General features: G+C 46.3%; 2 protein-coding genes across 3 annotated transcripts; one reads left to right on the top strand and one right to left on the bottom strand.

Annotated features, from left to right (window-relative positions):
- Positions 1 to 1,298: 1,298 nt before the first annotated feature.
- On the top strand, positions 1,299 to 15,159 carry cracr2aa (calcium release activated channel regulator 2Aa). 2 transcript variants are annotated; one of them, XM_067234516.1, is made up of 18 exons: positions 1,299 to 1,361; positions 3,416 to 4,046; positions 5,545 to 5,656; positions 5,767 to 5,953; positions 7,188 to 7,334; positions 7,961 to 8,051; positions 8,397 to 8,492; positions 9,290 to 9,477; positions 9,642 to 9,713; positions 10,123 to 10,168; positions 10,502 to 10,587; positions 10,882 to 11,284; positions 11,837 to 11,969; positions 12,763 to 12,844; positions 13,203 to 13,317; positions 13,490 to 13,591; positions 13,746 to 13,822; positions 13,941 to 15,159. In XM_067234516.1, exons 2-18 carry the CDS (start codon positions 3,822 to 3,824, stop codon positions 14,026 to 14,028), a joined length of 2,250 nt encoding a protein of 749 aa, XP_067090617.1. In that variant the 5' UTR covers positions 1,299 to 1,361; positions 3,416 to 3,821; the 3' UTR covers positions 14,029 to 15,159. The 2 variants fall into 2 exon arrangements, with proteins under 2 accessions (XP_067090617.1, XP_067090618.1); XM_067234517.1 differs by lacking the exon at positions 8,397 to 8,492.
- Positions 15,160 to 15,702: 543 nt separating this feature from the next.
- On the bottom strand, positions 15,703 to 28,437 carry LOC136942057 (protein arginine N-methyltransferase 8-B). Its single transcript, XM_067234805.1, has 10 exons — positions 28,300 to 28,437; positions 25,645 to 25,875; positions 24,535 to 24,690; positions 22,752 to 22,815; positions 21,595 to 21,737; positions 21,276 to 21,363; positions 20,164 to 20,279; positions 18,714 to 18,864; positions 16,994 to 17,115; positions 15,703 to 16,616 (listed from the first exon to the last, which is right to left on the bottom strand). The coding sequence occupies exons 1-10, from the start codon at positions 28,366 to 28,368 to the stop codon at positions 16,533 to 16,535; spliced, it is 1,224 nt and encodes a 407-aa protein (XP_067090906.1). The 5' UTR covers positions 28,369 to 28,437; the 3' UTR covers positions 15,703 to 16,532.
- Between the last annotated feature and the right edge of the window lie 43,340 nt (positions 28,438 to 71,777).

Raw genomic sequence — 71,777 nt, forward strand, 5'->3', positions numbered from 1 at the left:
GGAGGGAGATGAGAAACTGGAAATCCTGAGAGGCCAGTGTGCTCATTTCGAGAGCAATGGGAACCACATGTTCTTGGGGGAGAGACCTTTAAGAAGTGGTACTTACATGCAATCATGTATATGGCTCAAAGCCAAATCGGGGAGGTGGTGGAAATCCCTGATGCACATGAACTGTATGGGTAAGTACTGTACCAACACAGCCTAGCAACCTGACTAATCAATTAGCAGCAATTTAGGTCTGCTAATCTTAATGGGGCCCAGGCTTTGGGGATGGATTGGTGACAAGGGTGTAATGGGTACTGTGGCAGCTTTGCTTCCATATCACAAAGTCATCTGGCAACCTCTACTTCCACTCCAGTATCTGCAGCCAGGCTGAAAATTAAGCGTGTAATAGCTTGTCTTGCACAATAAGACTCTGTGTGATAAGAGTGGATAGCAGTACCCTACCCTGGATACAGCCATCAGCCAAGCTTGGATAGGTTTTTAGGCCTTGCTGCATGAACGCATGCCAACCATGACTACATTATAGGAAAATAAGTAAGATTGGTTCAAATCTATCAACGGCGAAATTGTTAAAAGCCTGAGGAATAACATTGGTAGACTGCAACAATATTGGTGCACAAAAACAAGGGAATGTTTTGTGACTGATGTGAGAGAGGGGTTGTTGCACAGGTCACATTTTAACAGATCCACACACCTGTTGGTAGGTCATGAATACAAAGCAAAACTATCTTTACATCCTGCATTTAAACTTCCCCGGAAACAGCACAGCAAAATGAACAGATACTAACTATTGCCAGGCTTAAAATGCAGATGTTTCTAGGCTTACATGAATGTGATCCGGTGTATATGGACATACATCGTTACCTTCAAAAGACGACTAACTTCTGGGAGAAGTGACTTCATGAGTTCCATTTGTGTCTTTGGCAGTTTTTGCAGATCCAACAGCAGGTGCTTTAATGAACGTCTGCACACTGCTCAGTCATAGCTAAAGCCTGCCATCTAGGGGAGATTTTCCAAAACTGAAAGAGGCAAGTATCTTGCAAAGTAATGGGAATCAATGAGAACAAGGATCTTTATTCAAGATCACGATTAAATTATTTAATCCCAACATTTGGATTACGTGGCCACAGGAACGTGCCCTACCATGACACACGGCTCGGCTCTGGTAAAGTTTAGTTGATTTTGAGCAGCTACACTTCAGCACGGCAGGTTGCTTAGCTACAGACGATGTGAGTCTTATTCATAGTAGTCCCTCCCATGACCGGAGAGTAAGTGTCAGTCACATTCCGGTACTGAGAAGAGCAGTGCGACCGCAGGTCGTTTAAATGATACTTTTGATTGCTTACATATACTTCATGGTAAGTAATTTACTTTTTTTCGCTGTCAATCTCAGTTCTCGTTTATGTCACTGCTTTTCCGCGAACAATATTGTTAGGCTAGTAAAACATAGTCCTACTGTACTGTAGGCTACATCAATAGTTTTGTAGACCCTAGTTACTTTTATCACACCAATATAAGAGACGCCACATCCTATAGTCAGATCAGTGTTTTTTGTTGGGGTTTTTTCCACAGGTGTGAATGTTTTCAGATGTTTGAAAGTAACGGATCCGATAGCTAGCACTAGGCACTAGCACTATTTATTTTTAGGAAGTTAAAGCCACTTCCTGTGATGAGGAAGTATGGTTGTTGCTACACGTGTACCTTTAACTTAACTTTTGAATGTGTTTTTATTTTCCAAACACTGTTCTGACACAGCTTACCCTTCAAACACTACATTTGGGCTTTGTAAGCAAGAAGGAAATTAATATTTCTTCTTGGCAGCTCGACAGGCTAGACCTGAAATACCTCTAGTTAGACTTTGAACATTACACGATACATTATGATGTATGTATTCCAATGCTCCTTTCATCAGACAGTTCATGTAGCCTTGGCCCTGTTATGAAGAGATGGTAGCTGGGTGAGGTGCTCCACTAACCATCAGACTATGAGATACAGCACACCTTTTCTTAAGTTCTGATTTAGAAGCACAGAATGCCTTGCCATAGACTAGCACGCTCTAAACTGGTTTGTTGAGTTTTTAAGTCAGGGTAGGGTCAGTCTGAGAAAATAAACACTGGGCTTTTCAAACTGAGATAAAAAAAAAATCTAGTTTCTGAACTAGGTTGAATGTTTAAAAAGTTGTTTGATGCATTATGGCCTTTGTTTTGTGTGGTCTAGACTGCTGTACATCCTAAATAGTCTTGCCTTAACAGATAAGATGCAGTATTCAAAACAGTAGGCCTACACGCCATGGCCTATTTCCCTAAACTGGCCATTTAAATGACCCAGGGATGCTGACAAGTTTGAGTTTGTAGTATCTCCCTCTAGCCTACACCGTTTTCCTAGAAGCCAGGAGACTAGCTGGTGTACCCACTGTGCTACTCTTTAGGCTGGCACTGCTAAGAAGCACTGGCTTACCCCTGCCAATTCACTTGGTGGTTGTGTTGGGATGGTAGTCACTGTGTCAAGTATTGCTATGTTAAGCTATGTGTCACTCACATAAACTTTATCTTGACCTCATTTTCTGCTCTTTAAAAAGGGGGAGGGGGGGGGCGCTTTTGCTTTGGTTTGTGGTTGTTTCACTTTTTTCACATGTGGCTGTTTGAGTGCTTTTGCATTCGTGCATATGGTAGCGTGAGTGTTTGTTCGTGTGGGTGAATTCTGTCTGCTGTCTTCCTGCGGTGACTCAGTCTGGGGGCTAGGCTAGTCGATTGAGGGGACAGACGCTGAAGGCAGTCTTCCACACTAGTGCACTCTGTAGTTTTTACTTTTTAACTTCGGTTTTAGCCTATTTAACCCACCATGACTTCAGTGTTTCGCAAAATACAGACTTCAACCACCCAAACAGATAGGTAGATTAACTTAAAAACAGTGGACAAAGACTTGATTGGCATCGTGAAGTCTCCTTCCTGATCACCTAATTCAAAAGAAGACTCAACTCAAATGCCTAACCCTAATGTAGGCATAACTTAGGCCTAGTCCAATTAAAGTGGCAATTGAACATTGACCATCTGTTGTTGACTGTGTTTGCTATAGGGGAGTTTCTATCTGTAGACCAGACGACCACATGCAGTCTAATCCAGGCTGTTCTGTGACACTCCCTGCACTTTCTCAACAATGGATCCTTCTTTGTTCGCCTTCCCTTGTTCTTCTTGGTGCCTTTTAGAGTTTCCGTGTCTTTCAATACCATTCTGCATTTAAGATTGTCCAATTATGCGTGAAACCATGGAGAAAGAAAAAAACCGTGAACTCTGTTATTAGTACGATTTCAAGATAAAAAAGGACTTCATCAACTAACAACAAGACACATGCTGCATGTATGAAGGTTATACATTCACCTGTTACCTATCGGCCTTCCTGTTTCTTCTCCTAGACATTATCCACTAATTAAAGAGAGGCGGTTGCTAAGAGATGACGAGCAATGACATCGCTGAGAGCCTGTGATGTGCCGGAGGCTGGAGTCGAGTGAGAGAGTCCTTGGTCTGGGTCCCCTCTGTGTGCTCGTCCCCAGCCCACTCACACACGTAAAGAGGAGGAGGAGGAGACTGGGGCATCCAGACAGACACACAGACACACTAACGAGCAGCGCAGCAGACCTGGAGGCACAGACAGAGAGAGGGACAGAGAGAGAGACAGACATACAGAGACAGGCATACAGAGACAGGCAGGCAGACAGGCACTGACACGCAGACAGACGGACAGACAGACGGACAGGCAGGCAGACAGACGGAAGGACAGACAGACAGTCTGAAAAACGAGCAGGCCGCACACTCACCCCAATGGCAGCTTCCACCAGTATCTATACTGCGTCGTTAACCCCAGGATCCAGGAGTGTTAGACCCAGGGAGGACCCCCCTGAGGGGGCCAATAGAGGGTCTCTCTGGGGGGACTCAGGTGATGGAGGTGGGGGAAATGAGGGCAGCACCATCCAGGAGAAGACTCATGACTTCTTCCAGATCTGTGACATTGAGGACAAGGGCTTCATCACGCGCAGAGACATGCAGGTAAGAATATATTCATCTATTAAGTTTGGAGAGTTTTGCTACAGAAACAGATGCAACATACTGCAGGGAACAAAGGTCAATGTTCTGAAAAGAATTGTTGATTGGTCACTGATTTTCCATCTCATAAAGTTCAGCATTGGCTTTTTATAGAACATATGAATTATGCACGTGCCTCTCCTCAGCTTACAGACAATGAGGACAGTCAGTATCTGGGTTCAGTGTCCTAATATCAGCCATAACCCGTAGGCCTCTCTCGTAAGACTAAAGGGCAACCACCTGGTCCTTTCACATGATTTCCTGGGACTGGGACTGCGTGTGCTCTTCAGAGAGGTGCTCATAGGGCCGCAGCTCCACCTATCCTGGAGGAGAGAGCGTGAAAGAGGGGTGTGGAGAGGATCCGAGGGAGCAGAGGAGTACCTAAACAGGAGCAGAAAGACCGGCGGAGGCTTTGTTCCGCACCTTCTCCAGCAGCATTATTGTGCAGATTTTTCACGTCTCCGTCAGAAGGCCATCTGTTGTGGATGCTCTTTGATGAGGCCCTCATGGGCCCACGCACTTAGGAGGGCTGCTCAATAGGAACACCTCTTTGATCCATCCCATGGTTATGGAAATGATTTGGAGATTAGGGATGCGGCTCGCTGGATATCAAGTGTTTTTTTATAGGCGGTAAAAGTATTGAAATAATAAGCGTAGCTTTGCTCAGTATCATGCTTAGAGAGGGTCTCTGGTATGGTAGTCCGGGGACATGTGTTGGCTAGATAATGTTGCAGACTTTTTTTTCAAGCACATGCCAATATGTAATAATCTGTCATTATTACAGTATCACATTATCGAATGGCTATTTCTTGGTAGTCGTCGGGTAGAATTGCTATGGGTGAGACAGTTGGTATTTTAGTGCTCAGGAACTGTGAATGTCCTTTTGTTATTTTAGCCACACAAGCATCGCCAAAAATGCTTAACTGATAGATATGTGTTTCTGCTGATGCCAACTTGTCAACAGTTTCACACCATGACCACACCATGAACCAAGCTACTGCTGACCCAAGGCCTGTGCTCCACGCTGATAACAGCTTTAACAAGCACTGACACACTGGCTCTCTCTTGTTTACCCATCTTGTGGTATCAGAACACCAAAGTACTTTATGAGTGTCTGGAACGGCTACAGAGCTACAGTAAACTAAACACACACCACACACATTTCATACTCTTTGTTGCAAAGCCCTGTTAAGATACTGCACAAAGCATATAAGTAAACTGGGTTCTAAGTATGAATTGAAACAGTACGTTTGATGTGGATTCTGCTTGTGTCGGATGTTGAAGAGATGGAATGGGGAACATTCTAGTTTTTGACATCATTGTAATATAGCTAACTGTATTGCTACACTGTCAGTCGGGCTGCAGCATTGTGTATTCCAAGGGTTTTTCACATTAGACCTATACTAAACGTCTTTCGGCCGGTATGCTCATGTCACTGCCCCCTGTGTTCCTCTCTGTTCAGAGGCTCCATGGAGAGCTGCCACTGAGCGCAGACGAGCTGGAGAATGTGTTCGACACTCTGGACTTGGACGGCAATGGATACCTTACTCTGGACGAGTTCTCCTCTGGATTCAGTAGGTTCTAAACTACTAGAGTTCTCTGAATCCAGCTAGCATTTACCTCAACATCTCAAAAATGTTTACCGGAACCTGTCTTGAGTCTTCCTGTTTTTTTTTTCCTCCAGGTGAGTTTATATTTGGACAGAGACTGTCAGTAGGGGACCGGACGGGGGAGGCCAGCCCCTGTGAGACAGCGGCGGAGACCCTGTACCAGAGCCAGTGGGAGGAGCAGCTGGCTGGGAGTGAGGATGATGAGGAGAAGCACTTCTGCATGCTGATGGACAGCCTGGGAGCCAGCAATGTCTTTGAGGAGTGGGTGAAAAACTGTTCATTGACATATTAATATATTGTAGAGTACTGTACTGTACTGTACTGGAATGGACTTCCTTTGTCTTGCCACGGCGAGGAAACCAGTGACTCAGCCCCCATAATGACAGTATCAGCTGTTAGGCCAATCAAACACACCTATATCCTTGTCCATATCTGGATATCTGTAATTGCCCTAGGTGTGTGGGAACCTGGGCTGTTTACTTATAATCTGTTGTCCCTCCTTCAGCTAAGTCCCCAAAACCTACTCTACCGTTGTTGTCTTAGTGTGGAGCTGTGTGGAAGTCAGCTGAAACCACCAACTAAAAGTTGATGACAGTGTTCAATTCTGTGTCTCGAGTGCCGGCTGCTTTGTGGTCAAAAAGAAAGAGCTCAGCGTCCTAGCTGTGAAGGGTGCACGGGGGATAGCATGAAGCAAAGATGATTCGAAAGAAACCTGCATCTATGTTGTTGAAGCTGCATTTTCATGTTGTGTCACGGTTCAGCTGACAATGTGTCTGTGGAGCTCTGTCAGGCCTGCTGTCTCTGGTCTGGCCTTCTTAACTCTAGGCTTAGCAGAGCCAAAGCTGGGCCTGTTCCAATGCTTGATTAGACTCACCTTTAGCAAACACGAGTGCTCACTAAAGGTCAACAGTGGTGTAGACAAACGTCAGACTAAGAAGCACATCCTATTGACTCTCTGACAAGCCCAGTCCACAAATGGAAAGGAATGCAGACAGTTTAGATCAAATCACTTTGTGCATCAACCTTTTGGGCTTAATACAGCTATACATTATTCACCTGTCAAAGGTTTTCTCCACATGAAGTGCATCGTGACTCCTGTCTAATGTTAGGTTCAGAGATTCAGGCACCTGTGCAGTGACGTAAACACTTTGGCAGTGGTTGCCAGCCAGTGCATCAGTATTTTAATAACAGGAAATCATATTATGAATGGCAAGAACATCTTGACCACATGTGGATTTAGCTTTAGGATTTAGGAACCTAAGAACAAGCACAGTGATTGTGGCTCTTGAATGTGAATGTAGTCCTTTCTGGCTTTATACATTACTTTAGTTGTTTCTAATAAACCTGTCCTTGACATTTTATGTACCAAATGAAAAGGGAGGAAGTATTTTTTTCATATTTAGACATTTGCCTTGGCCATGCTGATATCAAACTGAGCTCTCCCCTCGTATCTCCTCCTGTCTCATATTGTCCTCTCCTTCTCTTGCCTCCTCAGACCTGGTGAGGTGCGTAGCCTGTGGGCTCAGCTGAGGAGAGATGAGCCGCATCTCCTCTCCAACTTTGAAGAATTCCTGGCCCGGGTCACCTTCCAGATCAAGGAGGTCAACCAGGAGAAGAGGGAGATGGAAACCGCCCTCAAGAGGTAGCACTCTGAGCACACTGGAATGAAAGTTCAATTGTTCATGCAAACTTGGGCCTCTGTTATTTCACCATAACATTACTGTCAATAGAATTTCATTTCAGTCATATCTTTTTCCACACTTGATTTTCCTCTCGATAAGACCAGAGTTCCATACATTGAGAACTAGTGTTGTAGTGGAAACAGTGTTGACGTTTTACAGTGTAGGCCCAGTGCACATTTTTATGGACACTTTTACCCAAACCTCCCAGCTCCACTTTTGTTTTCTTTCAAATGAACAAAAATGTTCATGCTTTATTTTTTGACGGGAATTTCTGTAGACAAATAAAATCACCTATCCTGATTGGAATGTTTTTTAATCTAGAAATCCCAAAATACGGGGATACGATTATAATACGATTAACTCAATTTAGCTGCTCTAGCATTGGTCTGTGGGTCTGGTGAGGTAAAACAATCTATCAGGCCTCAATAAAGTACAGCTAAGGTCCGACGTGTCTGATGAAGCGTAGTGTTGAGGATCAGCAGGCTCTGCTCATACTCTACATATGCTTAGCTGCAGCAAAACGTTAACATGCATACCTGCCGAAGAGCAGGCTGACCGCGCTACGCTGATCTTCCGTCTGAAACAGGAAAGCAGCCACGCACGATGACGAGATCCAGCGGCTCTATGAGGAGATGGAGCAGCAGATCAAGGCTGAAAAGGAGCGGATCCTGATGCAGGTACCGTCTGCCGGAAGGAGGCCCGGCCTGGGCTTGTCCTCAGCCCGTCTTCCTGAGCTGAGCCGGACTGAACGCTCCTTCTCCCTCTCCCCCTCTCTCTCTCTCTCCCCCTCTCTCTCTCTCTCTCTCTCTCTCTCTCTCTCTCTCTCTCTCTCTCTCTCTCTCTCTCTCTCTCTCTCTCTCTCTCTCTCTCTCTCTCTCTCTCTCTCTCTCTCTCTCTCTCTCTCTCTCTCTCTCTCTCTCTCTCTCTCTCTCTGTCTCTGTCTCTGTCTCTGTCTCTCTCTCTCTGTCTCTGTCTCTGTCTCTCTGTCTCTCTCTCTCTCTCTCTCTCTCCGTGTGCTGTAGGACTCTGAGAGGTTCCTGACTCACAGTCAGGACCTGGAAGACCAGCTGACCAGTAAGGAACGGGAGCTGGAGCAGCTCTTCCAGAAAGAGAGGAGGGTGAGAGAGAGTGAAAGAGAGACATAGGGTTAGAGGGTATTATAGAAAGAGTGAAACCACCAGGCACCAGGCCCTGCCAAAGCCCAACCCTGTGTCCTAACTTCCAAGTGAAAAGAATCAAAAACGGCAATAGCTTTGCTCCCACATATCCATCTTTCAGATCTAAGCAAGTGTTCAAGGAGTCAGGAGATAAGGAGGGTGGTTTGGCTGACGGTAACAATGCTGAGCCCGTACTGACATTGCTTCTTTTTACGACACAGTTATCGCCCACAGCTGCTTACATCACAGTCATGAGTAGCACCGAAGTGCTGTCTAAACGCTGATTGATTCCAGATTTCAATCAGCTCTAACAGCACAATGCAGAGTGTGCCTTAATATCAACAAACGAATGTTAATTGTCACTGTAACACCTCAATCTGGCAAAACTGCTCTCAGACTTTGAAAACAAATTACTGAAGGTAAGTCTGTGTCTACTGCTCCTGCTGTGCTCTCGTTTCAAAACTATTGATTGCATTCACACACTGTACACTTAAGCAGACATACACATGTACTCACTCTCACACACACACACACACACACACAGGTTCATTTTTCCATCCTAGTGAGGACCGACAATTCATTCCCATTCAAAATTGTGTTGGGAGTGGGGATAAATCCTAAGCTTTCTGGTCGAAATGAACATTTCCAGGTAAATCTTTCTCCCATTTGACTCGAACCCATCTTCATTGGCCATGCCTTGACTGGCCCCATGACCATACCACGACCTCGTCTTGACGTTCTCCTGGTCCTTGTCTCAGCTGGAGCACCAGTGCCGGGATCTGCACAGCGAGCAGCACGTGACCAGGGTGGAGAACGTGATGTTGAAGCAGACCAACGAGGATCTTGCCAGGGACCTGGAGCACACCAGCCAGGCGCTGCAGGTGGCCCAACAGCAGTTGGACCTACTGCAGGAGCAGGCCTCTCATCTGCATGACGACAGGGAGATGTACGCTTCTGAACCACTTCATGGCACCACCAGAAACCAAGGCTTTTATTACACTACACAGTATATCCACCAATAAATAAAAAAACTACTGGTAAAGTACTGCTAAACTAGTGTCAAAAATCAAAGATGTTTATTCTATGAATGTATAATGTTGTCCACCTCAGGGAGATGTACCGAGTGACTGAGGGACTGCAGAGAGAGAGATCCAGCCTGCTGAAACAGCTGGAACTCCTGAGGTAAGTACGGTTTACCACTGCTCCAGGTTAGTCAAGTACTGGATGCAAAAAGCCCATGTAAGTCATTGGGACTCTGAGTCGGACTGAGCACCATTGACTGCACTGCACTTGGACTCCCGGCAAGCTGCAGCGATTCTCCATAATATGCATGACGTCATTTCGAGTGGCTCGTGTGTTTCAAAGAAGATGGTTCTGTTCTGTGTTTGTCAAGGACGTTGTCATCTAGAGCAGAGCGTGGCTGCAAACAATACACGTATTCAGAACAAGTACACACTTCTGCGGTTGATATACTGTTGCTGTAACTGAGAGTTAAATGCACACAACTCTCCGTCGAAAAAAAAGCAGTTGTTTATCCAAGGTCCAAGATTTAGCTTTTAATATATCATTTTATTTGTGTTTTTGTATTCAGAGAGATGAACAAGCATTTACGAGATGAACGAGACACGTTCCAACAGGTAAAATACTTGTGCACTGCACAAAGAAACGTTAACACTTAATGTAAACACTTTCCAACATAGTGAATTTCAATTGAACTTCGAAACCGTACTGTCACAACGTAGAAGTTGCTATGTGACTGCAATGTTGTTCCTATAGGTATTGGTATTCTTTTACATGGTAGTTAATGTGACCCTAATGCAAAGTGTTACCGTTTTTCTTTTTCAATTTGTGATATTCATGAGATCCTTGAGCCCCTGAATCTGGAGTCGGAAAGCATTCTCAGAAATCCTGAAAGTGCAACTTACTGAACCTGACTGGTCATTAATTGTGTTGGTCTTTTTTCCTCCAAGCCCATGAACTCAATTAAAAAGCCAGGATGGAAGCAGAGGTCTGGATCCAGTACTGTGAAACACACTGACAATGAGGCATTCAGAAGGTACACCGGCTAATGAAATGAGTCTGGTCTAGCGCAGCCGAGGAAAGATCTAACCAACCTGCAGTCTATTCTTAAATACTGCTTTAAAAGCATCCTTTTAGCAGAGCAGTTTTTAATGTAAAATGATGGAACTTCTTAGAAATGACATGCTTTCAAGTCCAGTTTACACAGAGTGGAGCGGCCCGACCAATCAGATCTCTCCATCAGTTGTTACTTTGTTACTTAATGTCAGATGTTGCTGCTAAAGAAGATGTAGCTAATACCCCCCCCCCCTCCCCTTCCCCCATCCCAAAGTGAATATGAAGGGGAGGTGGCCTTGCACAAGAAGAAGAGCATGGCGGGGGTGAATGGCTGCAGCCTGGAGGAGGAGGTGTGCGGGGGCCGAGGGGGCCCCCAGCCCCCCCAGCGAGGTCATCTCCAGAGGATCATCTCCATCGAGGAGGACCACCTCCCCTATCTCCTGCAGGAGGACTACCACGCCGAGCTCCGAGATTGGAGGGAGGAGGAGGAGGAGGGGGTGGAGGCGGAGGAGGAGGAGGAGGAGGAGGAGGGGGAGGAGACAGATCTGGAGATGACCATTGTTGGCTCCGCCTCCCAGGACGAGCAGCAGTGGCATGGGAAGGAGGGGGGCAGCGGAGAGAGGGCGGCGCCCACTTCCCCCCGAGGTCAGCCCGTTGGCAAGGAGACGGTTCCGAATGTAAGCATGCACCATCGGATTCATTACACACAGACACGTTGACATGCTCAGGGCCATTCAGTACACACAGGAAGACTTGCACACATGTGAGTCACACACTCACACATGCAGGCACCGGGTGTATGAAGTCGGGGCCACAGGGAGCTGATGATCTGGCCATGTGTCTGGCAGCCCAGGTAGACGGTGCTTTACAGGACAAAGAGTTCATTTGGCCATGCTGTTTTGCCACTTGGCCAGGGCAGAGATAGGAACCGTCAGTCCCAGCTGTTGACTTTCTCACTCGGAGAGGGAGAGTTAAGTGTGCTTGTGACCTTGCGACTGCCCTCACTGAGAACTGGAGGCTTATCTCCCCAAGGGCTTAAGGATTGGTTTTATTTCTCTCAGTGACTTAGCAGACCCTGGTTCTAAGATTATGTTGATCTACTTCAAATTAAGAAATTGTGGGGTTTCTTGGCCCGGCTTTTATTGCTCCGATTGTGTCTCATGATCGCTGCCACTGTCTCTCTCTGTTTCTCTCTAACCCCCCCGCCCCCCTCCCCCTTCTCTCTCCAGGAGGAGGGTGCGTGCCTGCCCCCTGACCGGCTCTTTAAGGTGGTCCTGGTGGGCAACTCGAGCGTGGGGAAGACCTCCCTCCTCAGACGCTTTTGTGATGACTTATTCTACGCAGGCACCGCTGCCACCGTGGGTCAGTACACACACTCACACACACACTTGCACATATCCAACCACAAGCAGGCAGACACGCAAACAATACCAGGCACAGCCCTGTGGCCCTCCTCCTAACCTCTCCCAGCTAAGCTTCACACTCGGCCCTTTGAAAAGTGCTGTTCAGCAGTGTGAAAAGCTGATCACAGCTGATCTTAGGCATGGGCGGCAGCTAGCCGCGACGGCTACACATTCTTGGACTGCATGGGTGGCATTGATACACAACACACACCCGGCTTGGCTCCCATGAGGCCCACACATCACAGCTCCAAGGGCTTTTGTGCTTACGAGTAGTGGGCCTGTGTTGGCCAGGTAGCACCGTTTTCTATGGTACTTGTGACATATATTATAATGCCTGGTACTTCAATGCGTAATGCAAGTTGGACAATATTATGGAATAAATTACAATAGATAGATGTTTATAGATAGATGAGGCTTGCTCAAGATGCAACAGTTTGTCATGGAGTCCTAGGATAAGCGTGTGCTGTTCAGGGTGTGTATGGGGTCCTAGGATAAGCGTGTGCTGTTCAGGGTGTGTATGGGGTCCTAGGATAAGCGTGTGCTGTTCAGGGTGTGTATGGGGTCCTAGGATAAGCGTGTGCTGTTCAGGGTGTGTATGGGGTCCTAGGATAAGCTGGTGGTGTTCAGGGTGTGTATGGGGTCCTAGGATAAGCGTGTGCTGTTCTGGGTGTGTATTGTAGAATATGTCACTGTAACTGTGTGTAAAATGTAATGTAAACATACATTTAGCTGATTGTTTTCACTCCTTCCAGGGATAGACTACAGTGTAAAGACCATTACCGTAGACAGCAGCCAGGTGGCGCTACAGATGTGGGACACAGCAGGACAGGAGAGGTGAGGACTAACTAGAGGAGAAAGTGGAGTGACAAATCGGTCACATAACCCTAACCCTAACCCTTTACCTAACTGACTCCTCTGCCCCAAGCCCTCAGCCCTAGCCCACCCTGCTTGGACAGGGCACATGAGTGTGGAAACTCCAGCCACTGTAACTGAAGGGTTGAAGGGTTGGGACCTATTTTGATGCTAGCGAACAGGAAAGAAATGGGTTTGAAAGTATCGTGTTACTATTAAGTAAGATGAGACTTAGCTATGTCGTGCATGTGTGTAAACAAAATTTACCATCTGTTTGTTTCCTCTTCCTTCTACCTCTCCCTTCCATTCTTCTCCTCCTCCTCCTCCCCCTCCTCTGCAGGTATCGCAGCATTACTAAGCAGTTCTTCCGGAAGGCAGATGGAGTGGTTGTTATGTATGACATCACATCTGAGCAAAGCTTCACAGCTGTCCGGCAGTGGCTGACCAGTGTACAGGTGATACACCAGGCATACAACATTTGAATATTCGTTGAGTTTGGGAAGAGAACTCAAAGCATCAACTAGGATATAGCTCAACTCCTCTCTGCCTGTCTCTCCTTCTTCCTCTCCCTTGGTTCTCCCTGTTTTGTTTTCCCTCCCCCCCGACCCCTCTCTCCTGTCCTCTCAGGAAGGAGCTGGCGAGGACATTCCCATCATGCTGCTGGGCAACAAGACAGACAAAGAGAGTGAAAGAGAGGTCCAGGGCGGAGTAGGAAAGAAACTAGCCAAGGTCTGTGTGTGTGTGCTGTGGAGAATAGGCTTCAATGATAGCTGATCACATATGATGTGTGCCGTACCAGTATTATGATGTCGTGTTGACTTTGTGCTTCTTGCTTTTTCTTCTCTGGTGATAATGGTGCGGGTGCTGTGTGATTGATTGACAGGACCACCATCTGATTTTCTACGAGTGCAGCGCCTGCTCTGGACACAATGTAGTAGACTCCATGGTGCATTTGGCCAGGTGAGATCCTGTCCTGCTCTGGACCAGCAAACAGCCTCACCGTCGTTTCAGACCCGATGACATACAGTAATACTCTGTAAATATACCTGACCCATCCTGTGTCTCTCTCCTGGGGCAGGGTCCTGAAGGAGCAGGAGGACAGACAGAAAGAGAAGACGGTCATCCTGGTGAACAGCCCCTCCCAAAAGAAAAGGTCCTGTTGCTAACCAGGGTTGGACTCAGACAATCAAGATGAAGGAACTGGTTCAGGCTCAACCAATCAGGAGGAAGGACCAGGGTTTTAGTTTAGTTCCATATTCCATTTTTTTTTTAATTAATTACAAAATGACAACTTGAAAGAAAATATTGATAGAAAATAGTTTTGGGTTTTGGAATTGAATTTGAAGGCTGAATGGAATTGATGCAAACCTGAGCTCATGTATGGACTGCCAGCCCCATTGCAGTGTGCCCACGTGTATCTCTAGATCTGTTATCCACACCATACTGTACCTCTCATCCATAACCCACCCACCTACTCCCTCTCAGTCCACCTGCAGTTATTATGGCACCTGTTGTGTCTACTTACACAACCATTTTAGAGACTGTCTCACTGTCTCATTCTAGACATGGACCAGCCCACCTAAGTCTCACTGCCAGAGGGGCTTGAATCACTTACAAATGTGATATTGCACTATTACAAAAAAGTAGAAGTATTTATTTTATGAAAACAAAATACAACTGTATTTTTATGAATATGTATTTTGGTTTGTGTGGGTACCATATCAATGTACTGGATTGTACGTGAATCACTTGGAAAGAGTTTTTAAGGTTACCATAGTTACCACACTGGCACAGTACTTGCCAACACATCAGATACCAACACCAGCACAGCATGCTAAAGGAATTCTGTATAACATACCAGCGCACTAGCAAGTTTAACTGTTGCATAATTTAAAATGTGTTGACAACAAGATGTGTAACTGTGTAAAGAATATGTTTATTATATATTTCTTATATTTTTGACGTTTATTACTTTTCATATTACATCTGCCACGTGTTTTGCATGTTGATGTTTTGGATTGGTCAGAATGCTGTTTTCATTGTATTAATCCAGTTATCTAGTCAAACATTTCAATATGCTTCTTTTTTGTTCACTTTAGAATGTGTTTTGTAAAAGATTTGTTTTGTTAAAAATGTGTTGTTCAGAGTATATAAAGCACACTAAGAAATCCCTTTTTATACACACATTTTGCTTGTGTATTGTGCTTTTGATGGACTAGGGTCACCACATGTGCCACGCTAAAGCCAATGTGTTTGCACAAATATGTATATGTAAATATGAATAAATATTGAACAAATATCTGTATAATAAAGAATATTTAAAATCTGTATATAAGTATATGCTGTGAATACGTGTAATAACTAGTGATGATTCGACTAGCAGTTTGAAGTCTTGGTTCCCGAGGACACCTAGTGGCCAGATTGATTAAAGTCAGTATTTTATCAATTGACAACAGAGCATGCGGAATTAACAGGAAACCAGTAATTAGGTAATATCCGTATTACCTAAGTAACTGCTTGCCAGTTATTGACACAAAATTGTTATGCTGAATGGTAAACATCTTTCCAAACAGTAGAAAAATTAAGGTATCCAGGTTTTGTAGACTTGTAGTCCAGTAAAAGTAACTGATGGCAACTTTACGACTGATTGTTCCCAGAGACGTGCTATGGTACCAGAGGGGCTTACCTGTGTGGATCTAGTGTAGATGATAGGGTAAGTGACAAGCAGTGACCACTGGTGTAACAAAGCCACAATTAAACACTGATACATTGATGTATGTTGTTAAGAATGAATAACAGGATGTCATTGTAAAAGTCCAAATCTTTATCTTGGTATTTGGAGAAGGGACAGTTAGACCACCTGACATACTGACAATGTTCACTCACAAAGAGAGCACAAAGCTCCCTTTGGAGTGCAAACTGTGCATACATATTGTGAGTCTTCAGACACTACATTGCACACTCCCTTAAGTTACAGTATATCACTTGATTGCAAAGACAAACAAACGTTCACAAGACACATATGCAATGATTTTTCCTTGGCTTGAATAATGGCTGTACTTTACACACAAAGTCAACATGATTTTTAAACAATCAAAAGAGCAAAGGCTTAATTGATGGAAATACTAACTCATTTTTGAATGTCTATCCTAAAGTTAATACATGTACAATAACAAATGAGTGGAGATTCCAGTTAGCCGTTAAACACAGGAGCTAACATCTCTTCCACAGAGATATATGTAAATGTATTTAGAAGTGCAAAGGAACCTCCTTCATGTCTGTGGTTATATTATTTTAGAAGAACAAAGACCAATAACTCAATACAAATCAAAAACAAGATGATCTCTTACATACGGAATAACATTCATAAATACCATAGAAGAACATTCTCTGATTCAAAAGGTGTTACATTCAAAGTTGTTCTGAAAAAACAGTCAGCCTAGTAGCTAGTAGCCAGTGGAGGATTTCTGATATTGCTTGACGGGCCTTTCAGCTGTGATGCTCTTCTGACGTGAGCATCATCCTATCTGGTCTATCGTCTCATCCATTCATCTACCTCTCCCTCTCTCAATGGCTCCTCTCGCGGCGCAGTGTATTCCAGGCAGGTGCTCTCAGCCCCCTCTGTAGGTTGGCCGGGCCGCTCTCAGCACTGTCGCCCCCTGCTGGCCACCTAGCGCATCTTGTAGTCATGGGAGATGGCTGCCTCACACAACTGTCCTTTAAAGTCGAGCTCAAATGTGAAATCCAGGTCACGCTGTACAAGGGAGGAAAGGATGCAAATGTATTATTAATAATATATCACTGACGGTCTCAGAGCCAGAGAGAGAGAGAATATAAGAGTCAAAAGGGAATAGAGAGACAATTCAGTGTGACTTTCCCATCCTGTCAGTGAAAGAGAGTGTGTGTGTGTGTGTGTGTGTGTGTGAAAGAGAAAGAGAGAGAGAGAGAGAGAGAGAGAGAGAGAGAGAGAGAGAGAGAGAGAGAGAGAGAGAGAGAGAGAGAGAGAGAGAGAGAGAGAGAGAGAGAGAGAGAGAGAGAGAGAGAGAGAGAGAGAGAGAAAACAAGAGAACCAGAAAGTTTCATGCGAGCAGCCTTAGTTCCAGTGTCTGGAGAGGCAGTGAAGGGACTCACTATGTTCTTCTCGTTGGGCTTCATAGCGATGCTGCCAATGATCTCCTCCCCCCTGCGAACTGTCAAGTAGTCCTCCAAGTAGAACACTGTTTGCTTCCAGTGAGTGTACGGGGCATCAGGGGCTGGATCCACACACACACACACACACACACACACACACACACACACACACACACACACACACACACACACATACCTCAGTCGGAATTTAGATAGCACTTCATCTATTGATTGTTGCCAGAAAGGTAGTGTCTGTTATCTTTATAGGGCTGCTGTATGCCAGATAAGACATACCTTACCTCCAAGTTTGGTTTATGAGTCTGACAGCTCTGATAAGACCCACAGACTGAGTGGAACTGAACACTGCTACTTTCACCCCTACACAGTGGTTTAAGCCAGTGCCTCCACCTAGTATGCAGCACGTGGTCAACTTAAGTGTGTGCGAGTATATGTGTGTGTGAGAGGGAGACCGAATGCTAATCTCCAGCTGCACAGTGCTGATAGCTGATCCCACACGGCTAAACAAAAGGGTGCGCCCCCTGCATCCCCGCCGGTTCATTCAGCTTGGCTCCCACTCAAAGGTTTAAGCCATTCAATAGGAGATTCATCTGGATGCCCAGGGGCAGCTGGACGACCAGCTTTAAAAGAAATCTGCTGATCAAAGACCAGCCGGCCAGCAGGGCACCATACACCAGCACAGTCGTGGATATTTGGTATGCTAATGTTATAGGTGAGATGACATTTCCTGAGGAACAGTTACTGGCCTTCCTGGCCGATGATATCTGAGTATCTGAGTCTGTGTGTGTATGACTGGGTGGGTATAAATGTGTGTTTGTTTGTTTGTTTGTGTGTGTATGTGTGTGTGTGTGTGTGTGTGTGTGTGTGTGTGTGTGTGTGTGTGTGAACATAAACCTCAATAGCAGCTAATGTCCTCCAGGAAGGAGAGCATAGAGAATCAATGGAAGTTCTCAGGTCCTTAGATGTTTATCACAGGCAAGCTGGCTATCGGCCCTGGACTATGATAGATAAACAGGAATCAATTTAGAGGACAAAGGAGACTGCAAATGCTTACTTACCAACATGTCACTGTCACGTTGCCATACGGGTGACTAAGTTACGGACAGTCATTCAACTGTCATGTGTTAATTTGGATACAGGTAAAAACGTTGCCTAGTTCAGACCAGACATGTCATCTTTTTGTCTACAAAGTCACCACTAGAGGTCAGTCACTTATAAATTCCAGAAAAACACAGCTTATACTTTCTGGGGACCATGACCATAAAACACTAAGAGCACTAAGTTGTTATAATGTATTCAGATATCAGTGTGTTCTGCTGTAGTGCAGCAACCTCAGCCTTAATACATAGCTCAGTAGTGGAAAGTCTTTGTCTGGACAACAGCCTCCCGCGTTATTTTGGTAAGGCAAGAGGCTTTGAGAACTGGGATAGCAGTCTTGTAACCAGGCCAGTGGGATCACACATGCTATTTACTGCTAGTACACTTCCGATGAAGAGAATCACTACCTGGGGTCCCAGCAACACTGGGAATAAACTCCTGCCTGGATATCCAATGGGTTGAAGAGGTCTTACCAGTCTTTAAGTCCTCTGTAAAGGCAGCCTACTGTGGTATTTGACACCAGTCAGAAAGGTCACGCTGGCTTTATATAGGCCAGTCTGTGTGGATGAGGTGACTGACAAGATCCAGTTGCTGGTTTTCTCACCGGTGGAGAAGCCAGTTTTCTTGTGACACTTGGTGAACTCGATGTTGAAGTAGGTGACCAGAGCGTGGACATAGTCGTTCCTGTTGATCTGCAGACAGAAGGCGGACGTGAAGGACAGGTCCTCAGTCTTCACTGTGTAGATGTCTATTTCCTGCAGAGAAAAGCAGAGCCATAAAGAATCACTCCTACGGTAGGTGTGTTCGAAGTGAAGGCAGATTTTGAATTCTATGCTCCCCAGGAGCCAGCTCTGAACCCTGTACACATATTCATGCGAAACATACCAAACTAATTACAAAGCTGCAGTTCATACTGTACTGAGCACCTGTTTAGCACACTGTTGTGTTTTGACTTCACCTTCACATTAGAGGTAGTCCATTTTCACTTCTTACAAACTAACAGGTTGTTTAAAACAACACATTATGAGGTCTGGGACATTGTTCTGCCTGTTAACCTTACTGTATAGGGCTCTCAACATAGAAAACGGTTGATCAATGCTAACATGATTCCTGCCCTAGTGTGGGTACTGACAGGAAAAAAGTGAAAAAAAGAGTTGGGTCTTTGGAGCAGACAGCGTCCCAGACCATCTGGTCTGCGCCTCTCCACCCAGGTCCTGTTAAAGTCTGATGGAAGCTTGGGGACAGTCAAACCACGCCTATGCCTGGCCTGACTATCACCACCCCCGCTCCGCTCCACCTACCCCCTCAATCTCCATAGAACCCCATTAAATTCCTTCCACATAAACCAAGTAAAACAGGTAAACACACACAAAGCCCAGTCGGGGCCAAAACATCATTTTCCATCACCTTACAGACATAAATCACGTCATTTAAAGCCTCGCTTGCTGTGTAGTGGATGAGGCTAGCTGGGTCTCCAAAAGGAAAACATCTTTCGAAAAACACACTGTTTTGATATCAGGCCGGCAGCAGTAACAACTAAGAGCATGGTCTCCTACTGTCCGTTTCCCAGACAGTGGGTCCCTAAGCACCAACATGGCTTATTCTGCTCATCCTCCCACTGACACCCATCACACAGTCCAGACATCTCCAGTTCCTCCACTGACTCATTATAAACCCTTGACACTCAGTAATTACATTGTTGAAATTGAATGATTATTTGCCTAATAGATGTGTACGAGATACATGGAATGAATTCAGTTATCCATTCAGTCAACTTACTGTACCAAAAACATAGATTCAAATCAAGCTTTTCAAGCGACAAAAATCTAATCTCTTATTATAAAGATGGACTCTTTACATGACACTGCAACATTTACAAGATGCTACCAGATGACCGACAGTGTGCTCTCTCCAGAACACACAACTAACTGACCAACTCACAAACAGTCCCTCTCCAAACCCTCGTCCACCAATCCAGTCCAGACTCACAAATCTCAGTCTCTTCCTCTCTCTCCTCCCTGTGGCTGAGCAAAGCTTCTTCCTCTTCTGCTTACCTTGACCAGGCAGGAGTTGGTGACCACATGTTTGGAGTCCACTATGTCCACCAATGGTTCCTTCATTGCCACGTTCCGGATGCAAGTCATGTCAAAACCGTACACATTCTCCCACCCTGTTCAGACACACACACACACACACACACACACACACACAGACATGTACATGCATCAACATGTATTCAGCTCTGGTACTCACCCCCACTAACCCAAGCCTTTGTCAGAGTTGCACAGGATCTTCTGTTGAATGTCACACAGTTAAGCAGTTCAGTCCTGCTCTCTCCAGTCATCACAAAGCATCAAGATGCCCCTCCGTTAATGGGCACTTCCCTCTAGCTAAACTCATGCATTATTCATGGTTGGATAGGATAGTGTGTGGTAAGCATCTGTATTATCCTATCGCATTAAGAACGTGGTGGAGTGTGACTGGGAGGGAAGGAGGATAATGAACAGGTTGAAGCTCCATCATGCAGCCCAGACTAGTGCCTGGGTGGGACAGCCAGCCAGCCTGCCTCGAGGACCTGGACTAATGACTGGATATAGTCTCCGACAGCCCCCAGCCTCAATGCGTGCGACACTCACATTCACAGCCACCTGTCTGCATGGACAACAGACAGGGGACAATATGGGTGAAACGTTTGAGTAAGACTACTTGGAACGTGATGTTTGGAGGTGTGTGTGTGTGTGTGTGTACTGGATGTGTCTGTGTTGCAGAGAGGCTTTGTTCCAGCATGTCTTTGGGCTGCCATGGAGAAACGACACCCTCCTGCAGTGAGGTAGTCCAGGGGTGAAGAGGCTTGTTAACTTGAAACATCGATCATCGCTTTGCCGAGGGAAAGGGTAAACATATTAGCATCCCCACCGAGTGTGTGTGTGTTTGTGTAAACGTGTAGGACCGTATTGATGCTCAGCTGGTGTGTGTGTGCCTGTATGTGTATGTGTGTGTGAATATTTGTGTGTGAGGAGGAGGAGGAGGGGTTGTGGGTGCGTATGTCTGGTTCAGTCTTGCAGGCATTCCACATTCACGGTCCATTAGCAAAGCTGAAATAATTCAGCTCAAATAGACTCTGCAGGGAGGAACTGGGGAGCGAAACACAGGCACTCAAACTCACAGTGTATTTTGAAGTCCTTGTACTGCCGGTCTTCTATGGCCACCACATACAGGGCAGCACGATCTGGAAACATCAGGCCTCCAGGTGTCTGTCAGGGGAGGAGGAAGAACAGCCTGACTCAATTGTGGAGCGCAGGACAGACTGGCAGCCACTCTCAGCCCAGCGGGCTGAGAGTCAGTTTGGTTAAAACCTCAGATTCTGCATTAAAAAATCAACAAACAAAGGGAGGATCTCTCCCCACAGACAAACACACTTACATGCACCCCCCCCCCCCCAAACACACACACACCCATCCTTTGAGTACTGTACTATTCCATACCAGCCACTTGTCCCTGGCGAAGATGACCGTGTTGAGCATGGACTCGTAGAACAGGCAGTAGCCCATCCACTCAGAGATGATGATGTCCACCTTCTCGACAGGCAGCTCCACCTCCTCCACCTTGCCGTTGAAAATGGTGATGACTGCAACACACAGCAGACAATTACAGCTCTCCAGTGGCATCGTAGCACACGCTAAGGCCAGATTGTGCAAGAAAGCTGTGAAGCTAACTGTATGCTTAGGGCCTAACCTTGTAACGTACAAACCAACGCACATTTTTCATCATTTACACAATTCTTATAAATATAAATTGCCAACTGTAAAGTCTTTTAATATGGAAAACTTTAAGTCTGCAATTCACCAGAACAATATGTTCCATGGACATTGCCTGAATACACTAACATGGAATATTCACACATGAAAGCACATCAAAGAAAAAATTAAAATTAAAATCTCCAGTGTCATCCTACAATATATGCCTATAAACACTATATAAAAGTACATGTGTTTCAACACATCCCACTATTATCTATGTGTGCCTCCCTTGGGAGATCCTTCCCCCAGGGACAAGCAGAACTGTGTGGCCCACACAGGGTGGAAGTCTCTGTGAGTCTCCACCCCTTCCACCTCCCTGTCCCTGTGCTAACATAACCCAAACGGGCCTCCGGGTCTCCATGCTAATCGGCTCTGCTGGAGGAGCCCGGCAGAATGGCTGTCCAGCTGAGGGGAATTGGCAACACTCTGGGAGTTCAGCAGCTCCTCTGATACAGGAAGTCTTTCTCGGCGGGAACGCGCAGCTCCCGCCCTGACCCGAGCCTGCTCACGGTTTACCCTCACGCTCCACAGCTCAGCGTTCACTTCAGCAGTCCCTTCTGTTACCTTAACCAGACCCTCAGTACCACATGCATGCTGCTCCAGAGAAGAGGTTTCGGTTGACAGTGTTGTTATTTCGGTGTTCCAAGTTATTGCTGTAGTAAGTCTTCACTTTCCACGGGATTGCGAATGTCTCTCGGGGGAGAAGTACTGTAGGAACTACGACAATGCTTTTGTTGTCTGATGTTATTTATTCCGAAGTCCTGTGGTCTTGGTACTTCCTGACGGTCATTCAAGAAATCATTGTGAGTGTGTGAGTGTGTGTGTGTTTCTTGACTACCTACCACTGTCCAAGTGGTTAGACTTGATGATCCTCTCAGAGTATTCAGATATACTGGAGCACTCAATCTGCAGAAACAGAAGCACATCTATTCAGAACATTGGAAGCAGTGAGAACAGACACACACACACATGCACACACACACAATACAATAAACGATGCTGTAGCTCCCCAACAACAGTCCTGTTGGGTAACTGTGGATGTTCCAACCCCCCCGGGTGACAGCCCTGTGTCTATGTCAGGAGGAGTGATGTCCCTGGGTCAGGCTGCCTGTCACGCCTGTTTAGACAGGTAATGGACTCAAGAAAGGTTAGCTTGCAAACATCTCTACTCAGACAGGGCCTGGAGACACACTCGCCCCTCGCTAACACACAGTCGGTTTCCTCGCCCTGATTGGTTGATGCCTTCTCTCGGGTTCCTAACTCTCTCACACATCCATGTGAAGAGTACATCTAACAACCTCCAGCACCTCCCTCCTCTTTTCACAGTTTTTTTCTGACTGTTAGAAGGAAAACACACAGTGAGTGGCCGCACTGAAACAACACCCATCTTGGTTGTGTGCGTGTGCGCGTTTTCACTTAAGCGCATCTGCGTCAGTATGTGTGTAGGGGTGTGCAGTATGCATGTGTGTGTCTGCGCGCCGTACCATCCAGACCCCAGGACTGTTGACCTATAAGGGGGGGGGGGGGGGTCAGGAGTTTACACACACACACACACACAACCCTGCTAATGCTCTCGATTTATTGAGCTCACAGAAATAACCGAGTGAAATCGAAGACGGTTATTCTGCCAAGAGTACTCCCGTACGTCAGTAGTGGACACTGGTGTTTCTGAGAGGACTCGTGTGGAGGACGGCTGAGACGGCGATCAATGGTGAACTGTCCAGGTGGAGGGGCTATAGATTTCATCCCAACATGCCTCTGTGGAGCCTGTGGCCGGGAGCCTCCGAGTGCCTGTTTCACAACTGCTCTTTCTAATCATCCAGGGGAGGGCTGTGTGTCTGGACAGAGACAGAGACAGACAGAGCGAGACTGCAGTGTATCTCACCTGCCCTCTGGCTCTCTGCTGTGTGCTGAGCCGAGCCCCCAGTGTGTGTGTGTGTGTGTGTGTGTGTGTGTGTGTGTGTGTGTGTCTACTGTGGAGAGTAAATCCAGGATGAAGCTTCCCCCCCTGAAGCACACTGGGCCTGTCACCTTGGGCATACCTGCTCTGTCCAGCCCAGTAAAGCATGACTGGCATAGCCTCTGGTCAGAGTCAAGCGTGAGGAGACATGTTCTCCCTGACATGTCCTGAGCTTGGGCCTGAATGAGCAGCATACAGATGTCATGGCCTTCCTACTTTATGAGTTGTTCCCTAAAGCAAATGTCGGCCTAGTAACACACACACACACACACTCTGGAGGAGCAGCTTCCCAGGAAGGCTTCCCAGCCTCCTGGCATCATAAAGATGGTTTAGCCTAATCACACCCCACCCAGAGACCAGTGAACCAGGCTGACACACACACACACACCAGGCTGACATACACACACACACACACACACACACACACCAGGCTGACATACACCCACACACACACACACACACCAGGCTGACATACACACACACACACACACACACACACACACCAGGCTGACATACACACACACAGTGCCCCCCTCTTCCCACACACAGACACAACGCCAGATAACACCACACCCAGGGACCAGCGAACCAAGCTTTCTCACACACACACACACACTCACTCACTCACACACACACACGGATCCTGAGTGCCAGGAGAGTCTTACCCCGTACACGTGCTTGGCTCCTGCCTTGGCAGCGAACATGGCCAGGATGCCTGTCCCACTGCCCACGTCCAGCACCACCTTGTCTTTGAAGACGTGCTTGTTGTGGTACATGGCGTTCCTATAGGTCAGGGTCCGCACCTCGTCCTTCAGCATCTCCTGACAGGGACACATGACCGGGCTGAGGGAACGGAAACACAGGCAGCCGCCGCGTGCACTGGAACTGCACCGCCGCTAACGTGAACCCTGACTGGTCCAGTTGCGCCGCAAGGTTAACCTTATTATTATTTGAACCTGATCTCTCTGGGAGTATATTCGGAAAACATGATGCATGAAATGTCCACGCCCAGCCTTCTGAACGGGGTGCAGGTCTGAGGATGGTGACGTGAGAGGCATGAGTCTCTTCCCTGCAGTTTCAGTAATCCTGGCCTTACCTCTCACATGCACAGAGATACAGTTAAAAATGGTGAGTATTCCTTTAATTCCTTTTTAGTCATTCAGGCACATACACTGCAGCAGAAAGAATCATGTCGAGCAAACACATTTCAAATCTAAAAATGTAACAGAACAAAAATCAACCTTTGGGTCACACTCTAAACCAGCTCTCTCTACGCCCCTCTTACTCTCAGCCCCCCTCCCTCCCTCCCTCCCTCTCTCTCTCTCTCTCTCTCTCTCTCTCTCTCTCTCTCTCTCTCTCTCTCTCTCTCTCTCTCTCTCTCTCTCTCTCTCTCTCTCTCTCTCTCTCTCTCTCTCTCCTTCTCTCTCCCTCTCTTTCCCTCTCTCTCCCTCTCTTTCCCTCCCTCCCTCCTTCCATTCAGCATTATTTATACCTCCCTAAAACTTATCTCCACAAAGCTAAGGCTGCTCTGAATACAGAGTGGTTTATAGAGCTGCCATGGACTTATACATAGACATGGCCTTACCCAATATAGTAGGTACGTCAAATCACAGAGTTGTAGTAAAGTGTTATTATTCTAGTACCATAGGGAAGCCTGGAGTGGTTAGGGGTTTCTAACGCTACTGTCATTGCCCACTTTAGAGCTTTGTAATGACAACACTCTCCATTTGTCTTCCATGACACATGGTCTCTGAACACAAAGGAGCAGTCCCTACCTCGTGGATGCCAAAATGGGCGTAGGAGTCAAAGTAGTAGTCTCTGGAAGTCATGTCCTCGGGGTTGAGGGACTTGGCCATCTTCCCTCGGCCGGGACAGCTGGGCAGGCTGGCAGAGTGAGGCATGTGGGGTGGCCTAGGCACATGGTGGACGGAGGGCACGGGCCTGGGCAATGGGGTGGGCTGAGTGGACTGGGACTGGATGATGCGGATTGGCTGTGGCTGTGGCTGCTGTCGCGAAAGAGCGGGAAAACAAAAACAGGACGGACAGAGAGAGACAGAGAGAGAGAAACAAAGAAAGAGAAAGTGAACGACAAAGAATGAAAGAACAGACACAGAACAAACACCGGGTGAGGAAGGACAGGCCTTCTCCCTTTTACAAATTCTGAGGGCTGATGGCCAAAGGATAGCTCTCCCTTACCTCAGTGGGAGCTCTGAAAGAGGGACTAATATTAGCATTTACTTCACACCGAGACAACAGCTCATGTCTTGGCACCTGTTTAATTCCCTCTCTTCCTACCTCTTGCCCACAGTCTCCCATTGCCTTTCAGCTATCTGTCAGATGTTGCCCCTGTCGGGAAACCCCAGGTGAAACCACAGATTCCACATTCCTAGAGACAACAAATATGTCTGTTGACAGGGAACGGGAAGAGGGAGCTGTCTCTGACTGTCACCTGCAAGGTCTTCTGGGATGGCCCCATCAATAGGCATGTTCCAGGACTCAGAGGGAGACATCACATCCCTCACACACCATCTCCAACATAGTGCCGGGACAAACAGAGAGGTCAGGAGATTGAAAAACGAAACAGCTCAATGCATTTTGGCCTAATGGCTCTGAGTGGTATTGATTTAGCTTTAAGGAATTTTGTCAGGCACTCTTCTTTGTCTTTCTGTGCATAGCAGACACACTGGCTACACATATCTAGGCTTGTCCTTGTGTTAATGCCATGCAGTGAGACCAGGCTGGGCCAAGACCTGGATGGGCTGGGCTGGTAGCAATTAGGCAGCCTCTTCAAACACCTGTTCTATTCACACTCAGACCAAGCAGTTCTTTTCAGACACACACAATTCGAAATAAAAGTTGAAACCTTTTTTCCGAACAAGATCTGTCATGGTGAGCATTTCTGATGACAACCATTTCCAGATGGTTCAGAATCCCAAGCTGTTGCTGGAAGCCTCAGACATCATCCAGTTCACTGAAATCCTTGCCAGTAAATACTCAAAAATAGCTGCAATTCACCTAGTGGGAGAGGCACCTGAGGGCCTCTGTCCCACAGGGAGACCGAGGCACAGTAAAAGCCTGTGTGTCAAATCTTAGCACACGACATCTCTACTTTACTACAGTACAATATTTCTGCCCCCCAAATTCTGCAAGTGGATGTCACGTAACATTCCTCAGTCTTCTAAATGCAAATGAGATGAGAAACACATGATGAGCTGGTGTCGGTCAGTCAGTCAGAGAGGTGGGCCTGAGCAGGACTGCTGGGTGGGGGTGGGGGGGGGGACTGTGTCCTGTTCCTCTGGCCTCTGCAGTCAGCTTCACAGCCTACCTTGGAGGTGGGGTTTAGGAGGGCGTTAGTGAAGAGATCTGAGGATGCTGCATGCTGACTATCATGCTGTTTCATTGTTGCTGCCAGGGTGCGGTGTGTGCTGGTGTGTTTTAGCGGATGGATATTTTTACACACTTGAAGCTTAGAATGCTCTAGCAAATCTATGAAGGTCTGGGTTAGTTAAGTGGAACATTGGATATAAATGTTACAATGCTGCTAGATAAAAGGCAGTATTCAGTAATCTAAGAGAGGAGAGAAAGAGAGATCACAGTGTCCTTGCTTGCCTCAGTGTGCTGCTGGCCAATCAGATTAACCAGAGGAATACAGAGAACTGTATTATTTGTGCTGGTGTGTATGGTGTCCAACCCAGGGGCGATCTGTTGATACCGTCACACTACCGCCATTTCTAAACTTTGTCAGCTTACCTTCAACACATTCTCCACTGACTGCCAATGAGATAAATGAGTCTTCTGAAAAACTTGCACTAAAACAATTGGTATTTTCTTATCTTCGGCGCTCTGAATAAAGCAAGCATTGGGCCGAATTAACTCGTTTAACTCGTTTTAGAAGGGCTGTTCAATCTGAACAACGCGGGCCGTTGGGTGCCAGCAGTGTCCTGCCAGCAGGACCATGGACAGAGCACCTTGCAGCACCAGAGCAGAGCGCACATTAGCCTACAGCACCGGAGCTCCAAACGGAGCAACAGACTGTAGGATACCGGCGTCATTGCCAGAGCAACATAAAAACTTGACTGGCACAGACGGTGCAATGACTAGGCAATAAAAATGATCAATTGTCTAAGAAGCAGCATATTGATTTCTGTAAGAAATTCCCGTGTTGCTCTTTCTACCCAAGAAGAAAGAAATTGACAGTCAGTGGCTGGTGGTCGTGGACGATTTTACTCATTTTGGCTACTGGTAGGAAACAGTCTAATGCACACCAACTCCATGCCGGTTTGAGCTGTTATCTTTCCTTCGACTATTCTTGTTCAAAGAGCTGCCTGTTTAGTGTAGGCTATCTAAAAGCCCCCAAAGCGTCTGTGCCAAATATAAGATGTCAGAACATAGATTTTTGAACTATAACGTAATATTATTTTCAAACCTACCTCAGAGCTCTCTGACTCCGCCATCTTTCTCCTCAGAAGCATACAGCGAGAAGAGTGTTTTATTCCCATGAGAACCGGCGAGATCTGCACAACTTGATATGAAAGGCTTTAAAAAGATTTGATTCCCCTTGAAAGCAGTTATTTTGACTTGTGTACGTTCATCATAATTTGATAATCTTGTTTTAACTTAATAAATAATAAAACGTGTAAGAAAATTATCTGTCATAAGATTCCGAGATGTCCTAGGTGAATGGGCTACCCCTGTTAAAATAAAGTGTTGTGGAATCCAGTTCAAAAGTTCACTATATTCAATCTTCCTTTCTTGGAGATTAGAAAGCAACTGTTCATCACTTGACATCACTTCAGTTTAAAATAAAGATGAGCATATTCCGCAATCCATGCAATTTTGTTTGGGAAATCTGTAAAGCTCAACAGTCAGATCGACCAGTACAATCATATGGGTGCAGTTTACACATGTATGTTCTGCAACACTGTTTCTGTATATAGAATTGTATAGAGTTTTATCCAGGTCTTCATAGTACCGTAGATCTTATTCCCGCGACGTGTCAGAATCGGACTGAATATGCGGTGTATTCGTCCTTGATCAATCCGTACATGTTTCCATGTCTGCGCATGAGAGTATGACAATAACTTTAATTTAAGGCAATCATGACACTTCTTAACTCACAGTCCCCTCTCCTGATGTCCAGCTCCAATCACTGTAATTTTCCTGTTGCTGTGCTTGATTTATTTGCCATTCTTTGGGATTCCATGGCGAGCTTGAATACCACAATGGAAGTTGAACTTAAAATCACACCCCAACAATAATCGATGATGAGAGAAGTAACCCGGTTACAATGCAACAGTCAAATGATAGCATGCAGCACGGCCGGCTTGGTGCTTCACCTGCACAGCTGATCATGAGATGAATCAGATTGGACCACTCAGTGTGACAAACGGAGGTAGCCCCCCTCCCCCCCCCCTCCATCTCTCACTCTCCTTCCAAAATATAAATATAATACCAGACAGCTCCTCAGTTCTCCCATGTCCATTTACAGTAGCTTTGACTTAATTCGACCAAATATAATTTTACATTCAAATGTAACACACAATATACTGCTGTAACTCATTATCACTATCTGAATTGATGTCTGCATGTTGGTCTTTCAGCTAGCTAAGGATCCCTTGCTGATGGGTTTATTTTGGAAGAGGGGCTCCTCTGCCACCCACACCATCCATTGCATAATGCATCAGAGGGGGCAGCCACTCTACTCTCCAAGCAGCCAGCAGGCAACAAGCAGACAGACCATGTTCTCTGATGCTCCCATTGGTCCATGTCATTGCATACAAATAAATACACTCGCGCACACACACACACACACACACACACACACACACACACACACACACACACACACACTGTGTTTCATGGGTTGCAATAAGGAACATCTCAAGTGAATGTTCTTTTATCTTTACAGTAGCCTATGTGTAATTTTGGCTTGATGAATCCCATAAAACATTGCTGAACCTACGTATTTATGTTCTCAGAACATTTCCTGAGAAACTGGTGCTTGTTTGGACAAATCTGGTTCAAATGGCCCCAGTCTAAATGTTGCTTCTAAGAGGTGATTTCTTTGCTCTTTCAGCTATTTGTGTCGGATAAGGTCTCAGAGGAGAATGCATGTTCATATTCCCTTTGTTAAAGACCCCCAAATATATCTTTCTGTCAGAACACATCCACCTTTTTAATAGAAGTTTTGGTTGGATGTGGTGTGAAGACAATATAAAGTTATAACAAGTGATATCAGTGCTCTTTCAATCTCGGTTTCTCTGTTCCTCTTTCTCTCTAACAACAACATGTGAAGACAATATAAAGGGAGTCAGTTGGCTGAGCGGTGAGGGAGTCGGGCTAGTAATCCGAAGGTTGCCAGTTCGATTCCCGGTCATGCCAACTGACATTGTGTCCTTGGGCAAGGCACTTCACCCTACTTGCCTCGGGGGAATGTCCCTGTACTTACTGTAAGTCGCTCTGGATAAGAGCGTCTGCTAAATGACTAAATGTAATGTAAAATGTAACAACATATTCCTTCATCATTCCCACAGCGAGAGCTTCTCCTAAGATTGATGTGCTGGAAATGCTTCAATTACTTTCCCTTTTCCCTTCCTCAGATCCATACACCCTCTTTCTTCTGTGAACGACTTCCATTAAACCTGTCCTGCACCATCTCCTCTCTGACTGAAGACAAATGGGGCAGAATCATGACATCATCGACTGCACAGCTGCAATGATTGGCTCGTTCTGGCGGCTGCTCAGAGTATTGACAGCCTCGTTATCCTAACCTGCATCACAATGTTGATTCCACACATCACATAGTTCAAGCCCATTTTGCAAAAGTTTAAACTTCTTTAACTTTACAACACTCTCTCTTTCCATAGACAGCACAAAGACAGTGAGTACCCCTTATGTCAAAATCCTTTGTTTATGTCTATGATATCTATCAATCTGTTGACGTTATGTGCTGCTATTATCCAAGAATGCCTCAAGTATAGATGTATTGATTGAAGCTGGGATGGTTTTAAAAGAAGATATACTGCAAGTGCCTTGGATGATAAACATGTTTTTTTTACTTACAAGGAGTCAGGTGATTGAGCGGTTAGGGAATCGGGCTAGTAATCAGAAGGTTGCCGGTTCGATTCCTGGCTGTGACGAATGACGTTGTGTCCTTGGGCAAGGCACTTCACCCTACTTGCCTCAGGGGGAATGTCCCTGTACTTACTGTAAGTCGCTCTGTATAAGAGTGTCTGCTAAATGACTAAATGTAATGTAAATGTAAGGAAAAATTGTAAAATTGTATGTCTATCTAAGCTCTCTCTCATGTATGTTATTCTCTTTCTCTGCCTGTGGCTGTGTTTTTTGGGGGGGGTTTGACCCAGGGTAGATAGAATGTCTTTGTTGACTGTTTTGACAAAGACGTTTTCGAAAATACAAAAGTTGTGTGTGTTTAGATGCACACAACTTAAGCAACAGGCTTTTAGATCACAAGGTACGTTAATGACACAGAAACAGAGAACATGAAGAGAGACTGCTGCTCTGATCTACAAGCTTTCATTTTTCAGCCTGTTAGGAACACAGCAGGACATGGAGACTGAACTCAAACATACATCTCAGCATCCCAATCTTAGCCTCCACCGAGAGAAAGAGCAACCTTTTTGTTTTCCTGTTGCGCCTCATTCTGATCCTGACGTATGTACAGTAGCTTGTTTTTTCGAATGACTGGAGATCAATAGCCCAGAGCAGCTTGCTGGCAGGGTACAATTCACTAGAAGAGAAGAGAACACAAAGAAATCTTGACTGAATTGAACTTTATTGTTCCCTTGCATCTCCAGCTCTGACTGGAGGCTGGTGTCACACATGGCAAAAGCTGGTTCTTTTGTTTTTCCGCAAAAGATGCCTCGTGCATTTTCATCCCTTCTGATCTCGGTTGAAACCCAGACGGAAGCACGCTCGCACAGTGACACCTACACACGGCACACAGGCAGGAAATGCCATCTGCTGCCGTGCAAACAGTTGGTGTGAGGTCCGAGGTCCGCGATGACTTCACATCCCCGAGCTCTGCGCCTCTTCTCCTCCCGTACGCCATGTACAGAGCACGCATCCACACGTGTTCGAAAACACGGGACATCAAGCGGCGACAGACGCCCTGTCGGGGGATCTTTCCACACAGACCGCTGAGGGGCACTCAGACAGCCAACTGAATCCCACCATAACGAGCAGCGCCCTGGAAATGGGCGGCTGGATTGTTCTGGAAGTGTTCTGAGGTTCTGAAATGGTTAGAAACTCTTACCCGTCAATGGAATCGGGGAGCTCATAAGGAAAGCAGTGGGAGAAGCAAGCTTTGAAGTCGGTTCCATCTGCCCTGGAGAGCAATAGGCCTAACGAGTGTTCAATTGTATTTCCATTTACTAAAGTCTGTGGCTGCGTGTGGTTAGCCTGAATTAGTAATGCCAACATTAAGAAAAGAATGGAAAAGCTGTATTGTTCATTTGATCTCGGGAGCTTGACCGTGCTCATCATTGCCCACGAGTGCAGACAAGGGTATCTCAGAACCGGTCAACAGGAATTTCAGTGTGCTGCGTGTCGGACATAGCTGGTGTGAAATTGTAGCTTTCCACCTGTGATACGCCTCAGCGGTTTCACAATGCGGTTCCTACTGGCTCCTGGGATTGCTTGGAACATCAGCCCCATTTCACCGTCATGGCAGATCATTGCCCTCACTCCAGGGATGAACATCCCACAGCTGTGATTTTGGTTTGAAGATGGTGTGCTCCTCACTTTAAACACGTACTGTGGTATCCTTCAGCAGTTGTGTGCCTCAGATCCCCCTTTATTCTTCTTCCTCCTCTTCTCTGGCATTCCCTATGGGGTAAACAGGCATACTGAATCTGTCATCTCTATCAGAGGGGCTACTTGGCCGGATGTAATGATTTATCGCTTCTATCTGCTCAGAAATAACATGTATACAGCTCATAGTCTTGTCGTCAGTCATTTCTCCTGATTCTCAAATGTAGAGTCATCTTTAAGAAGGTGCAAGGCGAAGAGAGGAGCCAAGCCCTACCGAGATGTAGCATTTGAATATAAACCCACTTTGATTTACGGCCTACTGGATCATCCATCGTAAACACCCTCCTCCCCTTCCCACACCCCGACCCTGCCAGGGGGCGCAGGTGGTCCAAACTGACCATGAGGCAGAAGGAGAGAGGATCTGGGGACTTCATTACTCCTGCAGAATGTAGAGAGACGGCTAATCCCTGTTGTTCGTAGCTTCGGAGACACAACACATCCATTTTAGCAGCTTTCGAGCCCTTCCCAAATAACACATCAACCTCGCAGGAATGTAGTTAGCTTCAGTAAGCCCACAATACAATAGCAACACTCCCAATGCATCAATAGTTTGTCTTTTAGCCTTGCTGTGCTACGGTGAAATGATTAGTGTCCTCAAAAGGTATGGAGGCTGACTCCTAAGCTCTGATCAGATGATACAGTTGGTTTTCTTGAAATCATGTGTGCTGTGGACACGTGCCTTATTAATTATCCTATGAGTGTTTGTTTTAGCTGATAGTCTGCCAGCACTTATGACCGGCGTCAGTCCAAAAGCTGTGATCAAAGGCTCAGTGATTCACAGAAGGGATGTGTGTTTGTTGGTTGGTTGGTACACACATGCACGCCTATCTAGCACACACCATGGTCTGAAAAGAATGGTTCCATGTTGATATAAAGCCAGACTGGTGTCTATGGGAACACTAATGGAGTGGCCAATATTAATGAAGACTCCTAATCTGATTGTACTGGTCCTTGTACATGAACGTGTGTGTGTGTGTACATGTGTGTGGGCTGTCGCTGTAGAGATGGATGACCGAGTCAAATATAATTACCAGATGATCCATCTAGTGTAGTTAGTTCTCAGAATAGAACCGCCACAGCCCTGCCCCATATCCAGCTGCTACCAGGCTCATACAGTCTGGGATGAGAATGGACAGTCATTGGCCGTCACGTCAGTAAGACTGGGATGTGTCTAAATGCCAGGACGTTTTCGAGATCACATGACCAGTTGTGGATGACAGTACCTGAAATATTCCAACTTGAAACCAAATGTAAAAAGTTGAGCAGGCCAAATTTCCACGTTACCTCATTACGGTTGCAAAAAACTTGTGGGGGGGGGGGGGGGGGATGTCATTACTGCAGTCTGTTGTGCAGTACTGCAGTGAGACTATTGTCTTGAAGACAGGATGCCCCTGGCTCTCGTCTCATTACCAACTGCTGCAGAAAGGATCACCCCCAGTAGAGATCACACCAACCTTGTCACAGTCAGCCCCTCCACCGTGTGTTTGTGTTTTGACTTCAGACATCCGACGGCAGCATTCTGAACACGCGAACGTGCACGGCGATGCACTCACGCACCGTGCACCTGTCACGCCGACACTCGCGTGGGATGTCTGTCTATTTAGACAACGTCTTCTTTGGTCCCATCCTCCGAGTGATGAAGGCAGACAACTGGAGCAGCAGTCTCTTCCTAATTGAAGGGTTTCTCACAAACCTGTCATCGCACAGAAAGCATCAAAGACGGCCTCGTGTCACCTTGTCACAGCCTCTGTGATCACAAGCGTGGAGCTACCGGTTAAGTTAAAAGCTGGGAATTAGTGTGACTGCCGTGTCTCAGAGTGGGACCTGTGTGACTGTACAGTGAGCTCACTGCGACATACAAACACACAAATTGATATGCGGCTATTATGGCCTTCGCTTTCCCTAATTGCGCGCTGAGTTTGGTGTGAGTCCTTCAACAAAGACTAATGGATTCTCTGACAGGACTCTGAAATGACCATGTAGCTCAGGTTGGTCACCTCTACTTCCTATGGCAAACATCACTTCCTGTTGAGAAAAGTGGACTTGTAAATGAAGTCACTCCTCCAAGACAGCTGCTCTTTTTCTCTCTACTCGGATGCCTGCTTAATCTTGTATGAGTGTAAACTGTTGGCAGTGGTGGATGACATTGCACAGACACCGGCCTCCTAGCCCCATCTCTGCTGTGAGGGTGAGGCACTGCAGAGCCGGTGGGAGTCCAATTTCATGAACACACACGCACTCGCCTTCAAACATCCACTCTGAGCAGGCACAGGTTAGGGGTTGCCATTTGTCCAACCAGTGACCACAGAGCAGAGCAGGCCAGTCCCTGAAGATGATAGAGGAGGCTAGGAGAGGAGTGGTAGAGGAAGGTGGTAGAGGAAAGTAGGAGAGGAGTGGTAGAGGAAGGTAGGAGAGGAGTGGTAGAGGAAGGTAGGAGAGGAGTGGTAGAGGAAGGTAGGAGAGGAGTGGTAGAGGAAGGTGGTAGAGGAAGGTAGGAGAGGAGTGGTAGAGGAAGGTAGGAGAGGAGTGGTAGAGGAAGGTAGGAGAGGAGTGGTAGAGGAAGGTGGTAGAGGAAGGTAGGAGAGGAGTGGTAGAGGAAGGTGGTAGAGGAAGGTAGGAGAGGAGTGGTAGAGGAAGGTGGTAGAGGAAGGTAGGAGAGGAGTGGTAGAGGAAGGTAGGAGAGGAGTGGTAGAGGAAGGTAGCAGGGAACAAAATGACAGAATCTAAAATGGAGGACCGTAGGAGGACGGGGTGGAGAGGTACAGGGATGGAGGATTGTATCTTGGGATCGAGTTGTTTTTCCTGGCTGCTTTTTTAAATTTGTTGTAATGAGAAAGTGGTGTGGAGATATTACAGATGCTGCTTGAGGTTTCTCACCAACATATTCAGGACTAGAATAAAGAATTTAAACACTGAATGGCTGAATGAACTAATGAATGAATGAGCAATCACATTTTCTGAACAGCATGAGGGAAAGAAAGAGGCAGGGAGGGGAAAAGAAGGGTTGCATGTTTACACCTCATCCTGCAGTCTTTTTGTCAGAGCCTTCTCTCATCTCTGCATTCTCTTGTCTCTCCTTCAGCATTTTACTGCTGATGCCGTTATGGTAGATGCATATTTCATAGGCCACACACAGCAGGGACCTGGGTCTAAACTCGTCGCTGCTGCTGTTGGTGCTCTGACAGGCTGTGCTGGCCTCATCAGAACACGACTCCGTCTTTGCTGGTACGTTGAGAGAAAAACGAGAAACGTAGTCAGCAGGGCATTGGGAGACTCCTTGGCCCTGATGAAACATTTATGGAATAGTCAATCAGTGGGTTTGACTTTGCAGCAGTGCGGTGTGCCTAGACCAAGGTGGAGGTTCTCTGAGTCACAATGAGGCTCAGTCCAGGTCCCCCTGACTCAATGCTACCTTCCCCCCTCCAGGACATCTTCCCAACCAGCCATGCACATTCTTATTTTAAGAAGCACTTTCCAAGGCAGTTGTCACAGTGACCTACTTGTTCCAGCAGCGAGAAAACAGACAAAGTCTATTGAAGAAAGCACAGGCACTGGCTCCCACTGTCTGAGAACAAGAGTGTTTCTCCTTTTCAATCTCTTTCTCTCTCTTTCTCTCTCTCTCTTCCTCCCTGCTTGCCTGTCCGACTGCCTGCCTGCGTGCCGGTAGTATTTCATGGCTGTGTCTGTGCAAGACCAGGGTTTTGTCCTTCTCACCAGGGATTAGGCAGGATCACATAAAGAGCAACCATGACCCCGTCTTGGATGTTGGCTTGACCTTTCATAGACATGCATGAAGTCACAGCACCGAAACACCATGAGTCATGGAGGAGAAAAAATGATGGATAGTTGAGTTTGATTCATTTGATTCCAATTTGCCAATCTTGGATCAATGGGTGTAGCAGAGTTGAACCGAAAACCTGAGCAATCTCTCTGTGGACCAGATCAGTCAGATCATCGGTCAGATGCCGATTCTGTCAGCACCCAGGCTGAAAAGACAAATGGAGATTTCTAGTTGAAAGGGTCGAGCCTCTTTATCTTGCTCAGTGAGGTAGCCATCTCACTTCCGCAAAGCTTTACTCATCAAGCCGTCTCCTAATGGAGAGCGTGTCTCTGTTTGTTTCCATCAGGGGCGCAGCGTGTCACCACACTCAGTTTGTTCCCTTGGGTCTGCTGTGATCTGTTCTGCTCTTCAGTCTCCACCTCGTTACAGAGAGCCTGAGACGTTGGAGGAGAATCGGAGGCAGAACTACCAATGCAGTCCCCCGCCCAGACTTCTGGAAACACTCTAACTACGTTTTAGAGATGTTTTTTGATGTGGTACCGTCACAAAGAGCGATGGTGGCACTTTTCATTTGGAGAGCACAAACCTCCGGAGAACCCGATCAGGCCACATGGGGAAACATAATTCTCATGTTCATCCGAGCCTGACCAGGCTTCAGGCAGTCGCCATGTTTGTTATGACTCATTACAGAGTCGTTTACCATCCAAAGTGATTTACAACAGGGTAGGCCTAGTCCCCAGGCTCTGCGTTTGCTACAAGGTTAAACACGGTAGTCTAAATATTTAGTTTGATCCAGACCATTAAAGGCAGAATACCATCATCTGTATTGTTGTGTTGAGTTTCATAAGCAACAAATCTGACAGTGTCTTCATTAACTATCAATTATCTCACAATACATTTATAATAACACAGTAGTATTGTTAATTTTGCCTTTCGAATGGGTAAATCAACAATGTATATTTTCTCTTTACAGCAGGCGAGGTTCAAATAAACAGCTTTTCTGCAAATACAGAATGCTACTTTGTGATTAGAGCTTGTTTTAGTACGGACCATGGTTCATCATCGTTACTATTGTCATGTTCAATGACTAATGGTCCATAGGAGCTGCGCAGTATGCAGGATGATGCGGCTATAAAACAGCTCATTGGTTCTCACTATCACCCTCTTTCTCTTTCCTCATACCCTCTCTTGCTCCAGCCCTCCCTACCTCCTATCAAGCAGTATAAACACCAAGTACCTCTTTCACCCTGAATGTCAACTAATTTCCATTAGACTCTCAAATGTCTAGGAACATGACAGGCTGATGGGCTTGTGGCCGAATTGCCGATAAATTATTTTCAGTTTGCACGTTCAACTCCCCCCTGTTATTCATCGCTGTCATCAGGAATAATGCACCAACTGGCAAGGAACGGGGTGAGGAAGGGGGTATAATGGTGGGGTAGGGAGAGTGCTATGAGTGTGTGACATCTCTGTTTACAGTGAGTAGCCTACAATGTATCTCATCATAGACTAAGGGTTCATGTTGCGCTGCTCTCCGTTGGGGAGGGTGGAAAAGGAGGAGATTGAATGACAACATTAATGACAGTGAAATTTGTGGAAAGAATTAGTCATCCTTTTATTTGAGCTACTCTGAGTAAGATCAGAGGAATATTTACCCCCCTGATTGAGTATTTAGTGGTGATATTTAGATGCTGTTTCATATATGAACCAGGAAAGGCCTGTGGTATTCCAGCTGGGTGTTTAATTAGCTGCTATTAATGGTGATTGTTGATGATGTCTCATTAGTAAATGAACTTTCTCCCCTAACTTTCACAGCAAGGATAGAAAGCAGACTGAAGGAGGAACAGGAGGAGTAGGAAGAGGCTGCCCCAGCCTCAGTTCTGAGGCTGAGATAAGAGGCTGTCCATGATCCTTCTGGGTTAGATGGCGACAGATGACAGATAGGAAGATGATGGAAAAGGACAAATTAGAGATGGAAATTCACATCTGATAGATTAGAGGAAGATGGAGGGGATGGAGAGAAGGCTGGCTTCCTTCCTGTTAGTCTGTGGAACAACACCAAAGGTGATAAGGAACATTAACTCATGGCAGCCATCATGCAGGCCTGTCAGTCTTCCCTCCTCGTCATATTGTATTTAGATATTTTAATTCGTTTTCAGCTAGAGATATTCATCAGACAGATATCCCTGACACAGTTCAGCATTGAACCAGTCAAATGAAATATTGACCGACTTGTACATCCTGACATACAATCACACAATTAAAAAATATCAAATAGTTATCGAATGTTAGTTATTGAACATTTTACTTATCATTGTTAATATTCAACAATAACTTCAGCAATTGACTGTTCTCTGTCATCATGCTGTTTGTCCTCAGTTTTCCCCCTTGGAGAGCAGTTTCACTCCTCTCACCTCATCACCATGCCCCGACGGGCCCTTCATCACAGGCCTTCAGCTGATCTCTTCATACTTTTAACCTGGTTTTGATCAAACCTGACCCTCATGGTGAAAGTCTCACTGTTAATCCCTCTCTTCTTTGTCCTCCTCCACAACTCTTTGTCTCTTTGTCTTCATCCTCCAACTAGTTAAATCAGGGCTGCTCCCGCAACAGAAGTCTGCTCTGGCCCCAAGGACACCTGACCTCAAACTGCTAAAAATAAACCTTTTCTGATGGCTGATACCTCCGTGGTGGTTGACATTATAAGGTCTTCTTGTACCCTCTGGAGGAGGAGTGAACAGAGAGAGGGAGAGAGGGAGAGATGGACGACAGAGAAAGAATTAGAGATTGAATTAGAGCACTTTTCCCCTTTCAAAGCCAGAACAATATCAGCATACTCCTTAAAGGTGCTATCAATACAGTTGAAATCCCCCTCAACAGGTGATAAGGTAATACATGAAAGTGTCTTATATTACATAGGATGGGAAAGTGAGACCACACTGTGTCTCGCCTGTATGATCCTCCCTGATTCCCTTCCACACCCAGCGACAGTTGGTTACCACGGCTCTGGGATGTGTGACGCTGGTTCAGATTGGCTGCTTTGGTGGGATCCGAGCGGCGTCTGGGATTTTACCCACTCAAGCAAGCCTTCACATTCACATGAACATACAAACACAAATCAACATATAAACCCTCACATACCGAAACACATATACACATGCCCTGTGTGAAGTCTACACTATCCCAGATCAGACTCTGGGAGTCTGCTGGGGGCTGATTAGAGACTTGCTGATGGTAAACATGTCTGTGAAGGATGGTAAGTCCCAGGGGATCAGGAAGTGGGTTTACTGACTCTACCTCAAGGAGCGACCCACAAAAAAAAAACACCCTGTGGAAAGCTTTAAGCCGTAACACAATTTAATTCAATAAAAATCTATCTGGGTCCATTTTTGTCCATCAACTGCGGTGGATGTAATTTAACACACCCATAAGCAGGCATTAGGAGCGGGGGAGCTTGAATGCTTTCTGTGCTGTAGTCAGAGTGCTGTTACCATCTCCATTGTCTCCTCGCCACTTATGTTGAAACAAACGCAAGTGCAGTAATCGGTTTCAAGGTTTCAAGTAGGCTTTTTACTGGATGTGTGCTGTAATGTGTGGAGCAGAAACAGGGAGTCGGATCTGCACTCTTCCCTCCCTTCTCCCAGGCTGCGTGTCTACGAAGCCAATGTATGAATATTCATTCCTTAAAAAATCGAGTCACCGCTCTTGTGTGAATCCAGATCATTTAGAACGTTCCAAGTTAGATCGGAGGCCACGAGGCTGCCCTCCCACTTCCTCTGCTTCTCCGCTCTGCAAAATGAGCCCTCTAACTGTGCCTGACGGGCCTTTAAATGAGGTCGCCAGGTGAGAAGATGGATCTCCTACAGCTCCTGGGTACGCCGTGCCAGCTACCCGCTCCACCCTACCCCTCTGCGACCCCTCCTCTCCGGGCATCCGCCTGCTGCTGCTGCCGAGCAAGGTGGCGTCGAGCTCGCCGGGTGGCGTCGAGCTCGCCAGGTGGCACAGGTGCTCTCTGTGTGTCTGACAGATACAATCATATCCTGTCATATCAATGCAAGCGCTTCATTTCACAGGACTCAGCAGCCTTCTGCTGAGGGAGGGGTTTTTTTTCTGTTCAAGGAGGCGACTACATCAGGCTCTCAAAACTGCGACTTGCAATGGTTCTGCCTTGGCGAGCTGCATCAGGCTGTTTGCTGCCTGATCCACACCTGCCTGCTTACACCTTTGCCTGCTTTTCACCAGGTTATATGGTGAGCGTCGGTTTGTACCAAGTGGAGAGGGCTGAGTCTGGCTTACAGTTCCCAGTAGGCCTATATCATAGAACTGTGATCACGGAACATCAGTCAGCCAAACAAAATGTACATGCATGAGCTGGCACTTTTAACATCCACCATCAGGAGGAGGAGGAAGACCGGAGAGGATGGGGAAGGTTCCTTTTCTCTTGCCTCACAGCAACATTATTTCCAGCGCTTTTTAATGTTTTTCCTTCTTTAATTAATCTAAATTAATTTCACGACATGAGGGAAATAATGTACTGAAACACACACACACGCAATATAATTTCCTCGAATTAGTGTGTTGTTGGATTATCCATATACCATTGTGATGCAACTCACGTTGCATATTTAGAATTTTTTCTATGCTGCGTGTTTAAGACCTGCGACGCTTTGGGCTGCGGAACTCAAACAATCCTTTCTGCCTCCCACTGTCAGAACCTCTGATTGGAACTGGGAGGAAGCTAATGCAGTGAGTACATGATCAGCGCAACACCACAGGAGAGGATCCTGGGATGGGATGCTGTCTTCCTTTTTCTCATCTCCATCTCTCCTCTCTCACTCTTCCTGTTTCTATTCCTTTGTTTCCCTCTCTCTGCATGGCTCTCCCTCTCTCTCTCTCTCTCTCTCCCTTTGCCCCCCACCTCTAGGACCTGGGTGTATCTGTAGATTAGTCAAGCATCACCTGGCCCCAGTAGCATGGTTGCTGATCAATCACACCCTTCCAGCCTGCTATTACAGCCTGCCAGCCTGCTACCAACCCTCCACTGAGCCCTGTAGCCCTGTAGCCCCGAGAGCTGCTCCCTGACATGCAAGGCTACAGTGCAGAGGTCCAGATAACGTACTGCTGCCTGGTCTGGCTGTTGGGTGAAGTATGGCCTGACAGTCTTCCCCCCCCCCCCATCCCCCCCCCCCCCCCCCTCTATCTCCTACCCCCCCGTCCATCGTCCATCGTCCATCGTCCATCATTGGCTGTCCATGGTTCCCTCCTGGGATAACAGGGAAAAAGAAGAACACAAAAGGGGGGGGGAAAAAGATTTGAGTTTGCGGCAGGACTATTTTTAGCCTGCCTGTAATGTGGTCCATTAACTTGAAGGGCTGGAAGAGGAAAGGGCTGAAGGGGTGAAGGTAGAGAGGAGAATAAGCCTGAGATAGGGAGGGAGGGACTGAAAAGGGGGGATATAGAAAGCTATCTGCCGGAGTTAGAGAGATAACCCTGCTTTTGATTAGAAAAGAGGTTGTTTGTTTTGAAAGTATTGCCTCTCCCTTCTGAATCACACTACAATAACATAAACAGCATGCAAATTCGATTTTCACCTCTGCTCATTGCAGCCGAATCCTAACTCCATCTCTCACCCCCCGACTGTAGAGAATTGTTTACTGTGGGGTAATAGATTAGACAAAAAAGACTGTTAGCCATGTATTTCCAACCTTCAAGCTCCATTAGTAACTGAAAAAGACTCTGGTACTCAGAAACTTTGATTTCTTTCCCTTTCACTGATTCAAGTTCTCCACACTCAATTTCAACAATGTGTGGACACAGTTGACTAATTCCGGGATAGGGCCTGGAGGTGGATTAGATGCAGTTCTGAACCCTGATCTAGACCTGACCAGGGGGTTCCTCCTCTGCTGCGACAGGACATCCTTGATGAACCCACCAATAATATCACTAGTGGAAAGCCTAATGGATGCTGACAGTGTTTGTACAAGAGCAGTGGAGTTTGTGTAGTTGGGTACAGTACTGTATGAGTTGGCAGCAGTGTCCTAATGGCACACCAACTTGTTGGGCAAGTCCAGCTGGCTTTTTCCAAGGTTTTTGTCAGCCCAGCCTTGGGGAGAGGGATGCTGGCCAAACATTTTGGTCCAATGGACCTGGGCTAGGTATTCCCCAGCTCCTGTGTTATGGATCACTGGGCCATTAAGAGAGTTAGCCGAAGGCTGAGTAAACGATGCTCTCTTCCCCTCAGCTTGACTTCTCAATGAGAGTTTTAAAGTCTCATCTTTCAGGGACTAGGAGGAGGATCTGGAGGAGCCTGTGTCTGGGTTGAGGCCAAACTCATGTTCCTCCTTTCTTGATTTGATTTGTTGGTGGCGGGAGTGTGTGTGTGTGTGTGTGTGTGTACGCGGCAAGTGCTAATCTAAGTGAAACAGGGCTTGCGTTCTGCCACAGAAATGTTGCTGAGTCTTTGATCATTCAGGGTTAGTCACATATCTGAAGCAGTCACAGCAGTAATACTGTGCTGCCATCTTTCATTGTGCAACCACAGCAATGCCTCTGCCACTGGCAGACAGCTGAATGACTGAGGGAGGGAGGGAGGGATGGAAAAAGACCGTTTACATTACGGGGCCTGGGTTTCAACCAGAAACGTATTCGTTTGGTCCCCTAACCACAATGTACTAACCTGTCAGAGCTCCACCAACAGGCATCCACATAGAACACATTACCATTCAAACCCTATCAATACTGGTATTCAGAAGAATAGTATTGTTTTTGCGTTTTATTCTAGTGTATACTGTGTGAGCACAGCCTATGTTAGGTTAGGTTCCCTAACCTCAATCCTAACCCCGGCCTTCAGTCCACTCCACAGTCTAAGCTACATTACAAGGTACCAACATTAGCATTCACCCTGAGCTGAGTTTCCACTACCACATCATAGTCTCACATTGCTGACAGATTGTACCAACATCTCATTCTCTGTTTCTTGTCCACCCAGCCAAGAAACACCAATCTGTCATCATTCGTCCACACAAGTTTGCTGCACAGGCTTGCTGGGGAAGTGTTAGTCAGATCTCCATGGCTGCTGACAGGTTGTTTGTGCCTGTCACTGCTTTGCAGGAACTATGGGCTGCCCAAGTTCAACACACAGCTCACCAAGGCTCAGTGTGGGTGGAGGGTGGGTGCTGAGAGACTTGACACCAGTTTAACACTCCTCTTAAAGCAAGATGTGGCGGAATATTTGAGAGATTGCGTGAGTGTGTGTCTGTGGCGGTTGAACAAGTCCTGCAGCTAAGACTGGGTCCCTCTTTGGTGTTGGAAGGAAAGGAGAGCTGGAAGAAAACAGGAGAAAAATATAGCACCCGCTGGGCTTTCCATTTCTGATGAAAGAGACATTCCATGACTTCACCGAACAAGAAATCTGTTTTGGAATGTCTAACACAGTCCCCTCTAGGGACTGTGTCGGTGTCAAATCAAGATACAAACTCATTTGATCCAGTGGCAGGAGATGGTGGTTTTAAGATAGATGTGGAGTTAATTGAGTGGGCTGTGAGCTGTGTTGTCTGCCAGCATTAGGACCACATGGGGGTACAGCTGGCAGGGAGGGCAGAGAGGTGGTCTTAAGCTCCTTGAGAGATGCAGTCTGAAACTCTCATTAGAGACACACAAGCACACATTGACACGCTTACACTCCTCCTAAGACATTTACTTCACAGCTGCCCCCTTCTCCCTCACACCCCCTACCAAACCATCATCCCCATCATATCCCCAATCCGTTCAGCTCCACCTTAATAGACACAGTCTCCTCTTTCTATTTCCAGCTCCATCACTCCTGGTCTATTCTCCTCTCTGGGACTGAGAGGAATACCAATCGTCTGGTCTGATTCTGTCACATGCGGTTCACTGTGTTTCCAGCACAGAGGTGAAAGAGCTGTCTCTGCTCCTTGCCTCTCTGATTACAGTGTGACGGGGCTCCAGAGCTGACACAGTAACACTTTGGGGTGCGATTTGGAGTATGTCGGCCCACAGTGCTCCTGTTTTTCTTTGTATCTCTGTATCTCCTTTTATGTGATTTTTGGACAGAAACCTTTTTAGGGGCCTCTGATTGGGCAATGTACAGACAATCCATGTTCCACTGCTGATTGAATGATCTAGTTTCTTTTGTTCAGATTGTTTCTCTGTAGTTCATCCTGAGGTTAATTCCAAGACTGGAAAACGACTCCAAAGGCAAAAAGTCTCGATGCGATCCAATAACCAACAAACTGGAAAGAAACCATCTGGTGTAGGACGGGATGAAGTTGCTGCTTGCTCCACGATGTTGATAGTATTGTGTGAGCTTTTAAACTAGCAACCAAGAGAACGTTTTTTATCACAACTTTAAAACAAAGTTCAATTCATGTTTGGAAATAAGCCAAGACTGTGGGAACTGTGCATCTTGATGTTGAAATGGCCTTTGGGTTCCAGATGCCAGGGATGCTTGCGATAATGAAACAGCTTGAGGCTTGAAGGACTGAACAGAAACTGAACAGTGTTTGGTACTGAGGCTCTATGCCTCACTGCCTGGGTTTCTGACAGCTAGCGAGTCTACAGACAACACAGACACCCCCATTCAAAGTATTGATAAGAGGCTAATCCAGGGCTGCTGATGCAGGCATGCACATTTAAATGAGGCTTTGTAGGAGAATTTCGATGTCATCTCTCTGTCTGTCTGTTTCTCTCTCTCTCTGTCTGACCTTCTCTCTCTCTCTCTCTCTCTCTCTCTCTCTCTCTCTCTCTGTCTCTCCCTGTCTCTCCCTCTCTCTCTCTCTCTCTCTCTCTCTCTCTCTGTCTCTCTCTCTCTTTTTTTTCTCTCTCTCTCTCTCTCTTTTTTTCTCTCTCTCTTTTTCTCTCTCTCTCTTTTTCTCTCTCTCTTTTTCTCTCTCTCTCTCTCTCTCTCTCTCTCTCTCTCTCTCTGTCTCTCTCTCTCTCCCCCCCCTCTCCCTCTCCCTCCAGCACACACCCTGCAGGCTGGGTCCTACAGGGGCCAAGGGAAAATGAGACATATCTGTCCCTCTCTTCTATCTGCCTCCTCTCCCCTGCCTCTCCCTGCCCCTGCTCCATCCTCTCCCTGACTCTACTAAGACTTGTGGGTATTTATTTGCTCTTTGTGGTTTGTCTCATCCTATCTTGCAGAATGCAAATGGAAAAATGTCAATTTTATGTAAATGTTTTGGACATTCAAGTTTCCTTATCTTATACTGGACACATTTGAGGACACCCACTGTCACCCAGAGCTAGGTCATACTGGTCTGATGATGGTGAGATGGCCTAGTGGGAGTCACGTTCACTGTTCAGAAGAACTCTGAAGTGAACAGGAACAATTATTATACAGTATATGAAAATAGTATTTGTTTGGCATAGAGCAGAGGTTCAGGGAATGTAAAATATGAAAATATCCATCAAAAGATTGAAGATGTTGCCAAGATCTCATATTATCGAACCCCAGTTTGAAACCTCATCGCTAATGAGCTTCAGGAATGGAAGCTTTCAGCGCATACATTGTCAGTTCGTCTCTAATGTAAACCAGAGACAACATTGAGCCTACAAAATAACAGCTTTATGGAAATGTTTCCATAATGAGACTAAAAGTTCAGCTTTGACCAAGCATGTACCCTGTGTATGTGACTCAGGATTCAATGTTTTTCTCACATTGTTAATCAGCATCTCCAAGTCCCTCCACCACCAACTGGCTGGTGATGCTATGAGGGTGGTGGCGGGGGTACTAGGGTGTAGCTCAGAGGAACCTAATGTCTTTGTAATTTATTTACGCTACGCCTCATCAACCCGGGAAAAAAAGTAAATCATTCTGCAAGGTTTTGTGTGTAAACAGTCTGTGTGTGCAGTGTGCATGTGTGTGTGCAGTGTGTGTGAAGTGCAAAAGCCAACCCAACTGACACAAGGCCTAATAAAATAGATCTGTGTGCTGAGAGCCCTTATTCTTTGTCTTCTTCTCTGACTCGTCCTTCCCTTCTAGTTTTTCTTTTCTTATCCTCGCTGTCCATTTCCCTCCACTTTTGCCACTCTCTCTCTTCCCCTCGCTCTCAACCATCCCTCTTTGTCACAGTATTCATGAGACCACATCCCTCGAGGCACGCAACCTTCCTGTTGGCCTCCCTTTATTCCTCCGCTGTGCAAGCAAGACCAACAATGTATCACAGAAACAAAGTCCAGTTACCCTTTCATATGTTGTTGTCATTCTTGCCTTGCTTCCACAAGGCCTGCAGTGTTTCAGTCCGTAGATGGGACACTTCACAGCATGTGTGGGGAATACCGCACAAGTAGTATCAATCAAGCAGCGTGTCTATTTCCTGGCGTCACGCTGATAGCTGCGGTACTTTATAGGAAGAGTGATTATTGAGTTATGCTTAAGTAAACAGAAACCTTGACTTGATTCATCAAATTGTCTGGGGTTTGAAGCTCGAATTTCATAGAATGTCTGTGTGTCTGTCCATTTGTGTATGTACAGTGTGTGTGTGTGTGTGTACATGTCTTATCAGCAAGGCTTGGCTGTCCGGCTGTCCCAAATCAAGTGTAATAACTGGCAGAGGGACACCAGCCTCTCACCTTCCCCTCCAGTACCCCGTCAGGTACACAGCTGCCAACAGAACTCTCCACTGGCTCCTTCCTGCTGAAAGGGACAAGGAAAGTGAAACCATTCCCAGGTTGTCTCTGCTGGGTTCTGCAGGACCAGCAATCAACATTCCTCTCTCTCCTACAAATGAACTGTCATTTCCTTACACAAAGGGTTTGGTTTGAGAGACACCAGGCTGTTTCTCATGGCGTACGACTGGAGCGGGGGAGCAGTCACGTGTGACGTGGCCTCGGTAAACAAAGCACATGGCAGACTGTGGAGGAGTGAGTGGGAGGCGCAAATAATAGATGGAGAGAGAAGGACAGAGTGTGAGAGAGAGACAGAGAGAGACAGAGAGAGAGACACAGAGAGAGAGAGAGAGAGAGAGAGAGACGTGTAGCTCCAGTGAGACTAGGGAGGTTGGAGGTCCAGGACCCCAGCAGGAGGCCCATATAGGCCGGTTCTGTCAGCAGTCTAACCAGCAGGCCCCCCAGCAGTTACAGTCCTGCTGGGTCCTGGTCTTGAACTGCCTCGCAGCTTTCACAGCCCAGAGGTGTGGGGCAGCCGGTCCGCCTGCCCCCCCCCCTCCTGACACAGGGCCTCCCAGAGAGAACGGGCTTCTCCATAAAGGTGCATTCCCCTCTTTTATAAGGCGTACGGTAAAGTTTTACAGACAAGAGGCGTCATCTTTGATCCCAGTAGTCATTAGTGTCTGAGACAGAGTTGACAAGGGATGGGGTTCTTGTAGCACTCCTCACTCTTATGACAAAGTATTTTAGGACATAGGAGTCCTGTATGAGGTCAGGCTGTGGTACAGTACATTCTGACTTGGAACACCCAATGAAGCACAATGACAGTACACCTTTTGCTTGTGATACTGAAATTGGACTAGGGACCATCTGGTCCCTGGACCCCTACGGTGAAATGCTTAGGCCAGTGTGTGTTTAAGTGTGTGTTCGAGTGTGTGTGTGTGGGATTGTGCAAGTGCGTGTGTGTGTGAGACTAGTCCATTCTCTGTTGTTCTCGCAGGGATGGACTTGGCAGGAGTTCATCAGACACCTCTTCCTTTTACATTTACATTAGTCGCTCTTATCCAGAGCGACTTACAGTAAATACAGGGACATTCTCCCCGAGGCAAGTAGGGTGAAGTGCCTTGCCCAAGGACACAACATCATTTGGCACGGCCGGGAATCGAACTGGCAACCTTTAGATTACTAGCCCGATTCCCTAACCGCTCAGCCACCTGACTCCCTCCTTTTGGTGCTCATCATGTCATCATGGCTCCTCCTGTGTGTGTGTGTGTGTGTGTGTGTGTATGTGTGTCCTTGTCTAAATATGCAGACCTGTCACACATACAGTACAGTACTCCACTCTTGTATTCGCACTCATAAACCACTGTGGTCTGACTGTAACTGTGACAAGGCGTCCCTGGTGCTGCTGCTCGCTGGTCTGGAAACACATCACTCAGCCAGGCACAGGCACAAATCTGCACAGACAAATGGATGGAAAAAGCATTTATTTGGAAGAAATCTCCATCCAGACATGATGGTAAAAGTCTGTAAAGGCTTGTCATAAACTCTGCAGCAGACGGGTGCGGGCTACTGTTCGTTAGATACACTGTGTTGAAGGCCACAGCCAATGTTCCGTGGTCTCGCAGTGATCTCGAGGGACTGTGGGAGAAAGCCTCCCAGACACGTTCTGCCTTGCGTGAAGACCATTGTCCTTGACCCGAGATTGTTTCTGGGCACTAACCTTTAAAATACTACGCTTTAACCCTTGAAGAACTGTACCCTTCTGGCATTTGATGACACTATGTTGCACGTACCATGTGGACTGCTTGCGCATCACTTCTGATCAAAATGTCAAATTCAAAAATTAATAAAATGTCAAATGTTATGTAAATGTACAGGCTGTGTCCTCATGCGGTTCACGCTGGTGTTAACATGGTGGTCCTTACAGGCTCTTTCATTGGACTGTGGCTGTTTGCTGCCCAGACACACACACACACTGTGTGGAGAGGAGGCAGAGGTGGGGGGTGCTCTGTTAGTGGTTCTGAGGTCTGAAGTTAGGAAGGTGTCCACAGAATACACACCTGCTTCGAGTCACTGATGCATGTCAAGGTTATCCACTGGGAAACACAGGCCAGCTTCCACTGCAAAAGAACAGGGGACATTATGTAGAGATTTAGGGTTCTAAAGATATTTGTTTTTATTGCCAAACATAGAACTCTCTAGCTATCTGTTTGTTCATGAACCCCATCCTGTTGTAGGTTGGAATAAAGATAGCGTTGTAAAGCCCTTATGGAAAAAATGTGTTGCTACCAAGCTTGTATCAATCAATGATTTTCTTGAGTCACAGAAGAGAGAAGTTGGCTGTAAAACTGCAACAGATGGACTGTCTCAGGAGAAACAACAAGGGGTACTTCCCACACACACCAACACAAATACACGACCAACAAACTGCACAGAAACCTTCAGAGATCTGTAGACCTTGTCTACCATTCTGTTACTGAAAGATCCAATCAATACATACTCTCACCCAGTTACATGCAGCTGTTTAAGCTTGGCTTTACCCCTCTGTTTCCAAAAATAGCTCATTTGTCTCCACCATGATCAGACAAGGACTTGTAGATTGAACATCTGAACATTGGCTCTGCTTGTTCCAAGAGCTGCTAACTGGGTCTCCTAATAGACCTTCCTGTACTTTCTTCTCCTATTTGTAAACAAACTGGACTAAAGTTTCCTCAGTTATTTTACCAAGCCAACCCAGATTTATTTGGGAGGGTTAGGAGAGTCAGTATTGGAGTGTGAGTTTTTGACACCAGAGACATTAACAAGGCTCTCCTCTCAAGGAAATCATTCCCACATGACACAGTGACCATATAACATAACAATGGGGTTGGAGGGGATGCTGAGATCACTGTTATTACAGTATCAGGATCCTTACTTACACACACATGTGGATCTCTTTACAAAGCACTCCAGGTCTCTGCAGCAGAGCGCAAAGCCAACACTCTTTACAAGAACACTCTGGTGGAGATGAAGTTGCATTGATGATCAGACTGTGCTTTCGGAGACAATATAAAATGGAAATATCGGTAGCAAAGCTGAGGCATTGCTACTCCTCTCTCTCTCACACACTCTCTTTGTCTCTTTTCCTCTGAGTTTGAAGTGTTTGTCGATGGATTCCACATGCCAGTATGTGTGCCTGTGTGTGTGTTTCCACGTGTGTGTCCATATGTGTGTGTCTGTGCACGACCGCGCACGTGTGAACCCATGTGTGTGTATACATCCGAGTGTGTGTGTGTGTGTGTGTCCACGTGAGTGTGTGTCCGTGTGTGTGGGTCCTCTCCCTGAAACACGTTCTCTGTCAGCAGCAGATGGGTGCTGAGCAGCTTCATCAATCCTCCTCCACCAGGATTAGACAATTAGACCTCTTAATTGACGCTAAAACACTCTAATGAGTAAAAGCCTGGTTCTCTTTCTGCAGCTGCTGCAGGGTTGTGTGCGACGTCTCCAGACTCCATCGGTTTGTGGCGCTGCAATGGATGGCACTGGCATGGCATTTTGACATGTTGACCAGCTCATAACTTCCACATAGAGGGAGAGAGAGAGAGCAAGAACGAGAGTTTCCAAATAAAGACAGAGAGAAAGCACCAGAAAGACACTGTCGGCTGTTTTGTCTTTGGCGATCTGTGAAGTATTTCTTCAATACAATGTATGGGTCACGAAACATGCCCGATGACTCGAACAGTACATCTTTGACGATGTGTTGCTTGTATTAACTAGTTTGCTGATGAGCTACTGGGGAGTGTTTTAGGGGCTGCATGGATTTTACTGGTGTGCATCCACTAGTGAGTCTCCACTTTCTCCTCTACAGTCCTCGCTGGAGGGCTTCATTCAAGCAATATCTGTGAACCAAATGGCCATTGAACTCCCTGCCCTGTCATCCTGGGTCCACTCTCATCATGCCAAGCGGGATGACGCGCGGACGATTCAGTAAACGAGCCGTTTAGGGGGATCCTTTACAAGAGAACATTGTGCACCTATCATCTGGAACAAGCATCTCGAACGCTGCTCCACAAAGTGGACAGAAAACCACCGACCGCTGTGAGGGCTGCGAAGAGGGCAAGGCTTATCGGCTGTCTGTCCTGATCCCAGCCGACATGACATCTGCTCCCTCTCCGCAGGCCACTGCTCGGCTGGTTTCATTGACCTACTGGATGCCCTGACTATGTTGGAAGCTCTGTTCTGCATTATATCTGCTTCTGATTAGTAAACAGTGATGTGATTGAAATCTGAGGTTCCTGTAGTTTAGTTCACACCAAAATTGGTGTGGGAAGAACATGAACACCATCTCTGGCCTATATATTTTAACCCAAACTGTTATGAAGACTGTGGCCAATGTTCTCTAGTTAATTATGGGTATAATAGGGCTATCAGTGTGTTGATATGACTAATAGCCATGGGCAGTGCAGTCACACAGATTCATGTGAATGACCAACTAAACTACTCATTTTGTACTTGTATACATTTGTAATGACTTTAGCCTATTTATCCAATATACTGTTTATACACACCTATGGACACAAGCATGCACACACACCTAAAAGCAAGCCTTTTCTTTCAAAAGAAATCCATGTAAACCATGTTCTGAGTGTTGTGTTGAGAGTTCTATTGATTGATCGATTTTATTCTGGTTGAGTGGCGTATGCTTGCCACTGAGTGAATACTTTCAAATCACTCTTCACCTTGTGGGCCAAAATGTTAGTGGTACTGAACAACTCTGGATGAGTCAAATACAATAAAAAGATGTACATTGTGTTACTGTAAAAATAAGGCTTTATATTACTGTATCTCTACTTTTCCTTTGCAAAACTTTTACAAAGCATTACAAACTTTCCTTTTGTATGTTCTCACCAGCTCATAACATCCGATCACAACAAGAGCTAGCGAAAGTCACGGTACTTTGCAGTAGAAGCCTAATCACCGGCTAATCTACAGTGACCTTTATTTCAAACCAGACTGAATCCCCTCCCGAATCTCACCCTCTTCACACTTATTTCTGACACTGTTGGAGGAAGTCCTGCTGTCTCTGTGAGGAATTACTTATTTTGCCAGAAATATAACTCCACAAAAGTTAGACACAGTGATTTTCATAATGGTCTTTCTTTCATGGAAAATAAATGAATCCCTTTGGCTTTAGTTCAGTTCAGCCTTCTTATCTTACCTTCCTTTGTGGAGGAGTTTTATTTGAATCCTGCTGCAATTATCATATTTTTCATTTCAGGATATTTCTTTGGTCCATGAAGCAAGTCAACAGTGTCAGCTTTATTATGAATGAACTGAATTTAGAAAGATAGAATAAATGCTATACCACAGGATTAAGAACCGTAAAGGGAAGATAAGATTCTTACCAAGTCATTGGCAACGTATGAATTATGCCTATTTTCAAACAAATCTGCACTGACCTCTCCATTTCAACACGTACAGTCCTCATTGTCTTTCTTCCTGCCGTCCTGTGACTAACAATTGGAAAATTGTTCCTCTACTGTCCCGCCCCGCTTCATACTCATGATTACAGATAATGAAAAAGGTAATTGTGTTTTGCTTCTCTCATTTGTCGCTGAAAACCCAGAAAGTATGTGCTGGCGCCCCCCCCCAGACATCTTTGCTGTGCCTCAGGAATAATAAGGCTGGTAGGAGTCCATTGATGGTGTCTTCTGATCACATAGTATGGCCACCTGTGGAGACATCTCAATAGTTTCCAGCTTTCCTCCAGAATTATTTCCTCCTCTCAACTGTCATGTTATCATTTCTATTCTCTTGTGGGAATCCTCTGGTCTCAGTAGATGACGCAGGACAGCTCTGCATCGGAACAGGCCGTTAGAACAGGCGACGGAACCAGACACAGGAGATGCAGGATAGATACAAACTGGAGACACAGTAGACTTGGTAAACGCTTTCCCCCGGCTGCTTATACATACTCATCACTGCTGCATACATACACACTACTGGATGTTGACAGAAGCTGATTGGTGAGTCTGTCTGCCAAAGAAAAGCCCTGTGCTCCAGATGGCTCCTGTTCAGATGCTCCTTATCAGGCCCACTCAGACTCCCCGCGCAGCCCGCGCGGACCCACAGCGGTTTGATGATGTCACTCCTGAGGGACGCGAGCCGCTGTGTCGCAGTGGTGAAGGGATGTATATGATCTGGTTATTTGCAGCTCTGCAGAGGCGGCGTGATGATTTCAGGTAGCAACTGTTAGACTGTTGGGTGGGGGAGGTGGGATGAGGGAGGCGGGGGGGCGGGGGGGGGGGGTGTCTCTGTCTGTTTGAGACGGGAGAATGATGGTGTTGACTGGTTTAAAGGCTGGTTTGACTAGATCAGAGATGTGCTGTCTGCGGCTGCAAACCAACATGCTCAGCGTTGTCAGCATTTCCAAACTCAATGAGACCAGAGCTCTTTTGTGTTAGACTCTACTGTGTCTCCTTATCAGCTGCACCTTGCAGCCCTCTTCTTGAAGAGCGGGAAACCAAAAGCAGGTAATCCAGAATGTGTCCAACTGATCCTGCACCCTCAGATACACAGCCAGTCTCAAATCTATAAAACAGGCTGCAGTTTTCAAAAACACACTGTTTGTTTTCAGGCTCTTGTGGCTTGTCTTTGATCTCTGCACACTCCAAAGACTACCTCTTTCTCCTCTCAGCATATAAGTCAGCCTTAAAGTGACTGTGATGTCACGTTTCTACTGTGGTCATTCATTCTCTCTAATGGCCTAACATTACAAGAAAGCATCATTTTTATGACCTTAGCAGTACATTATTTTGTCATTACCTCCCCTAGTTAAAGGCATTTGCAGATGTAATTTTGACCTGGCAGCAACGTTCCTTAGTTTGTATTGTTGTGTAACTCGGCCATTAGTCTTCTGTTGGGAGGGTGTAGATGAACAGCAGGCAGAGTAGGGTGGAACTGAACAGGCTGCTTAAACAGGTCCAATCTGTCACCACTAACGACTCTACAGTGAGTCAGGTTTACGGTCACAATGGACAGTGTCTATGTCAGCACACACCTTGACCCCCTCCCTCCCACCCTCCCTTTACCCATACAGACACACCTCTACACACACCTCTACACACACGTGCACACGTGCGTACCCACCTCCACATACACACACACTTACACACACACTTACACAAACGCACCTGTAAATACACACACACACGCCTCTACATGCACACAAACACTCACAGCACACACACTCGTGCACAACTCGTCCAATATTCTCACACAGACATTTCTCACTCTCCATATTTTTTCTCGTTCTTTTTACAACCTAATTACAGCACCCGTGGAGGAACCACCAAGTCCCAGTTCCCATAGTAACTATAATGTGCTAGCTTTCACGCCGTAAAAGTCACCCTCGATGACCCGCCCAACTTATTTTATGAAGAGCCCTAGCTTTCACTGCACCGCCATACAGATCAGGTTTTACACACAGCTCTGAGTGTGTCACATCTGTGGAGATGTTTTCACTGAAGAGGAGACATCCAGAGAGCTGCTCTGCCCCATACCAGATCCAGAGAGATGAAGCTGTTCTGAAGCCTTGAAGACCCAGGAACAGCCTGCAGCCCAGTCGTGTGTCTGCCAGGGACTCTGCTCATGGTTTGGAGGATTCAGACGCACACAGTCTCAACTCTGGTAGACGACATCACCGTTCAATATTGTGTTTTATCACATTCTTGGTGGTTTACATTCAATTAATGTGTCCATGGGTTTCTTTATCACTAACTATAGCTTAGATACAAAGACAGGAAGACTGCAAAGATGACAATAGGCAGGGTGTCTCCTGCCAGTTCTTTGCCTAGGCTATAGGTCCCCATGAACACTAACACACACGGTCATTAAACTGTACTCAGAGGCGGCTAGCAGCATCTAAACAAGCGGATCTTTACAAAGCCAGGCAATGTCATAATGACACAAACATGGCAGCATCAGGCTGTTGTTTATGTGAGGGACGGTTATGTGTGAGACCATCAAATGTGTTTATTTGTATTTAATCATCCAGAGTGTTTCCAGTGCCCCAGAACCATTCCCCAGGAGTAATTGATCAAATGTGGATCCATGTCATGTTTATGACCCCAATGTCTTTGATAGCATTCACTTGTGACGTCAGTCCGGCAAACATTATGTCCTCTAATTTTTCTCGCGCTGCAAACATTGTTAAAACTTCAAAGGGGTGCATTTAAATGCTTTTTATTTGTAATCATTAACAGGTTTACGTGCAAAAGGATAAAAAAAAACGACTGAATCTGACTAGCCACAATTACTGATGCACAGGCCGGGGGGCTACACAGACTACTGTAGGCCTACTGGTGAATCCGTGTGAAACTACAGGATGTGATGTATTACTGTTAAGTGCCAGCAGCTGGGTAGCGGGACTGGACAACAGCGGCCATCTTTATGTGCCATCTGTCTGGTTGTGATGACTTGGCCATGGTGCCTTGATGAAGTATCATGAGTTGCAATAAAGGGAACAACATTCAGCAACAGAGGGCACATTATTCTCAAACCTTAAACAGGACAATGAAGAGGCTTGGTCACCCTGATATTAGTGAGGTAATGACAGTCTGTTGGTGCAGCTTACTCTTATGATTGTAACAAAATGTGCTTGACATCCACATTTTTGGTGAGCAGTTCCACACAAAAAAATAGGCATGGATCCTGTATCCCATGAGAGTGTGAACACATTTCTCATTTGCAGTCCAGTCCTTCCCTTCCTCCTCTCCTCCCTTCCATCTCCATGCAGTACAGTGTAGTATTGTATGGCTATATGAGAATATAACTATCCCACAGCAACAGACTGAGCTAGACCGATGAACACCTGGCCTCACTGACAGACTCAAGATAAAGCCTCATCTTGAGTATGTCAATAACTCAACTGTTAGAGAGGACACTTCTCTAATGCACTGACCAGAAGGAGCAGCTCCTCTCCACAGCCTCGGAGTCTGTCTACTGTCACGCCACACCACATCACTACTTTGCTTGTCAGTGCCGAAATTTGAACCAGTGACTTGGTGGTGGTGTCATTCACACAGGTGTGGGAATTGGGGTGTAGGAGAAGGATCTGCAGTAATGCTTCAATGTGTCCGCTGAAGACTGGAGCTCCAGAATAGTATATTGGTACTGCTGCCTTTTTTTTCTATCTCCTTTCATGCAACTCACCTATTGTCTCGTCCATCCTTCCCTCTTTCAATCTCTCATTCCTCCAACCCTCCTTTCTCTCTGTCTCTCCAGATGGACCAGCAGAGCCTGGTCTAGATTGGGGGTGAGAGAGTGTAGGGTGTGACTGTTACAGTGATGATGAGAAACAAATGGTTACGCTCACTTTGGAGCCAGTCGAGGCAGAAAGAGGCCAAGAGGCAGAGAGGGTGAAGAGAGGTTAAGAGGAAGAGAGAGGTAGAGAGGGTGCAGAGAGAGGTAGAGAGGGTGCAGAGAGAGGTAGAGAGGGTGCAGAGAGGTTAAGCAGAATAGAGAGGCAGAGAGAGGCCAAGAGGCAGAGAGGGTGAAGAGAGGTTAAGAGGAAGAGAGAGGTAGAGAGGCAGAGAGGAAGAGATGGGACCAGGAAGCAGAGAGAGGTAGAAATGCAGAGAGAAGCAGGCTGTGGCAGCCAGCTGAAGTACTGTGCATCTTAGTTTGATGACTCATTCCAGAATCTACAGTGCTATGATCTAGCTAATGGATTGACTTGCTTTATTTGGTGAGGTGGGGTCCTAAAGTTCTAAACCTCCTGATGGTTATTTCCCCCTACCTGACACAGGAACAACATGGACAAAGCACACCCACGTGACTGTAGAAGTTAACAGGATACAGAAATTGTGACTATCTTTATCTAGGCTGTTCATTATTGTTTCACAGCGTACCGAGCAGCCGTGAAAACAGGTTTGTGAAACGTGAACTGCATGTTCAGTAGGTCCCATGGCTTTGCTTCTCACTTACCACAAGAGTTTGGTTCGGTATGATGAACATTACTTTAATGGTTTCTAAAGTAGCTTCCCGCGGCGCAAGAATCAACCAGAGGTATAGAGGCCCCTTGTTCACAAACAGCTAGATGATAAAACCAGGGAAACACATCTACACTGAAGCTAACCATGAAATTTAATATAAGCATGACCATTTTAGGAACCCTAAGAGCAGCAGTACCAAGGTCCCTGTGGAGTGTTAGGTAGTAAATCCAAAACCCTTTCCACCCTGCAATCAACAGTTAGTATTAAAGCCTAACTCCTGGGTATAGGTTTAGAGCCTAGGGACCTTGAACACTTTCTGAGGAAGGAATACTGTGCACACATGAACACTTACAAGACCATTCAGAGACAATTAAACATGGTTGAATACTTTTGTACATATCTAGACATCCAAGGACATGGACAGACAATGGTGATACACTTGGGTTGTGTGTGCAATAAAGGACCCAGTGTCCAGTGTGTTTTCCCACCAAGCCTCTTGCGTAGGAGTTCTTAACCATAATATCAGGCATCGTTTCATTACACACACAACTGGGTTTGAAAAGAGCATGAAACTTGAAAACATTTACATGTAGTCATTTAGCAGACGCTCTTATCCAGAGCGACTTACAGTAAGTACAGAGACATTCCCCCAGAGGCAAGTAGGGTAAAGTGCCTTGCCCAAGGACACAACGTCAGTTAGCATGACCGGGAATCGAACTGGCAACCTTCGGATTACTAGCCCAATCCCCTCACCGCTCAGCCACCTGACTCCCCTAAAAGAAAATGGCTTGTTTTCATTCCATGTAAGCAGTCATTTCCTTTATATTCAGTTCTGGAACATAGCATGCGAAATGGATGTCTCACTTTGGTTAACATAGCCTAAGCAAAGCTGCCTTTGGAAGTGTTAAACTGGATGATTAAGGGTGCATACCTGTAAAGCATCACTCAGCTCTCATATTGAACCTGACACTTGTTTGGGTGAACTTCATTGTCGTTTACCTTCGAGTTCCCCAATGTCGTTCTGTGTCTGATCCTGGTGAACCAGCACACCACCATTGACATGGCACAGCTGTCAGATGTCAGCAGAGTGGTGAAAGGGGACTGAATAGGACTTTGAACTCTGGTTGGTCCAGACATACAGTACAGTATACTGCCCAAGTCTAGGCCAAGAGAGACTGGTGAGACGAGACACCACATTTAAGTTCACAGTTTACACAAATATGTCATTTAAATGAATGGTTTGATTTTATGTTTTTGATTGCAACCTTTTTGTTTCAGAAGCAAGGCTGAGATGAGTGTGGTTGAAGGGTTGGGTCTGGGTTTGTTCAGGGTCTTCTGTCGTGTCTGGGTTTGAGGAGGACACTACACCTGAGTCACCACCAGACCACTGAGCTTGCCTGCTACAACAATAAACACACCCTGATTGGACAATGACTAACTTCAGACAAATTGGCTGGACCTGATTGGGCCTGATTAAAGTGTTTTTGAAGTTAGGGAGTTAAGACAGTACACACTGACCTGAAATAGGTTTGTTAGAAAGGAATATTCAAATGGAAAAGTTGACTACAGAACGCCTTTTTATTAACTGATGTAATAGGCAAAGACAAAAGCAAAGACAAACATGTATTTCCTGATTTATAAGAACATTACCAAAATGAATCAGTTTTTTCAGCTCATATACTGCAGCAATATCACACACATTCCATTGTCATACCAGTGAAGGAGCTCTAGAATGGGACGCTGATTAAAAACCTATGAGGCTTTGGTTTCCTCTCAAGCCCCGCCCACTCAACTGCATAGACCGATCCCAGAATGTGTCATGCAGCACCAATCCACAATGATCAGCTCCTAATAACAGCAATATGTCTCTGTTCCAGCCCCTGCTGTTCCAACTGATTGAACCTTACTGACCTCACAGGCAGCACACAATCTCACTGTGCTGTCTCAGACTTATCTCAGATCACTGCTCTGAGTAGAATACCAATCTAAAGGTGAGACCTTGATATGAGTGGAAGGGAACTACAAGGAAAGTGCTGTTGAAGTGGAAGGATTCCTGACTGAACCACTTGTCTGTCTGGGTGGAAGGATACCTGACCAAACGACTTGTCTGTGTGGATGAAAGGATACCTGACCAGAAGAGATTAGATCAGGCACTTAGATGGAGGGTTTGTGTGGAGCTGCTGTAGAAGGGTCTATGTTTACCAAGTTACTGTATGCAGTAAGATAGTGACCGTCACCACTGCAAAATTATGAGATTTCTCTAACAGAATAGAGAATACAGAGAAACACGAACATGTACTGTGTAGAGAACTGTCCAAAAGTGACTTTTGACATCGTATATGGTGTATGAGTCATAAAGGTATATGGACACAACTCTAAATATATTCGTTAAATATGGTTTACATTTATAGAATGTGGATTGTAAATTTAAATAAGGAATGTGGATTGGAATGTGCCCATAACATGACTACGTAATGAATGGTATTGCAGTTAGAGCATATATATTCCCTCAGCACTAATAACTTTAGCTGGTAGCTGAGAGCCAGACAGAGCGAGAGAGATGCCACGATGCCATGCCCTGGCTGGGTATGTATGTGTCAGACACAGAGGCCGTCAGATCACCAGCTGTGGGATGAAATGAGATGGAAAAAGAGGAGATGGAGACAGATAGAGACTAGTAGAGCCATCACTTATCTGTGGGGTGGGCCCGGGCCCCAACAATGGCATGGTGTGCTGCATGATGCTGCAGGTCACTCCACTACATTTATTTGCATATGGTGCGAACCATAAATCACAATCTTTTCACAACAGTGAGCACTAAGACTTATCACTACAGCTGCATTTTGTAGCCATCAGCACTAGTATCTACAGATCTGTGTCCCTGCTCATTCTAAGTGTCGGACTGAAAGCACTTAGCTTCTGAAGTTACAGATTGCTGCCAGGGGTAGAATGAAGAGGTTTTAAGTGTAGTGTCATTACACAATGTTTAAAGGAAAGGGATCCTCGAAAGGGGTTTAGATTCTATCCACCACATGTCATTTAATAGTTATGGGTTTTAAATGTGTTTCTGTATGGGCTTGGTGAGGAATCTGTTATTACAACCCAGGAGGGCCCAATGACTCCTAGATCAGTTGATCTGATTGGTTGAACGTTTCCCTGTGTGTCAGCACACTTTAACATGCTCATTCTGAAGGAAAACTAACAAGAGAGGATTATGTGTTAAAGCTGGCGGTCGGATGTGGGTGAATCAGTGACAAACTACAACATTAATATGAAGGCACATTGGTCTGCTGTGACACAGAGAGGGTGAGCCATCTCTTGATGATAATGAGCATGGTGTCATCAGAACTAGGAGCACAGAACTAGATGGGCCTGCAGCTCATGTGAGGGGAAATGACACAGCGGGAAAGAACTGATTGTCCAGAGGTGGTCGCGGTGGGATAAGTGATGCTTCTTTTGTTGAGAAGCCAAGCGGGTTGTCCCCCAGAATGGGCTGGGCTGAGGAGCGTGGCAGCAGGACAGACTCAGACCACAGGGCCAGACTCTGCTACACTGTACCTCTGGGATGAAAGGAGCGCTGGCTTTTAACAACCATGTACTGCAGATACAGTTTGAATGAGAGAGAGAGAGAGAGAGAGAGAGAGAGAGAGAGAGAGAGAGAGAGAGAGAGAGAGGGGGGGGGGGGGGGGCGAAGGAGGAGGAAGGAAGGAAGGGTTTGGGCATGGACCATAGCTTTAGCTTTGAAGCAGGCTCCCTACCTTTCCGTTTCTCAGTGACTCACATGAAAGTGGAAAAGCTCAAATTGGTTAAAATGATGCATATTTGTAAGTTCTTTGAGTGCTCATCCATTACAAAATGTAATGCGTAATATGGATGAATATACTTCACTGATGGTCATATATAACACTCACAGATAAGGTGTAATGGGTTTCATCAGCCTTACATTTAGTCATTTAGCAGACGCTCTTATCCAGAGCGACTTACAGTAAGTACAGGGACATTCCCCCCGATGCAAGTAGGGTGAAGTGCCTTGCCCAAGGACACACGGCAGGGAATCGAACCAAAAATCTTCTGATTAATAGCCCGACTCCCTAACCGCTCAGCCATCTGACCCACAAGCCTTGCATATTTAACAATGAACCATGACTTTTCTGGATAAGCATGCTTGAGCTTTTAACAGGATCCTGCATTTGGAAAATTAATTAAACAAATTAGCATAACCCAGGGGCTTGGGTATCAGGTATTCTCATGTGCCACTATCATGACAACTCCCCCAATAAAATTACTTTTGCAAATTATTTCCCAAGAAAAGGCTCTTCTGTTAAAATACTTCTTTAAATCCCTAAGTAACAGAGGTCAAGGGAGTGCGCTTTCAAAATTCCCATTTGACAGCAAACTAATTAAACCAGAACAGGACACCACCCCTGAATCCCCTTTCATAAATCCTACTGTACGTGGTTGTTACACAGAACTTTTCGGTCGAGGATAGTGGGTACCAAATATAGAACGACTGTGCTGCTGTTACGCCTGTAGGAGTCACTACGATGCGTCTCTTTTTCCAACCGGCTGTGTCGTACTCAAAGGAGAACTTCAGTCACTAGAAATTCAGCCACCCACCATCATATAGCAAGTACCGTAACGGTCTGAAAAAGTACCGACAGTCAAGATCTATGTATTTTTCTAATGGTCTAAAATCCTTACGGACGTGGCGAACTGGAACACATCAGTAAATTGCCGTGTATTGGCGTAGACACGACTCTAACCAGAAACTTTGGCCAAAGTTTATTGTAGCATATGGAAGTTCAAAATCTGTGTTTATGTTCTGGACTTGTTTTGCTCCGCAAATAAGCTTGCTACTTCGTAACTAAAGTAACTAATTAGGACTACGTTGTCAGGTAAGACTGTATTTTAATTCTATTTTCAAAATGTATATATTTTTGTGCCAACAAATTACCCTTTTGTGACTGTTTACTGAAAGTACTGTTTCGACAGTTTCTTGAATTGATGAGATTTGGGCTCAGTGCCTGGATCTGGAGGAATGACAGTGTTGCAGTTACCGTGTCACAATATAGGCAGCCTACATAATGCGTATACAGGATAGTGTTTATATATTTTTGACTGTCAAATCCTTTGTGTAATTAAGATCATGGTAAGTAAACGTCTATGATATCAAGTACATAAATGCACTTACACTCAAACAAAACTTACACCAATTCATTCAGATCAAATTGTACATTTAACAACCGTATTTGGCAGTGTAAAAAACGTTCACTGACCTGTAAAACAAGCCGGATATTAAGGCTTGGTTTCAGTAGGATATCATTCATCTTTAATAATAAGAGACATGTCTAATTATAGCGCAGTGTCCTGTCTGTGGGGTGGTGGATAAGCAGAAAACAATGCCAGCTGAAAGTGCTGGAAACATGTTGTCCAGAAGGAATGCACATGCACAAGTTATGGTACACACGGACAGACCTTAGGAATGTGAGGAATCAAAACATCAATTCACAGCACTTTGAGCAGTAACAGCTGAGTGAGGGCATCATTGATGAAGCATGCCATGTCCAACAACTGTCTGGATGACAGGGACCCATAGCTGGAGTCCCATGGAGATGGTCTGGTCTGGTCTCAGGCTGAGTGGATCTGCTAGGACAGAGGCAGGGTTGGTGGGCTTCCCTGTAGTCTACTCTGATCGTAGTATAGTGTCCTGTCTCTGTCCACAGACTCAGAGATTTGGGGGGGGGGGGGGGGGGGTGCTGGGATGATGGACGGTTGTTTAAAATGGTTTAATCAGGTTGTAAGCATTGGGACCATTCTGTTGTCAATCCAGTGTAATCCTGGTTTTGATCCAATTTCCAATCCACATTTTCAGAGTCTCCTTTTCAGGCTCTGATATGTGGTTCCACACAGCACTAAACTGCCTGCTTGAGAGCTCTGTGCTGCTGAGTGGGGGAGAATGAGAGGCCTGGGGTGTATCTGTGATGGATTCTCCAGATGTTCTGTGCCTTGCTCTATTTAGTCATTTAAGTATTTTTCAGTGGTTCAATTGTAGACCCTTGGGTGGCTGACCACTCAAAATATCCCAAACTGGACTACAGCTGTCTGTCCAGTGTGAGCATAGCTGCGGTAGACACCAGGTCAACAGTTGGCTTTGATCTTGATATTTGTGGAATTGTTTGTCAGAGTCACAGTGAAAGACAGGAATACAAGCAGCTGATTTTTCCTTATAGGGGAAATTGAAATCATTGAAATCACATGGTGCAATAAACCTGACCCCTGTTTGTCCCAGACGGAACAGTAGAGTCACACAGGGGTAAAGCATGGAAGCAAGTTCTGCAGCTCCTCCAGCCCTTTACAATAGTCACTCGGGGATTGGGGGGTTGTCCATCCCACTCCCCTTTCATGAGAGTCTGCCGAGCCCCTGGATCTTGTCTCAAACCCTGGCAGCAAGGTGACTTAAAACAGAGTGAGAGAAGACACGTTTAGGAGCGCCACTCGGCATCTTTTTGACCTCCGACCCCACATTCCTGTGGCTCTTCCTGCTCTCTGGGCTGGGGGAGCCGTCAACCTCACAGACCCATCGTTGACCTGCCATGGAGGAGAAATTAGACCCTTGTCTGTGTATTCTCAGTCGGAGGACAAGGTGCTGTGGGATACCCGCTCCTCACAGGATGGATGGGGTTTTAGTTGGACGCGATCCCCATACATCTCCCACACATTGTCATACTAAGACGTACCATCATCTGCACTGAATGTCTAAGGGACGGTCTATTGGATTATACCCTGATTGTTCATATCCCAGGGTGAGAGAGAGAAAAGGAGAGAGAGAGAGAGAGAGAGGGGGGGGGGGAGAGGGAGAGAGAGGGGGAGAGAGAGGGAGAGAGAGAGGGAGAGAGAGGGAGGGAGAGAGAAGGAGAGAGAAGGAGAGAGAGAGGGAGAAAGAGAGAGAGATAGAGAGAGAGAGAGAGAGAGAGAGAGGGGGGGGGGGGAGAAAGAGGGAGAGAGAGGGAGAGAGAGGGAGGGAGAGAGAAGGAGAGAGAAGGAGAGAGAGAGAGAGAGATGTGGAGGGAACCCTCCACCCTCAGCTGCTTTTCATTGTGTTCATCTCTTCCTCGCTGGGCTGGGTCTGCCTAATGAAGCCTGTATAACTACCATCAAAGCAGCTTTCCTCTGCCATCCTCAGGAATTAACCATCATATGCTGTGCTCATATAATTTCGTCTCTGATTCGCTGAATAATTCTCTACAGCCGTTTAAGACAAACAACAGCACTTTATATGGCGTGTGTTTACTTGTCTCTCCCTCACTCCCATTTGCTTCCCTTCATGAAGGTTCCTATTCTCTGTGACCGGGGCTGGACTGCTCTGGGCCTGTCTCGTGCCCCTGGCTCTACAATAGCCTGGCTGTGCTGCTATATCAACATGTTGTTCCTCTCTCTGACCTCCCTGCCTCTGGGTCCTTGTGCCAGTCAGTCCACAGCTCTTGGCCAATCACTGTTAAGCTGAGAGGAACTAGGTGGGTCTAGGCCAGTCTGAGACATGCCCGACTGTGACTGCTCTGTCCATGGAGTCCAGCCCCACTCTGACTCAATATCCTATTGGAGGAGTCCTGTTCCTCTTCCTGTTTAAACTACGTAAGCCCCACCTAGGTAATGTTCTCTAGGGAACCATAGCTCTGAGTCTGATCCACCTCTGTCTGTGAGAACTACAAACTCCCACCTGTAACCCCGGACATGCCAACCCAGCTCATCCCCCCTGTCCTCCAGTCTCCAGACAGCTCATCCCAGGCCTGCAGACAGACAGTGAACCAGACTGGATGTTTTCCTGTGCCGTCGTCCGTGTGCATGTATGACATGCAGTGGCTCCAATTTGGCCTCCAGCTATACATGCCACCAGAACATTCTGTGCCTATATTTTGACTCTGCTATTCAACCGCATGTTGCTGTTTTCAGTTCAGTCTATTTTGAAACGAGGATTCAGTGTGCTCTGGAGGCTGCTCTGGAGGCTGCTCTGGGCCGAGGGTACAGGAGAGAGGCTGCTCTGGGCCGAGGGTACAGGAGAGAGGCTGCTCTGGAGGCTGCTCTGGGCCGAGGGTACAGGAGAGAGGCTGCTCTGGAGGCTGCTCTGGGCCGAGGGTACAGGAGAGAGGCTGCTCTGGGCCGAGGGTACAGGAGAGAGGCTGCTCTGGAGGCTGCTCTGGGCCGAGGGTACAGGAGAGAGGCTGCTCTGAGCTGATAGAGAAGTAGAGTGGGCTGAATTTATTTTCTAATTCAGCACTTGATATAATATGTCTGCAATGTGAAGTCTTTTTGAAGGTAAACTATCCTTCATCAGGGACTGAGCTAATTGATCTCCAATCTTACAGTTCAGATTAGTTCAGATTCAGATAGTCTCTATATTCCACAACATTTACTGCTTCTGATGATACAAGTATACAATTCACAGCCAAAGGTCAAAGTTCATTGGACCAAAATACTCCTCTGGTTACTCTCCCTTCGTAAGCCTCTTTTTCAGTCTGCTGTGTTTATAAACCAGGGCAGCAGAGCCAGGCTGTTACAGGCAGCTTCTTGGCTGTACATTGCTTTATCATATAGACTTGTGACTAGAAGGACAGTGATTTTAAAGTTGACTTTAAAACGCTAATGATCGAGCTCTCTGTCGTTAAAAACTCAGAGCATGGTCATTTCAGTTTCATTGGCTTTATAGTCAGGAAAGTACAGCATTGATTTGCTAGTGCTGGATGACTTGGGTGCTGTGGCTCTCTGTATTTCTACTGATCATCCAGTGAGAGTTTCACAGCCATTATAAACCAGCATCAGATCATGGGAATATAGAGGCTCTGAGTGTGGTTGCTAAGCGTTCATGGACACTGTAAAATGTAATATATATAGGGTGTCAGTGACATGTTGTGTGACAGCGGACAATAAGAAATGGATCTCCAAGCCTCCTTGCTATGTTATGTTCCAGGGACAGAGGTGTTTGGATTTGCTTGTTGAACTCTTCTTGGTTCCAGCAATTTTATATTGTTGTTGTTGTTATTTAAGTTGGTGTAATTGTCTTAATGCGCACTCAAGACAGAGAAAGAGAGAGAGAGAGAGAAAGCGAGAGTGTAGAGTGTAGTCCCCCACCATCCGAGCCCAGGATAAGTAATGGCACACCAGGGGAAGCTCGCTGGCAAATCCAAGTCATCGCTCTCTCGCTTCGCTTCTTGCCAGCTCTGTAATCAAAAGCACCTTTGTAATCCAGAAGAAAGCCCAGGCTTCTGGGAGAGCTACCACACTCTAGCTGCTAAACAGTCAGTAAACACAGCCCTCACATGTGTGTGCTATCTGGGGCCTCCACACAAATGCAGTATGCACACACACACACACTCTCTTTGATGATTGGAGGAAGCAAACGCAGGTCAACTATATCAGTCATCTATCTTTCTGCTGTCTGGAGGGAAATTGTAATACTCATTTCCAGCTTCTACCTTTTAAATGGTGTGAAGTAGAAAACATCTAGACTGTAGCAAACGATAAAGGTACATCTATACTGTTGTGTACAGTATGTCAGTGTTCATATCATATTGCAAGGCCCCATGAACCTGTGGACGCATGAGTTGTGATGTTTTTCTAGAACCAGAAAATGCTCTCCGCTGTTCATAGATCAACCAGAACCCAATCTGCTCCTCTTCACATTTAGCAGACGCTCTTATCCAGAGCGACTTACAGTAAGTACAGGGACATTCCCCCCGAGGCAAGTAGGATGAAGTGCCTTGCCCAAGGACACAACGTCATTTGGCACGGCCGGGAATCGAACCAGCGACCTTCTGATTACTAGCCCGATTCTTTAACCGCTCAGCCACCTGACTCCTTCTTCTCTTCCCATCACCGTGAACAGAACAGAGCCTCAGATCACACCTGCCCTGACTTTGTCCCGGTTCATCAATGTTTATTCACCATCTGGAGTAAATGGATGCCTCTGCTAGAAACTTTCAGGGTGACCACCTAAGCAGAACAGGCTGCTTTGAGGAACCTTGTTAGACGTTCTATACAAGACTGTCCTGGGATGACCCCTCAAGCAGACAGTCGTGTTTACGGTGTGAGTGTCTTTCTCAGGGGAGACACAGCGACTCATCCGACATTAACATTCAACCTGAGATATTGAGCCTGACCCTCCCTTTTCCTGTCCTATTGTATGATGGGATGGGATGTTTGTGTGTGTGCTTGTGTGTTTATGTAGAGGGGGGTAAAGAGAAGGAGAGAGTGCCAGAGAGAGAGAGGCAGTGTTTATCTAAGATATTCAGTAGCAGGCTGCAGGAAGTCAGTGTCAGCAGATCCATTCAGGAGGCTATTCCTGAGCTAGCACTTCCTGTACGGCCAGTAACTTGTGACCTCACACACAGGAAGTGTCCTCTGGATAGATGGTGAATAACAAGGATTATGTTAAAGAACAGTCAATTAACCATGGTAGAGAGAATCATTTTGATAGGATACAATACACATGCACACTATGGCAATCCTGGAATCTCTCCTAAAATAACTTGGCCAATCAAAAAGCCTGTAATTGTGTTGATTGGTTTGCTTGTCGGTTAAGATTTGATCATGCCCCTTTAGGAACACCTTTCAGTTCAACTGTCCTGTCCTCCCCTGTGCTCCCCTGTCCTGTCCTCCCCTGTCCTCCCCTGTCCTCCCCTGCCCTCCCCTGTCCTCCCCTGTCCTCCCCTGTCCTCCCCTGTCCTCCCCTGTCCTGTCCTCCCCTGTCCTCCCCTGCCCTCCCCTGCCCTCCCCTCCCCTGTCCTGTCCTCCCCTGTGCTCCCCTGTCCTGTCCTCCCCTGTCCTCCCCTGTCCTGTCCTCCCCTGTCCTCCCCTGCCCTCCCCTGCCCTCCCCTCCCCTGTCCTCCCCTGTCCTGTCCTCCCCTGTGCTCCCCTGTCCTGTCCTCCCCTGTCCTCCCCTGTCCTCCCCTGTCCTCCCCTGTCCTCCCCTCCATGTGTCCAGTCTCAGGAATAGGAAGGTTAGCCAGCAGCAGGGGCTTGTTGTATTTCTCTCCTCCCTGTTTGTTTGACACATGTATTCACATGATTAGACAGGCCCCACTTAACATGTAAATCAGACTGACCCCATGCAGGCTGGCTGTGTGGCCTAGCCCTCGATCTTCTCAGCTCACACAGAGCTATGTAGGCTTAAGCACATCAGCTAAATAGGGCACCAGGGAAGTGTCTGAATACACCCCATTGTCTGCCTGGGACACTTGCTTGAGTGTCTCTGACTGATCCCAGTTAAGCGTGTTCAGAAGTATGAGGTAGGTTTTCCTTCTCTTTCCATGAGCAGGGCAGTCATGACAGACAGGTCAGTGAGGAGGCTGGTGGTTTCTCCACACAGTGTGAGAATCCAGAGGCTTTTTCAGGCGTTTCCATGAGTATTGTTCTTCTTTTAGACACTGTGGTGTAGAATGATGTACCATGTGCAGGGCTGACCACACTGCAGACTTAGATTCAGAGCCTCTGCACAGCCAGGAGCAGCTGTCCCGAGGGAGGGGGCGGAGGGGAGCGAGACAAGGGAACGGAGGGGTGCACGGGGGAAGAAAGGGGAGAGAAGAGAGAAGGGGGAGTAAGGGCAGAGAGGGGGAGAGTGAGAGGTCTCGGGCGGTCTGTCAGAGAGAGCTTGAGGGCTCGGTCCTGACTCTGATAGCGCTCCACTGCTGCAGCACAGGATAGATGTTCCCGTCGTGGTGAATATGTTCCTGCACACATCCATACACATGCCGCGGCGCTCAGTTCGAGCTGTTGAGAAAGCGTTTGGCTACTGCAGAGGGGGTGTGGCTGGCAGCATGACTAATGTCACCACCTCTTTCCCATCATGGCCCCAGCACCTTCTGATCGGTCATAATTACAGGGTGCTCTTTTATCATTACAGATGTATTCACGGTTAGACTGATGCACCTTGCAGAGCCAGTTACGACCGTCCCCCACACTTATTACAGGGCATGGGCGCCTCTTAATCTCTTTTCACACTGATCGTTTATGTGAGTGGAATCTGAGAGGAGACGATGGCAACGCCGGAGAACGGATGTTGACCAAACCTGAGATGACCTGACCTGGAAGAGGAAGCATGATGTCTTTCCCATACCATCAGCCTACAAATAGCTTCCCAGAAAAGACTTTTCCACGAAACCCTGAACATCAAAGCAAAACCAGCTGATTTTCTATCATGGGAACAACATGAAGGAGGCCATCTCAGGGTTGATTAGATGTTGCTCTATGAAAGGACTAGAATCAAATCAAAGACAAATTATGTATTTTTTGATCTTCATGGTTTCACATGTACGTAAGCTGTATATATACAGACACACAGTACTGGGCCAGCCAGGCTCTGTACAATGGGCCTCTTGTCACACACACACAGTTCCCAGCCTTGATGGAGGCTGACGGTGGCTTTCTCTAGAGTTTGTGGCAGAGCGAGGGCTTTACCAGTGTCACCCTCCTGGTGGTGACGGATGTCTGATGGTGGCCTGTGGTTCTGCCATGATGAAGGCCTCAGTGTTGGCATGGGCCTAGGATTGGCATAGGACATGGTGTCGGCCCCTGGTGTCGGGCCTGGTGGAACTGGTACAGTGCTACTCTGGGTGATTCATGGGCTGGACAGGCTTTGCTATATTGTTGAGGTGCCTTCTAAAATAATGTAGCATAATTGAGTCATTTATCATGTCTATTAATGCAATACTAATGAATAAACAGATGCTGCTGTGACAGTAGTTAGTGTGTGATCAGAATCGCTGAGACCAGGGCTCGTAACTCACTGTCCCAGTACCGTCTCGAAGTGCAAAATTAATCGTCCAAAACTAAAATTGACCTGTCCCAAAATGTTTTTTTTTACTAATTGGGGGGGGGGGGGGGGGGGGGGGGGGAAAGAACATTCTAAACATAAAAAAATAAAAGTTTATTAAGGTTTAAAAAGTTGATGAATTTTATATTGTTATGGTCTATTGTCCCACGGTCATCCCAAAGTCTGTGTTGAACTGTCCCAGACGTCTTTTTCATCAACAACGGGATGCCGTTCATTTGGATCCCTGCCTGAGACTACCCACACACAGTACTGTGCCTCAATCCAGACTCGGCCTTCAAGGGCTTTACCGTTAGTCCATTCAATTCATTTCTACTTGGCCCTCTGTATGGAATGTGGCTTATCCACTTACTCTCATGTCCATGCACCTGGTCCACAGGATTTATTGTGCTACTGTGGACCTGTTAGAGCAGCCAGAACCAGGGCCAGATGCATGCTGGAGTTTACTTTGTTCTGTCTTTCTGTGTGAGATTTGCCTCTGCATTTAGACAGGGCAATCTCCATTGCCATAGTCATTTATTTGGGATTGGGAGCTAACTTGTTCCATATGCAGCCTTCCCTCCTCCTCCCTCTATCTATCCAGTTAAACCCTTTAGGAAGCTCTTATGCATGTCCAAGGAAATCTAGTCTAAAATGATGATTATTTTATTAACTGGATGGAGAAGATTAGCATGTTACCAGAATGACGAGACAACAGCTGGGGTTGTTTGTGTGTGTGTGTGTGTGTGTCTATGCATACATGCATGTGTGTTTATGTGCCAGGTAGTGTAGTCTAAAACAATCAGGAAACCAGTGCAATGTTTGTTTTCAGATGTTATTACAACCAGTAGTTATTTATTGACATTTATCTCTGCGGGTAGCCTTTTCAACAGGTCTTGTTTTTTGTTTATACTTGTTATTCTCATGCATAAACATCTTCTTCCCATTAGAGTTATGTTGGAGAATTCTGTGTTCTGTTTAGTAATGTGATATGAAGTCATAGACTTGTAAATAGCTCTGACCGGGGAGAAAAACTCCTTCACATTTCTTACAAGCCTATTTTTAGAATCTGAACTGTGACAAAGTCTATCCAACCTTGTTATGAGAACTGGCAGAACAAATCAATGGGCTTTTTAATTGTTCAAAAATATTCATCATAGTTTCACGAACAGATGTTTTTATAGTCAGTGTGTGTCTGGGCTTGAATGTGATCAAACAAGCTGTGCCTGATTGGTTGTATTACTGGCTGGATGACTGGGTGACTGGATGGATAGCTGGCTGGATGACTGCATGAGTGGATGACTGGCTAGATGGCTTGTTGGATGATAGGATGGCTGGCAGGTTGTTGGCTGGATGACTACATGAGTGGATGATTGGCTGCCTGGATGAGTGGATGACTGGCTGGATGACTGGCTGGATGGCTGGCTGGCATTGGTAAGAGAAGGATAACCCTTGTAGAGCAGTGGGATGCTAAAACTGGCCAGTTGAATACTTAGTGGGGTTCCACAATGGCACACGACAGGTCTTTTCAGCTTGTGTGTGTGTGTGTGTGTGTGTGTGTGTGTGTGTGTGTGAGAGAGAGAGTTCATGTGTGTGTGTTGGTTCCCTGGCAGCCTGCAGGCTCCTGAACAGCCAAAGATAAATAAGAATGTCTTCATCCTTTGCTGGACCCCACCTGCCCTCAATGCCTGTCTGTGTGCCTCGGTGGTCTCTTGTCTCTCTCTCTGTCTGTCTATGTCTCTCTGTCTCCCTCTCTCTGTCTGTCTAAGTCTCTCTGTCTCCCTCTGTCTGTCTCCCTCTGTCTGTCTCTCTCTCTCACTCACTCACACTCTCTCTCACTCTCTCTCTCTCTCTCTCTCTCTCTCTCACTCTCTCACTCTCTTTTAC

This window comes from Osmerus mordax, chromosome 4 (genome assembly GCF_038355195.1).
Source record: "Osmerus mordax isolate fOsmMor3 chromosome 4, fOsmMor3.pri, whole genome shotgun sequence".
NCBI lineage: Eukaryota > Metazoa > Chordata > Actinopteri > Osmeriformes > Osmeridae > Osmerus > Osmerus mordax.

Excerpts from the sequence above, each read along its gene's own strand:
- cracr2aa (XM_067234516.1), top strand. The coding sequence starts at position 3,822 with ATGGCAGCTTCCACCAGTATCTATACTGCGTCGTTAACCCCAGGATCC. Across the intron at positions 8,052-8,396 it reads AGGAGCGGATCCTGATGCAG|GACTCTGAGAGGTTCCTGAC; the intron begins GTACCGTCTGCC and ends CGTGTGCTGTAG. Across the intron at positions 9,714-10,122 it reads AAACAGCTGGAACTCCTGAG|AGAGATGAACAAGCATTTAC; the intron begins GTAAGTACGGTT and ends TTTTGTATTCAG.
- LOC136942057 (XM_067234805.1), bottom strand. The coding sequence starts at position 28,368 with ATGGGAATAAAACACTCTTCTCGCTGTATGCTTCTGAGGAGAAAGATG. Across the intron at positions 21,738-22,751 it reads GTCTAACCACTTGGACAGTG|TCATCACCATTTTCAACGGC; the intron begins GTAGGTAGTCAA and ends TGTGTGTTGCAG. Across the intron at positions 16,617-16,993 it reads AGCCCAACGAGAAGAACATA|CGTGACCTGGATTTCACATT; the intron begins GTGAGTCCCTTC and ends TCCCTTGTACAG.